The sequence below is a fragment of the Henckelia pumila genome, chromosome 4 (genome assembly GCF_033568475.1).
Source record: "Henckelia pumila isolate YLH828 chromosome 4, ASM3356847v2, whole genome shotgun sequence".
Taxonomy (NCBI): domain Eukaryota; kingdom Viridiplantae; phylum Streptophyta; class Magnoliopsida; order Lamiales; family Gesneriaceae; genus Henckelia; species Henckelia pumila.
In genome coordinates this window covers 143,067,055-143,139,143 of record NC_133123.1, presented here as the reverse complement: position 1 = coordinate 143,139,143, position 72,089 = coordinate 143,067,055, and the positions used below count along the sequence as shown (strand labels likewise).

General features: G+C 35.3%; 3 protein-coding genes across 3 annotated transcripts; 1 reads left to right on the top strand and 2 right to left on the bottom strand.

Moving 5' to 3' along the window:
- Positions 1-27,197: 27,197 nt before the first annotated feature.
- Positions 27,198-28,839, bottom strand: LOC140866135 (uncharacterized protein At4g06744-like). The gene has a single exon (XM_073271038.1). The coding sequence runs from the start codon at positions 28,716-28,718 to the stop codon at positions 27,435-27,437; it is 1,284 nt and encodes a 427-aa protein (XP_073127139.1). The 5' UTR covers positions 28,719-28,839; the 3' UTR covers positions 27,198-27,434.
- Positions 28,840-29,651: 812 nt separating this feature from the next.
- On the bottom strand, positions 29,652-37,904 carry LOC140867278 (kinesin-like protein KIN-4A). Its single transcript, XM_073272350.1, has 26 exons — positions 37,426-37,904; positions 36,546-36,692; positions 36,293-36,442; positions 35,837-36,090; positions 35,139-35,311; positions 34,928-35,052; positions 34,659-34,695; positions 34,441-34,532; positions 34,203-34,313; positions 33,922-34,035; positions 33,748-33,835; positions 33,462-33,574; positions 33,264-33,362; positions 33,058-33,171; positions 32,848-32,964; positions 32,688-32,768; positions 32,410-32,481; positions 32,125-32,218; positions 31,932-31,969; positions 31,747-31,844; positions 31,517-31,615; positions 31,152-31,373; positions 30,920-31,073; positions 30,682-30,828; positions 30,266-30,599; positions 29,652-30,166 (listed from the first exon to the last, which is right to left on the bottom strand). The coding sequence occupies exons 1-25, from the start codon at positions 37,549-37,551 to the stop codon at positions 30,372-30,374; spliced, it is 3,093 nt and encodes a 1,030-aa protein (XP_073128451.1). The 5' UTR covers positions 37,552-37,904; the 3' UTR covers positions 29,652-30,166; positions 30,266-30,371.
- Positions 37,905-48,245: 10,341 nt separating this feature from the next.
- On the top strand, positions 48,246-50,831 carry LOC140861941 (uncharacterized). The gene has a single exon (XM_073264940.1). It carries the CDS (start codon positions 48,246-48,248, stop codon positions 50,829-50,831), a length of 2,586 nt encoding a protein of 861 aa, XP_073121041.1.
- Positions 50,832-72,089: the final 21,258 nt, after the last annotated feature.

The following is a 72,089-nucleotide window of genomic DNA, read 5'->3' as shown; positions in this document are numbered from 1 at the left end:
ACCCTTTGACAACCAATCTTGCACGATACCGCTCCACTTGGTTATTGCCATCACGTTTGATCTTATAGACCGATCTGTTACCGATAGTTTTCCTCCCTCGTGGTAGTGTAACAAGATTCCAAGTTTTATTCCTGTCCAATGCTTCCAATTCTTCCTGCATTGCTGTCATCCACAGGGATACATCCGAGCTTTGAGTAGCCTCATGGAAACTCGATGGCTCACCATCCTCTGTTAATAGACAATATGCAATGTTGCTTTCAGTGACATAATCTGAAAGCCAACCTGGTGGTTTTCTCTCTCGAGCTGACTGCCTCACTTTGAAAACCTCTGACTCAACTTGTAAGGCCCGAAAAGATTAAGTTCTTAATGACGAGATTTAAAATTTAAATTCCAAATAAAATAAAAAAGATGAATTTATGAATTTATGGAAATTAGAGATTTCAATTTCGGGTCAAAAATATTTAATTTGAGGATTTTCGGATTTTAAGATTTTAATATCCGGAATTCTTAAATTAAAAGATTAAAAATATTTCAATTGATGTTTATGGAATTTAAGATGTAAATTCCAAGATTATAAATATCAAGGATTTAATTTAAGGATAAAATCCGAGAAAGGGCCAATTTGCAAATATTGAGAAATTCAAGGACTAAAATGCGATAAGGTCCGTAATGATTTAATTTTAATTCGAGAATATTTAATTTGAGAATATTTAGAGTTTAGAATTAAATTCTATTATTTTTAAATTATTTAGGATTGAAATTGAATTAAATCTCTTGTCCGGGGATTGAATTGCAATTAGGCCAAAGTTCAGGGACTAAACTGCAAATAGGCCAATATATATCTAAATTCACATATTTCCTTGCATTTTCACGTGGGAATCAGAAAGGAATCATACAAGAACCGAGAAAGGGAGGAAAAAAAAGGCTTCCAAGCCATTTTTGAGATTTCAAGCTTCCGTAAAAATTGATCCGCCTGGTAGAATTTTCGATTGAGCATATATTTGCGATCACAGCTCCGAGTGTTACGTTTTGACGTAAGTTTTATGAAATTATACCATGTTTGAATTTTATGATGTTGTTAGAATTAAGATTTGATTGTATAAACATGTTCTAGCATATACGACGATAGCATATCTAAGACGGAACGGGAAATGATCGTTGTTTGAACATGTTTTCGATTTTTGAAAGATTTTTCAGAAATCTGATTTTTAGGGGCTGCATATTTCGAAATTTAGCTGAAGAATTGAAGATGATATCATGTTGAGAGTATAGTATTGATGATGTTCATGTATTTAGAATTTCCGATTTTGATCCGTTACGCTGCTGGTTCAAGATTTTGACTTGATATGCATTCTACATGTTTAGAGATGATATTCAAGTTATTGTGGCTAAATTGAATATGAGATTGTGTTGAGAATGTAGATATGGGTATATTTGAATCGAAAGATTTATCAGACTCGAATAGTTGCGACGTCGGTTTGAATTCTGATTGTAATAGCCATATTTGAACTGAATAAGTTTTAAAGAAACATTGATTCTGTGGGGACCTCGGGTTGCTAATCTCATCTTAGAGCAATAAACGATTATCAACAATTAATCATATAATAAAAGAATATTCAAACCAAATTTTTTTTTTTTCAAAACCCCACGTGCGCCCGCGTCCCACTTCAGGCGCGCCCGCGCATAGGTTTCGGATAGAATCTGGTAAAATGATAAACATAAAAGTTGTAGATCTTTGTCTTAGCTTTCCAATGCCACCAACCGCACCCTAATAGGAGTTTTCAGTAAAATGTTATGCTCATTCTACCAAGAAGGGTCGGTGCAGAAATTTACAAAAATTATCAAAGATTACAACAAAGATCAAAGTTGCTAGAGCTATTTCAAATCTGAAAAATTGCATACATAATCTCAATATGTCTGAAGCATAAACACATGCATATCTAGACATAACAATAATCGCATACATGTTTCTAAGGTGCAATACAATAAACTCAATTCTAAGTTTTCTAAGCTCAAACTAAATCAACACCTTCTAACATGCATTTGACAGCAATCTATTCTTAGCCCGAAGTCACCACATGCTAATCTTTCTCAATCTTGAGCTATCCAAGCCACATCTGACTCGCTCATGCCCCAAACCTGATGCAATGCACACATACAAACAAAGCAACAGCCGGATAACTCCGGTGAGAATAAATCTCAGTATGAACAACATGCATATACATCAGTTAAACAAATTATATCTATATGCCAAATGAATCATAAATCTTCAATCATGTAATAGGAGGTAAAACATGATAGTATGTTCATCTTTAATACCAAATATATAAACTCATTCAAATCTTGAATGTCATAACATAACATGCTAGCATTTATAAACGCATATTCTAATCTCTAAAAATCTCTAGGTTAATGCATAAATGCAATGCATGTGCCAAGGAATAGGCTATCGAATCTGATATCAATAAATCGTAATTCTGGGATCCCAGGGAAATAAAATCTTTAACTAACCACCGACTCTCCCAATCGAGGTGGCGTCAAATCTCTCAATCCCCTGACGTTGGTTCAACTATAGTGAGTTATCTAACTCTGAAAATAAATCTATATTCCGTGCCATGAGTCATCTGACTCTGGAAGTAAATCTACATTCCGTGCCACTCAACTACAGTTCTCCAAACGTCATCTGCATTCTAGGCCTTTCAACCCTCTGTGCTTTTCAGACTGGAGTTCAAGATGAATGCAACATAATCTGAATGCATCAAATCATACATAAGCTAAAACAACATCTTGAACACATCAATCATATAATCATATGATCATATAATCACTCAAAGATACCGACAAATCTGTAAGCATCACATGGAATATGTAAGACATGTTCAATATAGAACATAATATAAATCAAAGAAGACAAATAAACATTGACATAAATATTCTGGAAATTCAAGAAGATATCTATCTTGAATAATCTATCCCATTTATGTAAACGTAAACAATAACATATATTAAACATGCATGTATGTGATTTTAGGCAACTCGATAATCAACAACAATCTCGAGTTATTCTGCCCATCTTATTAATGTCTATTCATACCTGCATTTCTGATTCAAACAGCTGACCCTCTGTCAATTCTTGATCAACTACAAGCTGTCCAAATCTGACATCAAATTCTGCTTATTTCAATCAGTGCTACTTGAAGGTATTCTTGATTCAACTTCAAACACTTCAAGTCATTCGAACTTGAACTCGTCAATTCAACTTCGATATTCTTCAAGTCAAATCTGAAATAATGTATAACATATCTAAACATCAATTTCCAATCTGAATCGATGTTTCTTTAAAGCTGATACATTTCAAATCTGACTAATACAATCGGAATTCAAACCGACGTCGCAACTACTTGAATTCGATAATTCTTTCGATTCAAATATCATTATACCTTCATTCTAAATATAACCACATATTCAATTCATCCACTAAACACTTGAATATGAGCTCTAGACATATAGAATGAATAACAATTCAAAATCTTGAACCGGCGGCGTAACGGATTAAAACCGGAAATTCTAAAAGCTTAAACATCAATTAGACAATCTTATAAGTATCATAACATTCATAATTCAGCAGCCTAATCACGTGAATTGCAGCCCTCAAAATTCAGAATTTCGATAATTCTTTCAATATTCCAAAACATGTCCAAACGACGATCTTTTCTCGATCCATCTTAGATATACTATCGTCGTATATGCTAGAACATGTTTATACAATCAAATCTTAATTCTAACAACAACATAAAATTCAAACATGGTAGAACTTCATAAAACTTACGTCAAAACGTAGCACTCGGAGCTGTGATCGCAAATATACGATCAATCGGAAATTCTACCGGGCGGATTGAATTTAATCGGGACTCGAAAAGGCAAAAATGGTTGAAACCCATTTTCTTTTCTCCCTCTCGACCACCTCTGGAATTTTTGGCTACATTCTGATAAACTTACACGTTTTTAAGTGGCAAGTTGCATGATTATTGCATTTTGGTCCCTACACTTTGGCCTAATTGCAAGTCAGTCCCTGAACAAGCGATTTAATTCAATTTTAATCCTAAATAATTTAAGAATATTAGAATTCAAGTCTAAACTCTAAATATTCTCAAATTAAATATTCTTGGATTAAAATTAAATCATTTTGGACATTATTGCACTTTAGTCCCTGAATTGCTCAATATTTGCAAATTGGCCCTTGCTCGGATTTCATCCTCAAATTAAATCCTTGATATTTATAATCTTGGAATTTCCATCTTAAATTTCATAAATATCAATTTCAATATTTTTAATCTTTTAATTTAAGAATTCCGGATATTAAAATCTTAAAATCCGAAAAATCCTCAAATTAAATATTTTTGACCCGAAATTGAAATCTCTAATTTTCATAAATTCTTAACTTCTTCAAATAAATATTTTCTCATATCCGAAATTTAAATCTTAAATCCCATCATTAAGAACTTAATATTTACGGGCCTTACATTTCCTCCCCTCTAAGGAATGATTTCATCCTCGAAATCGCATTCGATCTTACTGCTGATTCTCATAAGTTGTATAGCTGACTGAAGTAATACTGACTTCAATTCTCTGAGCTTTCGATATCTATTCTGATATCTTCTCTTCTATAATATCTTACTCTTCCTGATCACTTCTGTAAAACATATAATCCCCGAGTCAACTTAATATCTAAGTTGCTTTTTCTCGTGATCTAACTCTGCATTAGTTAGTCTGTCTTGCTTACAATCTTATCGGCTTCTGTTGCATCTGAATTGAATACACATACATGTTCTAGCTGATATTCTTCAGCCAATGCATATGGATAACAATTCATCTATCTGATACTTCATGCTTGAGTATTAATCAATAAGCTAGATCAAATACTCATAGAAATCAATTCTGAAATTTCTTTCTAAATCTACTGATGCTCGATAAAAAATTTCTGAATTGATCATTCTGCTCAGGCTTCAAATCTCTATATCTGTTGCCCATTTTCTAGCTCAGTCACTGCTGTTCTATTTCTGTTCAAAACAATCTTCACATTCTCTATCATTTCTTGACTCATAGCTGGTCAAATAGCTGATAGTTCTGAAAGATCATTTCTATATAAAGACATTTCTGTGTTTCTGATCAATCAATCATCAAAATATTGTCTTTATATCAATCAAATAGCTGTCACATGAATCATAGTAATCACGTGGCAAATAATCAAGCAACTAGTACCGAATCTAGTACTATAGTTCTGAGCATATCCTCGGAAATCTGGATAATCACATCTGATAGTCCACTAATTAGAGGATGGTATAATGAAATCTCATACAACCAAACACTCAGAACATCTGACAATCAATGCCACAATCTAGACAACAGATCTAAAGTTTCTATCTTGACAATAGATTTCCATAATTCCTGTAATCTGATCATCTTGCTAAATGCATGACAAGTATCTTTTATGTTTGTATCATATCTAATACAACATATTTATAAATGTGTCGAAATCTACTACACTCTAAACCGCAAAATCATGACGATTCGAGTAGATTCAAACTAAAGTCGTTCACAAAGTTGATCTGTTTTCAACTCTTATGTAACTAATCTGTTACATAAACCACTTGCGTTCTTCTTTTCTGCTTCTTTTACTGGAATTTTAGTATTGGTACTGTCAATTCTGTCGTATCTGTTTTCAATTCTTCTTCCAATACTAATTTCCAAGTACTGACTACGTGTAAGTCATACATGTTTAGACAACTAAATGCATATTAAATCTGTTGTTATATGCATCTTTCAGAATCTGATATTCCATATCTAGAATATCTGGCATAATCAAACGATTATTCACCGCAAAAATTCATCTGTTCTGCTCTGCTGTCTTATCTCTTATCTTAATCTAGCGTTCTCAATCAATATTCTATTGCTTGATCTAAGATCAATGTTACTTTTATCGTTCCAAACCAATCGAGTTTAGCTTGGATCGCAACAATTCTGATCGTTTAAGTATCTGTCAAGCATAAATATTCAACAAGTACAAATCCGTACCCAATAAATTCATCAATTATCTAAAACCCATAAATCTTGCTGATGGTCTGAATCTGAATTTCTATCAGTTACGAGCCAAATACTTCAAAATATACTGAATAAACACATCACATCATCAAGAATTCTCAAATTTCCAAACAAAGAAACTCGCTCAAGGAAATGTCAGTCAAAATCAAATATTCTGAATGACAGCGAGTGAATCAAAGCAGACTATAGCAAAATAAGAGTCGATCAATATCAATCGAGGTCAAATAACACAACCTCCGAATCGATATTAAGAAATTCAAGAATCATGATTTCTATGATGTAATAGCTTCAGCAAAATTGAAGATAAAGCCCAACTGTAACTGATTTTTCTTATTCTCTATTGATATGAGTTCATTTATTAATTCTTAATTCTCAGCTGACAATAGTCGAATATACTTTTTTCGACATAACTTATCGTCATAGAATCATTTCGGTACCACATAATTTTTTTCTACTCAATCTGCTAGCTGTTTCTGAAGTTCTTCAGATCAAGTAATGCTCTTCTATACAAGTTGTCATAATACTTTCGTACTAGACACCACTCTAAAAAGAATTGCATTCATGTCATCGAAAAGTCGAAATAGGCTTGAACTATTTCTGTACATTCTAACCACTGACATAGCTTGTCAATTCTAGGTTAATGCTGTACTAGTTCAGTATATCGACTAGACTTCTACTGACATTCTTCTACAGTCAACATGATCTAATTAGTACCGAAATAACAAAATCTTATGTCTGAAACTCATATCATACATTTCTATTGCTTTACCATTGCACAAATTTCTAGCTTAATATCCCATATCTGATATCAGTACATTCAATCTTATTTCCTCAATTCTGTATTGCATCGTCTATAACTAATCTTGCACATGCATTCCATCTACTTAAAGACAAAATCTCAGCAAATACAATAAATAAAGTCTCATCAGATACAGATTATAGCATAACAAATCACTGATCTATGAATGTATGCTATATAAGCAATATACAAGTGGTTAACTAGAATTAACTCACTTACCTGAAAGATTCTTATCTGATACAACTTGAGCCGCATTTTCTGTACTTGCTTATTGCCTAAACAATTATCTGTCATTCAACTGTTCTCTTGATCTGTTTCAGCTAGGGGACTTATGCTTATAATTATTCATTTGCTGACGTTGAGATTGAATCAATCTTTGCTGATGTTGCCACTATTTCTTGTTGTTCTTGCTGCATAGCTATACTGCTATGAAAGTTTAGTGAAGGTGATGATTATAGGTTTTCACACTTACAGAGGCGTGAATAAATTTCAACTCTGCCTCGTACTACCGGTTCATGATTTCGTTCATCTATTACTGGCTTGAAATCACCTTATGCTTCTATTCTGCAAAGTCTTCTTTTCTATCTTCTTTATCATATACGGAAAGAAACAATTCTGTTTACTTACCTTCCAAACATGTAAATACTTCTTCTGGCAACTTCACCAACTTCTTGCTAAGTCCTGGAGTTGATATCAATCAAGCCGATTCTATGTTCATCTGAATATTCTTCACGTGAACAACTGATTCAGCTTTTCAATTCAACCCCTTTCTAGACATAGCATATTTTGTATCTTTCTGAGTTGGCGAGTACTAGCTTTGGAGTTGTTCAACTAACATACTCCTCAGGGCAATCATCATATCGATCGGCTCAAAAACGTACCTTAACTCTGTTCTGTTTTGTTCTGTCTGCGGTTCTGTTCTGTATGAGGTTCTCATTCTATCTGTACAATCTGTCTTATGCAATAACAGAAGCAATATATATGGCAGATATTATAACATACAATGTCAGTATATCGTACGTATAATCTCATGCTTCTTAATAGAACACATACTTGCAATTTCTCATGCTTTTTCACATATTACATGCTTAAAACGAATTCACTTATTCTAATGAATTCAAGAAATCAGGCATACATAACAACATATAAGCATGTAATTCTTATCTCAATAAAGCAAGTAGTGTTCAATCAAGCAATCATAGTCGCATATAATTCTGTAAAGCAAGTAAAGAATACTCATGCCATACTATAAATGCATGCGACTCAATCTACCCCGCTCAACTTCTATCTTAGTCCAAGACTTTATGCTCTGATACCACCTGTTGTGGGGACCTCGGGTTGCTAATCTCATCTTAGAGCAATAAACGATTAATCAACAATTAATCATATAATAAAAGAATATTCAAACCAAATTTTTTTTTTCAGAACCCCACGCGCGCCCGCGCCCCACTTCAGGCGCGCCCGCGCATAGGTTTCGGACAGAATCTGGTAAAATGATAAACATAAAAGTTGTAGATCTTTGTATTAGCTTTCCAATGCCACCAACCGCACCCTAATAGGAGTTTTCAGTAAAACGTTATGCTCATTCTACCAAGAAGGGTCGGTGCAGAAATTTACAAAAATTATCAAAGACTACAACAAAGATCAAAGTTGCTAGAGCTATTTCAAATCTGAAAAATTGCATACATAATCTCAATATGTCCGAAGCATAAACACATGCATATCTAGACATAACAATAATCGCATACATGTTTCTAAGGTGCAATACAATAAACTCAATTCTAAGTTTTCTAAGCTCAAACTAAATCAACACCTTCTAACATGCATTTGACAGCAATCTATTCTTAGCCCGAAGTCACCACATGCTAATCTTTCTCAATCTTGAGCTATCCAAGCCACATCTGACTCGCTCATGCCCCAAACCTGATGCAATGCACACATACAAACAAAGCAACAGCCGGATAACTCCGGTGAGAATAAATCTCAGTATGAACAACATGCATATACATCAGTTAAACATATGATATCTATATGCCAAATGAATCATAAATCTTCAATCATGTAATAGGAGGTAAAACATGATAGTATGTTCATCTTTAATACCAAATATATAAACTCATTCAAATCTTGAATGTCATAACATAACATGCTAGCATTTATAAACACATATTCTAATCTCTAAAAATCTCTTGGTTAATGCATAAATGCAATGCATGTGCCAAGGAATAGGCTATCGAATCTGATATCAATAAATCGTAATTCTGGGATCCCAGGGAAATAAAATCTTTAACTAACCACCGACTCTCCCAATCGAGGTGGCGTCAAATCTCTCAATCCCCTGACGTTGGTTCAACTATAGTGAGTTATCTAGCTCTGGAAATAAATCTATATTCCGTGCCATGAGTCATCTGACTCTGGAAGTAAATATACATTCCGTGCCACTCAACTACAGTTCTCCAAACGTCATCTGCATTCTAGGCCTTTCAACCCTCTGTGCTTTTCAGACTGGAGTTCAAGATGAATGCAACATAATCTGAATGCATCAAATCATACATAAGCTAAAACAATATCTTGAACACATCAATCATATAATCATATGATCATATAATCACTCAAAGATACCGACAAATCTGTAAGCATCACATGGAATATGTAAGACATGTTCAATATAGAACATAATATAAATCAAAGAAGACAAATAAACATTGACATAAATATTCTGGAAATTCAAGAAGATATCTATCTTGAATAATCTATCCCATTTATGTAAACGTAAACAATAACATATATTAAACATGCATGTATGTGATTTTAGGCAACTCGATAATCAACAACAATCTCGAGTTATTCTGCCCATCTTATTAATGTCTATTCATACCTGCATTTCTGATTCAAACAGCTGACCCTCTGTCAATTCTTGATCAACTACAAGCTGTCCAAATCTGACATCAAATTCTGCTTATTTCAATCAGTGCTACTTGAAGGTATTCTTGATTCAACTTCAAACACTTCAAGTCATTCGAACTTGAACTCGTCAATTCAAATTCGATAATCTTCAAGTCAAATCTGAAATAATGTATAACATATCTAAACATCAATTTCCAATCTGAATCGATGTTTCTTTAAAGCTGATACATTTCAAATCTGACTAATACAATCGGAATTCAAACCGACGTCGCAACTACTCGAATTCGATAATTCTTTCGATTCAAATATCATTATACCTTCATTCTAAATATAACCACATATTCAATTCATCCACTAAACACTTGAATATGAGCTCTAGACATATAGAATGAATAACAATTCAAAATCTTGAACCGGCGGCGTAACGGATTAAAACCGGAAATTCTAAAAGCTTAAACATCAATTAGACAATCTTATAAGTATCATAACATTCATAATTCAGCAGCCTAATCACGTGAATTGCAGCGCTCAAAATTCAGAATTTCGATAATTCTTTCAATATTCCAAAACATGTCCAAACGACGATCTTTTCTCGATCCATCTTAGATATACTATCGTCGTATATGCTAGAACATGTTTATACAATCAAATCTTAATTCTAACAACAACATAAAATTCAAACATGGTAGAATTTCATAAAACTTACGTCAAAACGTAGCACTCGGAGCTGTGATCGCAAATATACAATCAATCGAAAATTCTACCGGACGGATTGAATTTAATCGGGACTCGAAAAGGCAAAAATGGTTGAAACCCCTTTTCTTTTCTCCCTCTCGACCACCTCTGGAATTTTTGGCTACATTCTGATCAACTTACACGTTTTTAAGTGGCAAGTTGCATGATTATTTCATTTTGGTCCCTGCACTTTGACCTAATTGCAAGTCAGTCCCTGAACAAGCGATTTAATTCAATTTTAATCCTAAATAATTTAAGAATATTAGAATTCAAGTCTAAACTCTAAATATTCTCAAATTAAATATTCTTGGATTAAAATTAAATCATTTTGGACATTATTGCACTTTAGTCCCTGAATTGCTCAATATTTGCAAATTGGCCCTTGCTCGGATTTCATCCTCAAATTAAATCCTTGATATTTATAATCTTGGAATTTCCATCTTAAATTTCATAAATATCAATTTCAATATTTTTAATCTTTTAATTTAAGAATTCCGGATATTAAAATCTTAAAATCCGAAAAATCCTCAAATTAAATATTTTTGACCCGAAATTGAAATCTCTAATTTCCATAAATTCTTAACTTCTTCAAATAAATATTTTCTCATATCCGGAATTTAAATCTTAAATCCCATCATTAAGAACTTAATATTTACGGGCCTTACAGATTCAGATTGGAAATTGATGTTTAGTTATGTTATAATCTATGTCAGATTTGAATTGAAGATGATCGAAGTCGAATCGACGAGTTCGAGTTCGAATGAATTGAAGTGTTTAAGATTGAATCAAGAATACCTACAATTAGCAAATATTGAAATGAGCAGAATTTGATGACAGATTTGAAATGCTTGTAGTTGATCAAGAAGTGCCAGAGTGTCAGATATTTTAATCAGAATATAGGTATGAATAGACATTAATAAGATGGGCAGAATAACTCGAGATTGTTTTTGATTATCGAGTTGCCTAAAATCACATACATGCATGTTTAATATATGTTCTTGTTTACGTTTACATAAATGAGATAGATTATTCAAGATATATATCTTCTTGAATTCCTAGAATATTTATGTACATGTTTACTTGTCTTCTTTGATGTATATTATTTTCTGTATTGAACATGTTTTATGTATTCTATGTGATGCTTACAGATTTGTCAGTATCCTTGAGTGATTATATGATCATAAGATTGATGTGTTCAAGATGTTGTTTTAGCTTATGTATGATTTGATGCATCCAAATTATGTTGCATTCATCTTGAACTCCAGCCCGACAAGCACAGAGGGTTGAAAAGCCTAGTGAAGATGACGTTTGGAGAACTGTAGTTGAGTGGCACGAAATGTAGATTTATTTCCAGAGTCAGATGACTCATGACACGGAATATAGATTTATTTCCAGAGCTAGATAACTCACTATAGTTGATCCAACGTTAGGGGATTGAGAGATTTGGCGCCACCTTGATTGGGAGAGTCGGTGGTTAGTTAAAAATTTTATTTCCCTGGGATCCCAGAACTACGATTTATTGATATCAGATTTGATAGCCTATTCCTTGGCACATGCATTGCATTTATGCATTAACCTAGAGATTTCTATGGTTTAGAATATGTGTTTATAAATGCTAGCATGTTATTATATGACATTCACGATTTGAATGAGTTTATATGCTTAAATGATGTATATGCATGTTGTTCATACTGAGATTTATTCTCACCGAAGTTATCCGGCTGTTGCTTTGTTTGTACGTGTGCATTGCATCAGGTTGGGGCATGAGCAAGTCAAGTTTAGCTTGGATAGCATGAGATTGAAAGATTAGAAGTGGTGACTCGGGCTTTAAGCAGATGATATGTATTGTATGTAAACATGTTAGAAGACAAGGAACCTTGTACATGTTTCTATTTGGTAAATCCTAGTTATATTCACAAATTGATGTATTTAAATGATAGGATTTATTTGTCAATGCATGTATTTTATTTAGCAGCATGATGAAGATTGAAAAGCATCAAGAAAGCAGCAAATTCAGCAATTGAACAGTTGCAGATTTTGAGCAGCGTATGCCCGCTCGATCGGTTGAATTGTACCGATCGAGCGAGACCTGTTTTTATCAAACCCGAGAAGCATATTTTTCTACCCGCTCGATCGGTAGAGTTTAACCGATCGAGCGAGGCCATATGTTTTTCAGACCCGAGAGTTACAACTTTATGCCCGCTCGATCGGTAAAGTTTAACCGATCGAGCGAGGTTCCTTCTTTAAAATTTTTTTTTTTTGGGTTTGATTACTTTTTATAGTGTTTGATTAATGTTAATTATTCATTTATTGTTTGAATAATTGTTTTATTAAGAATTAATTGCCCTTAAGATGAGATTAGCAACCCGGGTCCCCACAACAGGTGTTATCAGAGCATAAAGTCTTGGACTATGATAGAAGTTGAGCGGGGTAGATTGAGTCGCATGCATTTATCGTATTGCATGATTATGTTTTACTTGAATTGAGCAATTTCATGCAAACATGATATATTGATTGAACACTGATTGCTTCACTGATATGAGAATTACATGCTTATATGCTGATATGTTGCATGATTTATTGAATTTATCAGAATAAGTGAATTCGTTGTAAGCATGTATTATTTGAAAAGCATGAGCATTTGCAAGTATGTGTTATATTCAGAAGCATGAGATTATATGTATGGTATACTGTATTGTATTTTATAATCTCTGCATTGTATATTGCTTCTGTTATCGAATAAGACAGATTATGTAGATAGCATGAGAACCTCAGACAGAACAGAACCGTAGACAGAACAGAACAGAGTTGAGGTAAGTTTTGAGCCGATCGATATGATGATTGCCCTGAGGAGTATGATAGTTGAACAACTCCAAAGCTATTAATCACCAACTCAGAAAGATACAAAATATGCTATGTCTAGAAAAGGGTTGAGTTGAAAAGTCAAGAGAATAATATTCAAATGAACATAGAATCAGTCTGAGTTTATATCAACTCCAGGACTTAGCAAGAAGTTGGTGAAGTTGCCAGAAGAACTTATGGAAGAGCAGAAGTATTGAAATGTTTGGCAGGTAAGTAAACAGAATTGTTTTTCCGTCTATGATAAAGAAGATATAAAAGCAGACTGTGCAGAATAGAAGCATAACAACTTTAATTAGTTGATTTCAAGAAATATGATCATCACCTCCATTATAACTTTCATAGCAGTGTAGGCAATAAGCAAGTATAGAACATGAGGCTCAAGTTGCATCAGGTAATGAGATTACAGGTAATTCCGTAATTGACTGAATCTGCTTATATCTTGATTGCATAGCATATATTTATAGATTAATGATTTGTTATGCTACAATCTTTATCTGTTGAGCCTTGATTAATTGTATTTGCTGAGATTTTGCCTTTGAGTAGATGGAACACATTTGCAAGATTAGTCAGAGAAGATGAAATGCAGATTTGAGGAAATAAGATTGAATGTGCTGATATCAGACGTGAGATATTAAGCTAGAATGAATTATCGACATGAATGCAATAATTGAGTATCAGATAAGAATTGATTGATTATATGCAGTAATTCAATTCGATCAGCAATAGAAATGAGTAGAGATCTATTTGATATGAGTTTTAGAAAATAAACTTTATATTATTTTGGTACTGGTTCTACCAAGATAAAAACGTCGGAAGAATTTTAGTAGATGTACTGAATTAGTATAGAACTAACCTAGAATTGACAGATCTGTCAGTGGTTAGAATATACAGAAATATTCAGAAGACATATTTCGACTCTTCTATGTCATGAAAGGAGTTCTATAGAAAGTGATGTCTAGTATGAAAGTCTGATGACAACTCATATAGAAGAGCATTACTTGAACTGAAGAACTCCAGAAACAGCTAGAAGATTGAGTAGAAAAGAGTTATGTAGTTCCGAAATGATGATTAATTCTATGACAATAAGTTAAGTCGAAAAGATTATATTCGACTATTGTCAGTTGAGAATTAATAGATGAACTCATATCAATAGAGAATAAGAAAAATCAGTTACAGTTGAGCTTTCTCTTCAATTTTGCTGAAGCTATTACATCATAGAAATCATGATTCTTGAATTTTTTGATATCTATTATGAGGTTGTGTTATTTGACATCGATCGATTTTGATTGACTCTTATTCTTTTGCTAGAGTCTGCTTTGCTTAACTCGCTGTCATTCAGAATATTTGATTTTGTCTGACATTTCCTTGAGCGAGGTTCTTTGATTGAAATTTGAGAATTATTGATTATTTGATGTATCTATTCAGTGCATCTTGAAGTATTTGGCTCGTAATTAATAGAAACTCAGATTCAAAGTATCCACAATATTTATGGGTTGATTGCATAATTTTCTAGTACTTAAGGAAATAGAAAGAAGAAAAGTAGATGAATGCTTGATCGAGTGATTATAGATCTGTAATTTTTATACGTGAGTTGCTAGACAGATACTCATATAATCAAAATTGTTGCAATCCAAGCTACTATTGATTGGTTTGGAAAGATAAAAGCAACATGGATATGAGATCAAGCAATGAAAATTAAATTGTGAATGCTAGATTAAGATATGAAATAAGATAGCAGATCAGAACAGATGAATTTTGCGGTGAATAATCGTTTGAGTATGCAAGATATTCTAGATATGGAATATCATATTCTGAAAGAGACATATGACAACAGCTGTAATATTCCTTTTGTAGTGACCCTTACCCGGATCACCTACTAAACAGAACTTATGCATGCAATTAACTTAATAAAACAGATATCAGAATAAAACTGCGGAATCCAATAACATTATACAATCCCAAGTAAAGGAATCTGTAATTATCCAATAATATACAACCAAATCGAATAGCTGTATAAACCCAAACAACAGTAATAAAACCTAGACGAAGCTCCAGCTGGCCAACCACTGACTAGCCCCTCCTGGATCCACCCTCCTCGTCCAATCGCAAACCTGCCCCATGGAATAGGGTGTCCAGAAAATACAGAGTATGAGACGTGAGCATAAAACGCTCAGTGCGAGAGTATGAGTATACATGCATGCAAAGTGAACTCCCTATAGACTCGAGGTCAAAAATCAGATAACAGAGACAGACCGGGCCCTGGTATGTAGCACGCTGTGCCGTCGCTTCAGGAGGTGGCTCCCATACCGAGATAATCGTGGATACGCCGGACCCAAATCGATGGAAGTCCATCCACTAACAGGATAGGGTACAACCCTACTAACAGACATCTCGAAGAAGATACAGCAAGATGCAAATGAATGCAGCATAATATCATGGCATATAAATCATGCGGTCACATAATACATGCATACTCAGTCAGGATATCTCGAACAGTACTTTCGTACCTCAAAACAGTGCAAGCTCTACCAACTCTAGGTCCACGCCTATAGTCTGCTCTACACTGCCAAATGATACTACTATCATTAAAGTGCTCTAAAAGCCTTAACTAAGCTATTGCATACTCCTAAATATTTATAGGAAGCAAAAGCTATACCTTCGTCCGTCGTTAGCCCTTTGATGTCGATGCCTCCAGAACTTGGGCACAACTCCGCTACGACTACCGAACGCCTCTCCGACCTCCAGACCAAGCCTAAGAAGACCAGAACAGCTCCAAAAGGACTAGAAAGGAAAGGAGAACTCGGAATTGGCAAATGAAAGTGAAGTCTCGGCCTTCTATTTATAGACAACGATCGGAACTTCCGATCCTTGATCGGAACGTCCGAACCTCGATCGGAACGTCCGATCCTGTCATCGGAGCTTCCGAAGATCCTGATCTGCCACGTGTCAAAATATCACTTGATGACTCCGGATAGGGGTGATCGGAGCTTCCGGTCCTGTTCGGAGCTTCCGATCCAACCACACGTCATGTCTGACGTAATATCGATCGGTGCCTCCGATCGCTCATCGGAGCTTCCGATCCTGTTCGGAGCTTCCGATCGTGCCTTCGGAGCTTCCGATCCATCCAATACCCAATTCAATTAATTAGCATTAATCCTTTAATTACTCAATTAGGGCACGGGCTACTACACCTTTAGTTATCTAAACATGTATGATTTACATGTAGTCATTACTTGGAAATCAGTAGTGGTGAAAAAAATGAAAGCAGAAACAACAGAATTTCAATTGCCGATATTAAATTGCCAGAATGAAGAAGCAGAAAAGAAGAAAACATATTGTTTATGTAACGGATTAGTTACTGAAAAGCCAAAATAAGATCAACTATTCGAAAAAGTTTAGTTAGAATCTACTCAAATCGTCATGATTTTGCGATTTAGATTGTAGTAGAGTTCGACAAATTCAAGAATATGTTGTATTAGACACAATACAGACATAAAAATATATTTGTTACTAAGTTAGCAAGATGATCAGATTACAAGAATTATTGAAATCTATTGTCGAGATAGAGACGTTAGATTTGTTTGCTAGATTGTGGCATTGTTTGTCAGATGTTCTGAGTGTTTGGTTGTATGAGATTTCATTATACCATCCTTTGATTATTGGACTATCAGATGTGATTATCCAGATTTCCTAGGATATGCTCAGAACTATAGTACTAGATTCGGTACTAGTTGATTGATTATTTGCCACTTGATTACTATAATTCCTGTGACCGCTATCTGATAGATATAGAGACAGTATTTTGCATTTAGATAATAAGAAAAACAGAACTGTCTTTATATTGAAATGATATGTCAGAAGTATCAGCTATCAGATCAGATATGAGTCAAGAAAAGATAAAAAAAAATTTGAAGATTGATTTGACCAGATTTTGAAGCCTGAACAGAATGATCAGTAAAGAAGTTCTTTCCCAAGCATCATTAAGTTCATAAAGATATTTCAGAAGCTATGAGTATTTGATCCAGCTTATTGATTCATACTCAATCTTGAATTGTCAGATAGATGGCTTGTTATCCATATGCATTGGCTGAAGAATATCAGCTAGAATACGTATGTGCATTCAAGTCAGATAACTGATACAGAGTTAGATCACGAGAAAGAGCAACTTAGATCTAAGTTGACTCAGTGATTATATGTTCAAGAGAATAGTTATGATTGCAGAAGCGATCAGAAAGAAGATTAAGATACGATTGAAGAGAAGATATCATAATAGAGATCGAAAGCTCAGAGAATTGAAGTTAGTATTACTTCAGTCAGCTATGCAGCTTACGAGAATCAGCAGTAAGATCAAATGCGATTTCGAGGACGAAATCATTCCTTAGAGGGGAGGAATTGTAAGGCCCGAAAAGATTAAGTTCTTAATGACGGGATTTAAAATTTAAATTCCGAATAAGAGAGAAAAGATGAATTTATGAATTTATGGAAATTAGAGATTTCAATTTCGGGTAAAAAATATTTAATTTCAGGATTTTCGGATTTTAAGATTTTAATATCCGGAATTCTTAAATTAAAAGATTAAAAATATTTAAATTGATATTTATGGAATTTAAGATGTAAATTCTAAGATTATAAATATCAAGGATTTAATTTGAGGATAAAATCCGAGCAAGGGCCAATTTGCAAATATTGAGAAATTCAAGGACTAAAATGCGATAAGGTCCGTAATGATTTAATTTTAATCCGAGAATATTTAATTTGAGAATATTTAGAGTTTAGAATCAAATTATATTATTCTTAAATTATTTAGAATTGAAATTGAATTAAATCTCTTGTCCGGGGACTGAATTGCAATTAGGCCAAAGTTCAGGGACTAAACTACAAATAGGACAATATATATCTAAATTCACATATTTCCTTGCATTTTCACGTGGGAATCAGAAAGGAATCAGACAAGAACCGAGAAAGGGAGAAAAAAAAGGCTTCCAAGCCATTTCTGAGATTTCAAGCTTCCGTAAAAATTGATCCGCTCGGTAGAATTTTCGATTGAGCATATATTTGCGATCACAGCTTCGAGTGATACGTTTTGACGTAAGTTTTATAAATTTCTACCATGTTTGAATTTTATGATGTTGTTAGAATTAAGATTTGATTGTATAAACATGTTCTAGCATATACGACGATAGCATATCTAAAACGGAACAGGAAAAAATCGTCGTTTGAACATGTTTCCGATATTTGAAAGATTTTTCAGAAATCTGATTTTTAGGGGCTGCATATTTCGAAATTTAGCTGAAGAATTGAAGATGATATCATGTTGAGAGTATAGTATTGATGATGTTCATGTATTTAGAATTTCCGGTTTTGATCCGTTACGCCGCTGGTTCAAGATTTTGACTTGATATGCATTCTACATGTTTAGAGATGATATTCAAGTTATTGTGGCTGAATTGAATATGAGATTGTGTTGAGAATGTAGATATGGGTATATTTGAATCGAAAGATTTATCGGACTCGAATAGTTGCGACGTCGGTTTGAATTCTGATTGTAATAGCCATATTTGAACTGAATAAGCTTTAAAGAAACATCGATTCAGATTGGAAATCGATGTTTAGTTATGTTATAATCTATGTCAGATTTGAATTGAAGATGATCGAAGTCGAATCGACGAGTTCGAGTTCGAATGAATTGAAGTGTTTAAGATTGAATCAAGAATACCTACAATTAGCAAATATTGAAATGAGCAGAATTTGATGACAGATTTGGACAACTTGTAGTTGATCAAGAAGTGCCAGAGTGTCAGATATTTTAATCAGAATACAGGTATGAATAGACATTAATAAGATGGGCAGAATAACTCGAGATTGTTTTTGATTATCGAGTTACCTAAAATCACATACATGCATGTTTAATATATATTCTTGTTTACGTTTACATAAATGAGATAGATTATTCAAGATAGATATCTTCTTGAATTCCTAAAATATTTATGTACATGTTTACTTGTCTTCTTTGATGTATATTATTTTCTGTATTGAACATATTTTATGTATTCTATGTGATGCTTACAGATTTGTCAGTATCCTTGAGTAATTATATGGTAATAAGATTGATGTGTTCAAGATGTTGTTTTAGCTTATGTATGATTTGATGCATCCAGATTATGTTGCATTCATCTTGAACTCCAGCCTGACAAGCACAGAGGGTTGAAAAGCCTAGTGCAGATGACGTTTGGAGAATTGTAGTTGAGTGGCACGTAATGTAGATTTACTTCCAGAGTCAGATGACTCATGACACGGAATATAGATTTATTTCCAGAGCTAGATAACTCACTATAGTTGATCCAACGTTAGGGGATTGAGAGATTTGATGCCATCTCGATTGGGAGAGTCGGTGGTTAGTTAAAGATTTTATTTTCCTGGGATCTCAGAACTACGATTTATTGATATCAGATTTGATAGTCTATTCCTTGGCACATGCATTGCATTTATGCATTAACCTAAAGATTTCTATGATTTAGAATATGTGTTTATAAATGCTAGCATGTTATTATATGAAATTCACGATTAGAATGAGTTTATATGCTTAAATGATGTATATGCATGTTGTTCATACTGAGATTTATTCTCACCGAAGTTATCCGGCTGTTGCTTTGTTTGTATGTGTGCATTGCATCAGGTTGGGACATGAGCAAGTCAAGTTTAGCTTGGATAGCATGAGATTGAAAGATTAGAAGTGGTGACTCGGGCTTTAAGCAGATGATATGTATTGTATGTAAACATGTTAGAAGACAAGGAACCTTGTACATGTTTTTATTTGGTAAATCCTAGTTTATATTCACAAATTGATGTATTTAAATGATAGGATTTATTTGTCAATGCATGTATTTTATTTATCAGCATGATGAAGATTGAAAAGCATCAAGAAAGCAGCAAATTCAGCAATTGAACAGTTGCAGATTTTGAGCAGGGTATGCCCGCTCGATCGGTTGAATTGTACCGATCGAGCGAGGCCTATTTTTATCAAACCCGAGAAGCATATTTTTTTTCCCGCTCGATCGGTAGAGTTTAACCGATCGAGCGAGGCCATATGTTTTTCAGACCCGAGAGTTACAACTTTATGCCCGCTCGATCGGTAACGTTTAACCGATCGAGCGAGGTGCCTTCTTTAAAAAAAAAAAACATAACGTACACCGGACTTCCAAATGTATGTAACCGAGAATAATCAGCTGGCTTGCCAATCCACACCTCCATTGGAGTCTTCAAATCAATCGCCACTGAAGGAGAACGATTGATGATATAAGAAGCGGTTTTGACTGCTTCTGCCCAAAATGACTTTGGTAGACCCGCAGTAGTCAACATGGCCCTTGTTCTGTCCAACAAAGTTCTGTTCATCCGCTCTGCCACTCCATTTTGCTGAGGCGTTTAAGCCGCCGTGAAGTGTTGTTTGATGCCCTCATGCTGACCGAATGTATCAAATTCATCACTGGTATATTCTCCTCCATTTTCAGTCCTCAAACACTTGATTTTCTTGTCAGAATCAAGTTCAACCCGCGCTTTGAAAACTTTGAAGACTTCAAAAACATCTGATTTCTTCTTGATTGGATACACCCAACATCTCCTATAGAAATCATCAATAAACGAGACAAAATATCTCGCTCCTCCTCGGGATACCACCTAGGGATGGCAATGGGGCGGGTCTAAACCCGCCCCCGCATCAAACCCGCCCCGACGGGGCGGGTCTAGACTCGCCAAAGCGAGTCCACAATCAGGTCCGGGGCGGGTCTCGGGTTTGGCCAAACCCGCCCCGGACCCGCCCCGCCAAAGTATTATATATATATATATTTAAAATATTCATGTATATAAATAAATATAAAATATATATGTAATATTAATAATATATAATTATATTATTATACTAAATAATCAATATTTTATCCATAATTTGAATGTGTAATATTATTGGATTGAAATGAATTTATTTTATTATGATATATTTAGTATAAAAATACATCATTATAATGTTTTTAGCTAATAAATATTAATTATTTACAAGTTAATAAATTTAAACTTGTGAGAATAATTTCTTTTTTGTTTTAAACATTATAAATCTATATTTGAAATTAAATTTAATGATATTTGTTAATTTTTAAATTTTTTATTTTTTTATTTTAATAAATTTAAAATTATTTCATTTATGGCGGGTCCAACGGGTCTAACCCGGATTGGACCCGCCGGGTTCGCGTGGCGGGTCCAAAGAGAGGCGGGGCGGGTCCCGGGTTTAGCCAAACCCGCCCCAGACCCGCCCCGTTGCCATCCCTAATACCACCAGTGCTTGCCAAACATCAAAATGAATCAGCTCCAATATGCATTTGCTTTTGGTAGTAGATTTTCCAAACTTTAATCTGTGTTGTTTACTGGTAACACAATGCTCACAAAAGGATAGAGTCACTTTTGTAAGCCCCGGCAACAGCTTCCGTTCTGAGAGAATCTTCTTTCCTCGTTCTGACATATGCCCGAGCTTTCTATGCCACAACATTTTTGATTCTTCTCCCGAACCAATTGATGCAACAGCTAGTTCCGCCTCTTTGTGTGTTTTTTCCAACAATACATACAGATTTGCAGCAATATTTTCCACCTTCATAACCACAAGCGCGTCTTTCACAATTTTCATGATCCCTTTCTCGATACGGGTTTTGCACACAATATCATCCAATTGCCCCAAAGACAAAAGATTCTTTGTCAGGCCCTTCACATGTCGTACCTCATGTATGGTGCGAATAGTACCATCAAACATTTTGATTTTAATGGTACCGACCCCAGCGATTTCCAAGGCATGATCATTTTCCATGAATACAGATCCTCCTGAGACTGGTTCATACTGATCGAACCATTCTCTCCTTGACTTCATATGTCACGTCGCTCCTAAATCCATAATCCATGCATCACAAAATTTGTGTCTGCCTTCCGCAACTGTTGCTGCTTCGCTGAATAATATTTCGCCACTGCCTGAAGTACTGGCCACATTTCCTTGAGATCTTTTCTCATTCCACTTTTGATGTCCGTGACGTCCGCCGGTCTATCTCCAATAGCTGCCAAGCAACGCTCCTTTGTTAGAATTGCTTGCACCTTCAATTTCCACAGCAAAAAATTGCTCTCATTGAACTTTTCTATCTCGTATTTTGCCTTCATCTTGACTACAAGAATCATGCCTTATAAAATCTTCAAAAAATCTTTTCTGATGTGGAAGATCAGTCACAGGTGCAACCACAGAGCATACTCAGAATTTTAAAAAAATTTATGCCAAGGCTCTGATACCACTTGTTGGTCCCAAGTGCGGCATCACGAGATAGAAACTATGAAAATTGAAGAATAAGTAGACACCAAGATTTACGTGGAAAACCCCCCAAAAATTATTAGGGTAAAAACCACGGGCAAGATCAAAAGACTCCACTATAATATTTGAAGAATTACAACCTTTCTCTGTGTTTTTAAAGAGACACTCACTCTCTTATACAGGAGAAAACATATCTCACAAATATATATAGAAATATTTAGGAGAAAGAAGAAACTCAAGCTCGGATGATTTGCTTGAGAATGGGATGATTCTGAAATGCCGAAGAATGCATCTATTTATAGATGCCAAAATCTGAACTTTCGGTGTGAAACCGCGTTTCAATTTTCTTCATTCACGCGTTTCCATTGCCACCTATTCTGCTGTCTTTGAAGACTTTGGGACCCGGCCCATCTTTGCTGACAATAAATTAGGTTTTGTATGACTGCAATAATTGTCTTAGTTGGACAGAATAATTAAAACGTGACGTTTGAGCTACTATACAACTCAAAATTAAGATTTGAGTGACAACGTAACCCCAAGAGGTGTAAATATTAATTGAGCTGGTAATGAGTTTTTAGACCCAGAATGTGTATTGATCGCTCAAATCAAAAAATTTCTTATGGATGATGCTTTTGTCGGTGCCTCTCATATGCGACGCCAAGCTAACTAATTCGAAGTTCATAGATTAAAGAAGTTTGCATATAATTAATTAAGTGATCAATGATCATGAGATTTGTATATATGGAATAATCCATATTGTATTAAAACGATATATATTATGGATTATGAAGTATTGAAATATGTTTTACTAAAAAAAATTGCATGCTTTATAATAAAATGATATGGAAATTTCGACAAGACTGGAGATTTTATGAGTGATTTTTTAGATAACTATATGCTTGAATGGAATACATGCACATCATAATATTATTATTTTAAAAAAGGATTTGAAAATTAATCATATTAACTGTAAACTTTTAGAGGGAATAATTTATAGCCTTTTTGTTCTTTTCTCAAAAAAAATTTTGACTTGTGATTTCTTGAACATAAGAATCTCAAATCAAAATAGTGTTTGAGATTGCTTCTATCAAGTATTTTGTGTGTTTCTTTTATAAAATTTCAAAATTTTCTGCAAAATAGATCAAAAGTGCTTTTTATAAACAACTATCTAAATCGGACTCTGGTGGATTTCAGTCTAATAAAGATATAGTGGAGCTCCTATTTATTGGAATATATATTCAATTAAAAACTGTGAAAAGCGCAACATTCATATTTAAAGCCTACAAAGGTGGAATTTGTGAATGACTTTTTTGTTTTTTTATTTTTAAAAAATATTGTAATATTTCCATAGATTCCGCAAGAACATTTAAAGGAATAAGAAAATTTTGAATTGCCAAACATCAGCATCGAAAAATGGATGAATTTTGAAACATGAACAGGCTAGGAGATGTCATGAGTAGAGGTGAGTTTTCAGTATACCGTATCAGAAATATCGGTACCAATACCGATACCGAAAATATGAAATTTTGATATGAAAAAAATTCATACTGATACTGTACAGATACCGAAAAAAAATTCAGTATACCGAAAAAATATCTGTATATCGAAAGTGAACCAAGAAAAAACAAATTAATTATTATTAATTACTTTCTCTCCAATATAAGTTTTATACTTTAAAATTTTATGTTTTTTTCATATAGATTATATAATAATATAATTTTTTTTTATATTTTTCACACAAGTACTTAAGAAAATCATTAGAAAGCAAAGTTTATAAACAAACATTTTATTTTATTCTTATTTAGTTCCATTTTGAAAATGATCGAATATTTTCCAAGACTTATTTAATAGAGATACATTAATAAAAAAAATAACAAAATTGATATTAAATGTAAAAAACAAACTATATATTTGAGAAACCCGAAAATAAAATAATGAAATCTATATCTATATAATTAAAAACGGGGGAATATTATATGATAATAGGAATCTTTATATATTTTTACTTCTACAAGGATAATAATTCCATACAATGCTGCAGGAAATGTCAAGTTAACAACGCCATTAATTATTGATCATATCACTTGATTGATTATAAAAAAATGATTCTAAACGTAAAAAAAATAGAATAAATATTTGAGATAATTAATCGAAAAGAAATAAAGAAACCTACATAATTAAAACGGAGGGAATATATGATAATAGGAATCTTGGATATATATATAGAAATTCTACATGGAGCATAATTCCATACAATGCTGCAGGAAATGTCAAGTTAACAACACCATTAATTATTGATCATATCACTTGATTCAATTTATAATTATTTTCTCCAATAATTTATCAAACTTTCGTCCCCTTACTTTTTAAATGGGATTGTGCGGCAACCACTAGAAATTAAAGCTAGTGAATTGGTGAGTTTCGTATGATTGCATCAAAATTATTGGAACATTCCATATCAATTTTTTTAATATAAAAAAAACGTTAACCCTATTCATATTTTTTTATTAAACACTTTACGAAAAAAATGTTTACCTTATTCATATTTTTTTATTAAACATTTTACATAGTATTAAATCTAATTTTTATCCGTGATTAGTGGTTAGATGGTTAAAATTTGAACTGTGCTGATTTTGGGTGAACGCTCCCATGAGGTCCATGATGCTGAAAAGCTTAGCAGCTGACATGCATAACAAATTAACAATGTCAATCACTACATAAACATGTCACAAATTAATGTTATGTATAATACTCCTTTGCCTCGATTATATATGTTATATTTTTTTTATTTGTCCTAAATATAAAAGTTTGTATAAACTTTTGTCATATTTCTTTTATTCATTTTCTAATATATTCCTATTAATTAAGTCTTGAAGAAATGTGTAACCATTTTTTGAATAAATTAAATGTGAATAAAATAAAAGGCTTATATTCAATGTGATTCTAATAATTTTTCTTTAGGAAAAAAAAACAAAAAACAAGGCTTCACACCAAGGACGGAGGGAGTTTAAACAGAAACCAAATCAAAGAATAATTAATTTTTTAGACTTCTAGTAGAAGTAAAATGTTGTGAGAAATTGATAAGTTTGATTTAGAGGAATGAGATTTGATTTGAGATAATGAATTTGAATAATTGATTTCAAATGACAAGATCCACCAAAATTCTAATGGAACTATTTAATTTTAGGACAATGCTATGTGTACATAGAGTTTGATATAGAGGATTACATGTCAATTAAATTAGGAAAGTATCTTAATTTTTTTTTTCTCTTCAACCTACAATTTTTTGTCTTACTCTAAAACCTTTCTCTAAAATATTATTATTTTTATTCTATTACTTACTTTTAGAATTAATTTACTGAGTTCAACAAAAATAATTATTTTATAACATTTAAAAAAATAATTATGAAAATATATATAACTTTTTACTGAGTTCAACAAAAATAATAATTGTTTATTTTTTTAGTAAATATATTTTATAATTTTTAAAATTTAACTTTCAAATTTAAATCATATATAAACGATATTTTATTATTATGTATTTAAATTAAAATATATTTATTATTATTATGTGTAATATTTAATATTTTGTTAAAAAACAAAATCAAAACTCAAACATATAGGTTTGGGTTGATCGAGTTAGTCGAGTTTGGATCGATCGCTATTGATTTATTCGGGTTTGGTTTGAGAAATTTTTAAAAAGCTTTTGTACTTACTTATAGATTAATTAAGAAGTATTTACTATATTTTTATATATTATATGTTTGAAAAATATTTATTGTATATTATCATAGATTTTTCACATGTAATAATTATTTTTTAAAACATTGATTTTTAAAATTAATTTTTATTTTGTGTAGTAAGTATATTTTAAATTTCGTACAATTAAACTTTCAATTTAAATTATATAAAACTATATAAGTGAGATTTTGTTATTATGTATTTAAATTAAAATATATTGATTATTATTATTATATGTATTTAATTATTTTGTTAAAAATAAAAAAAATCAAATATTTCAGGTCAACCCGAATCCCAAAACCTCAAAACTTTAATCCGATAATTTTCTGGTCAGCTCGGGTCGGGTTCAATTTTGACACCCCCTAAAACTGCACAATAAATAATAAAATAAAAAATAATAATATTTTCGTTAATAGTTTTTTTGAGCAAGACAAACTATTGAAAATAAAGATATTTTAAAATATTTTTGATATACTTTCCTAATTTATAGGACGTGTAACCCTCTATGTACAACTCTATGTACACATAACATTATCCTTAATTTTATATAAAATGGATTAGAAATTCATTTAAATATATTTTGTCAATCCACGTTTGTTTGTAAAACAAAATAGATATTGAACTCGCACCATGGCTGCGGGTTCCCACATAAAAAAAAAAAAAAAAAAAAAAAGATAATGAACTCGATCAATGTATATCAAAAATAACGACCGCAAATACTATCATCATAAAAACAAGTAAAGAAATTGAAATCAATCCATCAAAACACAATGTTACTTTTCATATGTTTTATATTTGACAAATAACGCAGCGCTCAAATGCAATCGACTACGCATCTTGTTGATTTACAGGTAAATTCACAAATATTAGGACATATATTTTTAACCTGACACCGACATTATTAATGATCAAAACCACTGAAAATAAAGATTGAATATTTGAACGACAAGATCACTAAGGAAGTGGTGAAGGAGCTAATTCCGAAAGGGCCATTAATGGAGCAGAGTCAGAGCGAGGAATCCAACAGGGGATATGTTCATATGTTGCAGTACTGTAAGGACAATACCTCGGACGTGCGAAAAATGCGGAACAATCTGCCACTGATCTCTGTAATGGCAGACCAGGAATACAATTTTTTCTCACATCAAGCAACCCATTCTTCACCAGTTTCAAACAAATGGGACCAACGTGCGTGAAATAGTTATCCGACAGCGAAAGATTAGCCAACTTTCCGAGGCTGCACAAAACTTCAGGCACATTCCCGTACAAAAGATTTCCGGCAAAATTTAGAATCTCCAGCTTTTGCAAGCATCCCAGCGAATATGGTAACGGCCCGGTTAAAAGATTTTTCCCAGCGTCTAATAAAACGACCTGTTTCAAGAACCCGAGTTCATAAGGCAGGCAGCCGCTTAGTAAGTTGTTGAGGAGCAGAACCTCTGTTAAGTTCGAGAAAATCCTGGAAATACTACGTGGGATTGGGCCGAAAAACTTGTTATTAGCTAAGGTGAGGTAAAGAACATGTGCGTCGTCGCCAATGTATTCGGGCAGCCTGGTCAAGAAATTGTTGTTGTTGATGAATAGTACGTCTAGTTCTTTGGTGAAAAGTTGGGAGGGGACGGAGCCGGAGAAGAAATTGAAGCGTAAGTCCAAGAAAGACAGGCCGTTGATGCCTAAAATGGCAGCGGGAAATGGCCCTGATAACAGGTTGTTACTTATGTCTAACTCGTAGAGATAAGGTAGCTTGGCAATGTTTGGAGAAATTGTTCCCGAAAAACTGTTGGAATTTGCATGGAAAAGAGCTATATCCGGGAGCTGATCGAGAAACCCGTCGAGGGTTGGTGCTGATAATTGGAATCCATTGAAGTCGATGGAAGCAAGCGCGATGGCGGATTTGTTATCCGGAGGGGCATCACAGAAAAATCCTTGGTAATTGCATATGTCAGTCCCGATCCAGGTGGAGGTGATGTTCAATGGATCCGAAACTATGATGTTCTTGAATTTTTGGATGACAGGATACACTGCAGCAAGCCTTTCATCCGCAAAGAGAAATGAGGCCTGTGAAGGAGAAGGTGCAGGTGGCTGTGTGGTTTGTAGTCTTACCAGCCCACCACCGTCTCCGCCCCCGCCTACTTCAAGTTTTTGACAGCGAACTTGAACATTGAAATCCAGGGGAATAAGGATAATTATCATGCAGCTGAAGATCAAAACTTCAATTAATCTGACCAAACATTTCTGCATTTTATTCAGTATAATCTCGCTGCAGTTAACTGAAAGATCAGAGAAAAGTGAAATAAGAAACGACTCAACAAAGAATGCAGAGTTGCTGTGGAAAATGGATGATCAATTTTAATTATTTAGTCTAAATTTCACAGTATGCAGCGTGTGGATAATGTAGATGACAATTAAGTTAGTGGCAAATTTTGAATCTTTGTATATATGTGTCCTATTTTCAGTTTTAGCCTCGTAAGTTTATATGTCATGCTAACGCATTCTATATTTCACTTACTTTAGTTGTTGATTTTTTTTTCTTTATTATTAATTAGTTTCCCCTTTATTCTCACGTTTGCTCAAAATCGTGTTTAAACTTTAAACATAAGAATCATAGTGTCACGTATTAATGTGGAAATTCATACTGAAAAAAATTGCCTAAACAATTGTCTTATGGAACTCAATAATTTGATAGATATCATACTCGATCGATAGAGCAAATTGAAAATTACCTCCATAAAAATATCACAAAATGTTTAGGAATACATGAATCTATATATAAAATTGTTACTTTTGGAATTAGAATTTATATGCTTTCTTAATTATTTTTAATTGTTTCGATGATATACACAAAAAATGTTTATCAGGGGCTCTACATCCACTTAGAAAGTGCAGTACAGCTCAGATTAATGTTGTTTACTGAAGACTTTTGGAGGCTGGACCAGAACCAGCCGCAGTTTTTTTAATTAATAGCCATTAAAATGACATATTCAATTTGCTATTGTTAATATTATTTATCATTTATATACAAATATACAGATCACCAATTATCCACTTTTCCAATAGAAATGGATGGTTTATTTTCTTGAGACAATACATATTGTGGAAGTCTAGTTAGCAATCAATGCGATGAGTGACATTTTACTTGCAAAATTGGAGGTATATGTATGTGGACATGGTGTTGCATATTCGCAAATAATAATCTTATAAACATTTTGAGTTATATAATTGAGGCAATGAAGCTTCTTCCATCACCACCTATTACAATTTACAGCAAAACACTCAAATACTAAACACACGTTGATAAAAGAACCATATTTTCTAAAACTAAGTGATTCTGCACCGCATCCTGTGGTTACACACAAATATACACAGGGCCAATTAGCCTCCAAAGGGAAAGAATCAAGAAAAAGAAACCCTTGCAGAAGTTGGTAAAAAAGTAGAAGATAATAATAAGAAAAAAGAACATTTGACACACACACACACTACTGTAAATTTGATAGAATTTCCTCAGCAGCTGATGATGCATCAGAATTTTGCCATGGTAGATGGAATGCCAACCCCTTCAAAATTTCACTAGTCGCCACAGACGAGTACACATCTACAAGATCCTGAAGGTTTAAATATATGTTTCTCTACCATACTCATTTTTACCAAAAAAGCTACAGGCAACTTCCCAACTGCCAACTGGACCTCCCCTGCATTTCAGTGTATCAGATAAGCAGATTGTATGCCGGCAATCCTTCTAAAATATCGAGAAAGCAAAAATAATTGTGATTCATTATATAAAGATTTACCTGCATTGATCTCAATTCTCAAATCATTTCCCTGTGCTGTATGTTGAGGTCTGGAACCGATCAGGAAAGAATAAACATCGTGGAGATATACAACTATACAAGCCAGCTAGCGACCATTTCTATACACGACGTTGGAAAGAGCTTGTACGCGAGGCCGAGCACGCATGATTGTTTCATCGCTGTGTCTAATCAATTCTGAAAGTCTCCAGGGTTTTTGCCACTTCCACTTGAACTGCAATAACCACTGATGATGACTCCTCTTCCATCTCCACAGTTTTCCACCATGTCCAACAAGTGCTAATTTCTTCATTGACAACTGACCCATGGGAACCATCTGCACAAGCCAAAAACATTTGTAGTGAGCCTAGATGGTATGCCATATGTGGCAACATGAGTTTGAGGAGTTGAAAATGAACCTTTCTTGTTTGATCCATGAACGCTGCTGATTCTCTAATGGAGCCATTGACAATTCCTGCTGTATATTTAAGTTGTTTCTGTGCTGGCACTGGGATCGGAGACAAAGAACCAGTCATATCATCGGCAATGTGTTTGTGGGAGTTTCCCTGTAGGGAATGAACAGTTGAGACAGAAGTATATAGAAGCGCACAAAAGAAAAAAAAAATCATGAAGCAACACGCATAAAAGTAATCATACAGAAGGTGGCGTCCCCAGTGCCATGGCAACAGTTTGTTTTAACTCGTTCTCAACTTCCTTCCTCCTCACTTCACTTTGTCGTAATAAGCCTACAAGTTCCTTTATCTGTTCTTTCATCTCCTTGATTTCAATATCCTTTTCCCACCACTGGCACCTGTTTATGACATCAAAACCTTAAATTTGATTTTGAACTCAAAAGTTTGAATTATCTAATCAACTTTCCCATTCTTACCTTGCTTCGCCAAGATAAGTGAACATATACTGCAGTAGATTTTTCGCTTCCCCCATAGAACGTAGCTGATTCCATCGTCCACGAGTAGTGGCGCTACGTTCTCGTTCTTCCGCCTCTGAAAGCTGTGAAGCCATCGCTACGAGTGAATTTGATGAAATATTCAGCATGCTTTCAAGAGAAGAAATTCTTGCCATTCTAGCATTTGGTGGCATTGAAGATAACCTGAAAATACAGGAAACATATCAAGAACAGTCCGTATGATTTATAGAACTTTAAACTTACAATTTTGTACTAGTAAATGTTTAACACTAGGCCAATTATGGGCAAATGGTCATATACAACGTTCATTCGTGACATAATCTCACCTAGAAAATCCATTTTTTCCTCTAGGGAGGCTAACGCCCTTTGAAGCAAATTCTTCGACTTGTCTCAAAACAGCCAACTCTTCTGCCAACGCGGTTCGTCTGCAGACGATTCCAGAAAAAGGTTACATTGAATGAATGTGGGAAACACACGTCTGTTAGAGTACATTAGGTCATAACATAATATACTTAAGTGCTAGCGAGAACGTTGACTTAAATGCCTGTGTACATACACTTGACTTTGCTTCTCATACTCGTAACGAACTTCATGAACATTAACCATAACTTCAAGCTCATGATCTATCCATCGCTGCATGGACTTTTCATTACTCTGGACACAAAATATAAATTTATATGGTTTGAAAAATTATGCGGAAAATATTGTTATCTTATTCACAAAGATAGAGAAAGCAACTACCTGACCGTTTATTCCATTTCCGTGTCCATTGCTAGTCACTGGAAAGAGATGGAACGTCAGCATTAAAAAATTAACGAGGGCTGTTGTATTATGTCAGGGATGATCATAAAAGCATTGCCAAGTAGCTCAGGAAAACGGTAAACATAATACAAATGAGAAGACAAAAAATGAATATCCATGGGAAAAAAAGTACCAGAGTTGTCACGAGCTGAAGATTTACGTGCTTCCAGCAACTCTTTCAACCTCTTAGTAGCCATTGCAGCTTCTTCAGTTTTTCTCTGAAGAACCTAAATAAATCAATTCAGAGAAGATTGCAATCAAAAGCTTGTTGAATACAATCCACATTTTACAAAAGAATGCCACCTTCATAGAACTATTATCAAGCATCTCCAAGAAAGAAATAAATTTTATGGCAAAGTTACATTAAAATAAGATAACAAAGTCAAAATAACACACAGGTCATAAAGATGATTCTCACCATCTTTTGTCGCTGATTCAATGCTTGTAATTTATGTCTCTCATACTCGTTTCTTCTGCCCTCCTTCTTTAACTGTGTGACAACATTGTATGTCAAAGTAAAGCTCAACTAACTGGAATTCAAAGTCACAAAAGGTAATGCACTAACAGAGTTATGTTAAATCAATTAACATCAGAATGGAACTCAATTTGAAAAATAAAATATCTGGTCAAGACTAATCAATGAATGTGAAAAAAAAAACGAGTTAAGCTAAATTTTGGAGATGGAAGTAAAATTACCTGCAGTAGTTCCTTTTCACGAGATGCCTTCCACTGTCGAAACTGTTCAGCTTCTTGTTTAATCCTTTGTTGCAATTGAACCTGCAATGTCAAAAAATATGAGGCCATTGAATGTTAAAATTATGATAATTATGCAAAAAAATGGGTAGAACTATATGACCTTTTGTGCCTTGATGCATTGTATTTCCTCTTGTAACTTTTTAGCAGCCTCATCACTCTTCTGTTTCTGCTTTAAAAGCTGAACCTGGTTCTCTTGTTTTTTTTTAAGATCTTGTATCTGATGAGGAGAGATTTAAAATTTCTTAAAATAAACACGTACACAGAATTTGACAAATAGATCAAATTAAAAATAGATGGGAAAAATAGAAACCTGAGCTTCAAGAGCTTTCAATTTTTGTGCATGCATGTCTTCCAGTTTTTGTGCCTGTCCATCAGAATTAGCAGAAAGGTTTTCAACTGCTGCCCAAAGTCGATCTCTCTCGTTCTGCAACAGCTTAAATGGTTAATAGGAATACTAAAATATTGAAGTTTATCAACGAGCTGTGCTTCAAATAATTATTTTTCACAGTATGAGACCTGTACAGTCCTTTTTTCCTCCTCGAGTTCCATAATTTTCTTTCCAAAGTGCTGCTTAAGAGCCATAGTGTCAGGGCAACCAAAAAGTTTCATTTCCGACTGCAAATGAAATTTTACATTAAGACTACCACACATATTTTTTTACCTATGGATAAGCACAGATAATAAACAGAACCACAATAAATTAATAAACGTAACCTCTTTCTGCTCCAACTGTCGATTTAATTCATCCAGTTCTTTATCCATACTATTCTGTATGTAAGTATGCTCCAACTCTTTGGCTGTATCTTCATCCGTATCTCCCGAATCACCTGCACGATTGACAAACCCACAATACATAAGTTCCAGTGAAATGAATTTCTCCGTATTTTTCTTCAGAACTAAGTTCAGTAAAATAGGTTTTCCATGCTAGAATTTTCCTAGCTAACTATGATAATTCATTAAAGAAAGTAGAAAATTGATAGAGAGTGAAGTATGGACATACTGCCTTCACTCATTTGATAGTCAGATGATTCTATACTTTGCAATCCCCTTTTGAGCCCTTCACTTTTCATTATACCATTTCCACGAACCTGCAATTGCATCACAGTTAAACTCATCAATATACATACTCGCAAAGTTATATATGAACAATTTACCAAGTAAAGATATTACACACCTTAGAATCAGAATCATATTGCTCAATACTGCCGCCTTTTTTGCGGAGTTTGTTAAGTTCCCGGTTCAGCTCCTCATTAGTTGCCTCAAGCCAAGCAACTTTATCCTTGAGAACCTGCACGATTTAATTCAAGCTAACATTCTTGCTCCCGTCAAAGTCATATATAAATATATATCTTTATATCAGGGTCGTAAGGGATATTCAACGGCATAATTATGGAGCAAGCTCATTCAGAATTTAGTGTAACCATAAGTCTACAATAAAGAAAATTTTCACTTCACCTGTATTTCATCAAAGGAAATGCCTCCGCCGCGAGCACAAAGTTCAGCTTGTAGATATTCCAGTTGTTGACGCATCTTCATCATCTCGTTAGATATTGGATCTCGGTTAATCTGATCATCAAGAAATCAAATTTATATCGATTTGAAAACTTAAATAGAGAAATTATCCTCAGTTAAATTTGGCGAAAATGCCACACGGAAGAAGGAGAGAAACAGATTAGACTGGTCCAACACTTACAACAGGTTTATTCTGGATATTTCGAGCACGATTGGCATACTTCAGAGTGTTAAGAGTTTCTTCAGCGTTTATATCCGCAGGACTAATGCACGCTGCAAAACAAGTCATTTAGAGCTTAGAACAACATGATAAGTATTCTACTGGTATTGCTTCTCAATTAATTAATCAGAGTTACATGAATTGTTTCTGATTCACAAACTTAAAAGTATGTGCATTACCTATCATTACAGTTCTGCTATTGCCACCAAGAGAATCCTGCCAAATATTAAAAAAAAAAAACTTTAAACTTCAAACTTTAAACACAATTGATATCTCCTTACAGAAGACTAGCGAGTTGTTAGCTAGAGATTTCAGGAAATATTTGATAAAAAAAGAAAATGCAGGTTTTGTCACCGTCAAATCTTGACAGTCAAGTATGACCTAAGACGTACTAATAACAGGATCTGTTATGTAACTATATCATTTTATAGGTGAACTTGTTCCGAACCTGCAGTAGCCGAGTAAGTTTGCTATCCCTATATGGCACATGAACACCCTCTTTTCGCTTTTTCTCATCACCAAGCGCGCTAATAACATTACCAAGAGCAAGAAGACCCTTGTTAATGTGAACTCCTGTCAAGGAACATTTCATAAATATGGCTGCCATGAATTGAAGCCTCTATCAAGAAACAGGGGAAAAAAAAAGTGATCCAAGGCACCTTCTTTAAAACGGAGACCATCAGAGCCTGTTCTCTTGGCACGCTCTGATCCAGCAAGATCCACCAAATGCAACTTGGCACAGAGATACTCTTCAGCCATACAGTCGGTTAGATTGCCGTCATTAGAACTGCGCATCTGCTCCATCGTAATGGTGAAAATGGCATGCGAGCGACTAAGACAGAGAGGGGGGAATTATTATCCTCGATAATGACTTAGTGAAGATTCAGGTGGAAGATTCCACCAAGAGACAATTACTCTCGAGTAAATTCAACAAGTACATTACTTAAACAGAGGGCAAGGGCTGCTGAACCCTTTGTCAGTATCATGAGATGTTCAAGAATGTTGTTGAATGAATTAAACAGATGCAATGCAATGGCTTACAGTTTCTTATTGTTGCATGGATGAAACATAGGGATGAAAGATTACAAGAGATTAAATGGAAAACAATTACGTGCAATTCCATAAAAATGCGTTTACCTGACGTGAAAACTACTCTAATAAGAATTTCAACGATATTTTTCAAGACCTCAAATTTCCATCATTTTCAACTTAAGAACACTGCTCCACATGTTTCTAAAATACATGAAAAAAGTGTTGGCAAATATTTGCATGCTTGTTCGAGAAAATCATGGTGTTAAATGGCTCCACATTATTTGAACGATGTGTCTAAAACAATACCATAATTCAGATCACATACCTTGACTGATTGTTCATATTTGTACTCCCTGTTGCACGGCTCAGTGATCCTTGCTCCAGGCAATCAGCCATTTCTTTGAGAGTTTTAACACTACACTCGGTTGATCCAGCCAGTGTAATTACACCGTCCGATGTTTCACGGATTTGTATAGGAGGTTTCCCGGGGATGGTTATTTTTCCTGCCTGTCCATTTGCTATATCTTGTTTGTTAGCAGAATTGGGGTCGATTAAGTCCCTTACTTCTTCTTTGTGAATCTTCAATTGGAAAAAAAATAAATAAATAAATAAATAATGCCAAAACAAAAATGGATATTAAGTAGGTATAAAATCAAATTTTCCGTGATAGCACATGTAATCAACAAACATGATAATGCCATTAATCAAAGTATGTATGGCAACAACAGATGAAAACAATTGTATAAACTTTAAAGGAAGAACAGAGGATGATCATATGAACCTCAATAAAGGAGACATGTAATTGGAATTCAATCTCTTGTTTCAAGGTTTCAATCTTGCTGAACAAAGAATTCATAACTTTCGGAATTAGTCCGCTTTGCTCTCCATCTCTGACATTAGTACCCATGGTGTATGTTTTTCCCGATCCTGTCTGTGTCACATTCAAGAAAAAATTTAAATAGAACTCGATTATAGACAGCATCTAGAGCTAATTTCCTTTGATATATCAAAATATTAATGAATTGTAAGCTGACCTGTCCATACGCAAGAACAGTCGCATTGTAACCTTGAAACAAGCCATCGACCAAAGGTGCGACACATTCATCGTACATTGCAGTCGAGGGTGAGCCAGTACTACCATAAACGTGATCAAATGTAAATGAGTGCGAACCAATTTGCACCTGCACCACAATCATGAAACAACCAAATGAGTAAAATGACTAAACACACATTCCAAAATGATAGAAAATTAAAACCAACTTGATACTAGGTAGGAGATAGCAAGAGCATGGGTAAAAAACAAGAACATAAATCATGATTTTGGACGGAACTAGTCCACCATTTAAGGAGAATTCTTAATAGAAACAATCGCAATGACTGCAATGAAGCAATACAGGACAGGACCCAAAGGGCAACCAAATATTAGAAAAGGAAAAAAAAAAATCGACATTAGAAGCAATTAACCAAATCCTACAAGAAATCCTAAAGTTTTTAAAACCGGTTCATAAAAACTATCACCGCAGATGAAAACTCCCGGAAACTTTCTTTCTAGCGAGCCCACAGATATTTGCTTTAGGTGGTAAAAAAGAAACATTAAATAAACCAGAAAAGGAAAATAAATTTGAAGGTTACAAATATTTTGAGTTTTAATGTTTGATATGTACAGTTCAACTGAGTATTTCATTTGGAATCACTGAAAAATTCAGACACACTGCAACATTTACAGCCTCCACTAATCTCATCAGATAGAATTATCAAAAATCAGATCTTTGAGAAACAATAAACTCCAACAGCCAAAAAGCATCCCACCACCAACAACGCATTCTTCTGGAAATTGCAGCAACTTCATCACCACACAGTAAAAAAAAATAAAAATAAAAAATAAAAATCTCTCATTACAAATATCAGGAGTACCTGAGGCTTCCCAGGTACAATGGTAACACAATCCTTACACCCCTGAAGCCTTTCATCTCCTAACAAAGGCCTTATATGAACCGCAACTTTTACACAACAATCCACCCCAGAAGAATTAGCTTCCATCGGTAACACCACAAAACGAACTACAATCGAGAGACTAAACGGTAATCCAAGCCGAACCCACAAAAGCTCCAGAAGCCAAATGCGTTTTGACAAACAGTCAGCAGAAACTTTCACAGAAGGACCCAAAAAAAAAAAAGTCTTGGAGCAGATAATGACACAAGAAGCAGAGAGATAGAGGGAATGGGAGAGAGAAAGTTAAGCGGAGATATGGAAAGGGTAGTCGAGGGAATAGAAGAAGAAGAAGTAATAGAAGACGAAGAGGAAGAAGAAATAGAATCTCCACTCGGTGTGTGTGTATGTTAGCTGTGCGTGTGATTGCAAGCAAGGACAACCACTAGCCCCAACGGTTCATATCAACACTTCAATTATACTCACTATTCACCAATGCTCTCTCTTTCATTCATTCATTCATTAAACAAAAATTGATTCACTTATATATTATTATCTACAAAATTTCACAAACACTAGCTTACTTATCATATGAACTACGAATTATTTTAGTTTTGTTATTGCATGCTAGTAATACAAAAAATAAACACAAAAGCTCATGTAAGATGATCTCATAAGTTAATTTTGTAAGATGAATAGATAATTCATAAAAAAAATTTGTCTTTTATTTGTGAATATAAGTTATATTAACTCGTGAGATCGCAACTGACAAAAAACTAATGAATGTATGGATTATTCTATGCTATACTTGGAGTTCTTCCTCCCCATGATGTGTCAAATCATTAACACATATGTCAATTTTCATAAAAATATATGGGTTCCACGTGATTTAATGATATTGAAATAGGGGAAAAACAATCCCAATATAGCATAGACTAACTCCGAATTTATTTATGCATTAGTTTAGAGTTGGTAACAAGGGAAAAAATAAGCCAAAATGGGGGGTGTTTCCCCAAAAAAACGACGCCCTGCTCCCAACGGTTTTCCCAGTTTTCGCACAAAAAACGGCGTGTTGTGGTTGTAAATTTACCATCTTATCCTTATATCGATTTTAGTGTATTGTACGTTTGGTATAGAAATGGGGGAATAGTAGGCAAAAGGAAAACAGCTCAAAACCACGTGATGCTATGGAATTGTTTTCAGCTACTCACACGCCCACACATATATAAATTCATCTACAACGTATTTCATTTCATTTTATCTTTGTTTTTAATAATAATCAATATCAATATTATATATAGTAACGAATCAATAAATAATGTTATATGAATTTAGTTTAGTGATTCTAAAAAATAATTAAGTAATTTGTTGATGTTGATTAATAATTAAAATTTTCTTAACAATAATAAGTGAGAAATCTAGACACAAATTATCGTGTGCGTGCATTATATGAAATCATTTTGATACATTAACTCAATAAGTACTTCCAATATTATTATGTTAATACATTATACATTTATCATGCATGTTTCTACTTGTATATAAATTATATAATGCAAAGACTATCTTATGCATGGTACGTGGAGTGTATCATACTGCATAACATGTTACTATTGCTATTATCATGAATATTAATTCAATATATATATATGTAATATTTTCTCATTAAGTGAAACAGACCATATGATATTTGAAAAGATTACCAATATATACGGTGATTGTCATGATTATCCACACACAGCATATGCCACATGGCTTTGTAATCTACTAACCATTTTGCATAGAATGTTGATTGTCCTTTTTCTCTTTAATTAAGAAATCAAATTACATATATATATTTAGGGATGTAAATGTTAAATAAGGAAATGTTTGGAAGACGCACCAAACGGATGGAAATTCGCATATGCTACGTATATATGACGAATTTAATACACACAAGAAAACATAAAATAAAAATGATATGTATATTCGTTTCCTAGAGAAACTTTAGATGGCTAAAAAAAATAACATAAATAAGAAGAAACATTTAGCAATTATATATATTGTCTCGAAAATTAGGTAAACAATGAGAGTGAAAAAACCTCACATGACATGACCCAAAAATCCCAAATTCTCATGCAAAATATGCGTGGAAAAATATTAATGAAAGTATTACAAAATATTAGCATGTCTTCGCATTAATTATAGGAAAAAGCTACTTAATTAGTTAATGAAATATTTGATTTTGTCTATATATATATTGAGGGGACATTATTATTAATTATATATATATATATATCCATATATTCACGAATAAAAGAGACATGCTAATACAGATTGGCAAGGGGAGGGGACACAGTAAAAGGTGAATACCCCACGCACTAAGACATAACCAGCTGGTAGTCTCCTACCTCACATGCCGCATTTGCTCGGCTAGCTCCTTGTGATACCCCACTACCTCTTAATTTCACTTAATTAATTCTATTCATACCAAACAATTTTAATTTACTTGATTTTTTTCATATATACTTTGCTTATTTTTTTCCCCCAAATCCCAACATTTTTTTTTCTTAAATGTTTCTTATCGGCTGAATTAAGTACTTGAGAAAGAAAATGTGTGGACTTCATTCGGGCTTGTCAAAGACTCAAATTGTCTAAGAAAATAAAAACTCAATCCAACAAAAGATGACTATTGATTAGGCATCAATTTTTTCATTAATCAGATTCACCAAACCGTAGCCTAGCAACAACACCATTGATAACAGTAAAATCATACTAATTCTAGTTTCGCTAATCTTCTCGATCGGTCTTCGTCTTGATGCGTGGTTCCCTAGGATAAGTCTTGTTTGTTTGTGTGTTTGGTAGGTAAATGCCATTGAAATTGATATTAATTTTATTTTTATTATTTTTTAAAAAAATAAATAAATAAAATTGGTATCGATTTGATTGTTCAATATTATCACGTATATGCGTTTAATATGATTATTAATTTACAATTATTTCATGATCTAATTTCGATATACATATACTTCAACGTTTAAAATATAATAACTCCTCATAAATCAATTTAATTTGATCCATCTATTTATGAGTTTCTTAATTAATTTTGGCTAAAATTTGGCACATTAAAAATTTTATATACGATAATAAATTCAACAGAAAATTAATAAATTCATTGTATCTGTATCATGCTAGCTTTGCTTATTATTCTCAAAAAAAAGAAAAGAGAAGAAAACTTTGCTTATTTAATTACGTATATGTATGTTCTGTTAAGACTAATTAAGCGCATGCAAAATATGTTTGATTGAGTCATATTAATCAATTGTTTGTAGAATATTAATCAATTATATTTTGAGCGTAGTGCAATACTGCGAGCATTCTATATGTATGCGTAATTAACTTGTAAATGTTTATTTTAAAAAATACTTGTTTTTTCATCTAATTATTTAATTAGCGGGGCTGAAATTCATTTGAAAATATATTAAAAACAGATTCTCCGCTATAATTTTTATAAGATAGCGAAAGCGAAGATATACTAATTTGTAATTCTATAACGTTCAAATATACACATGCATTGGACTTGTGTGCGCTGTGGCTCTTTTCTAAATAACATAATATTTTTCGTTATTTTAAGTCAAGAATGAACTACAAAGAAAAATAAATTATACAAGATTCGTACTCTAATATTGATCATGCTATTTATAATATATTATGACCACATAACTATTAATTTTTACTTTGTAATGTTAGATTTGATTATAAAAATGACCCCCATTTTTGCTTCCAATCAAACAGATCATTAACAAAAGTGATGATCGTCGGGAGATGATTGGGACTACATATGGTGGATGCCCTAACGTTACATATATTATATATCAGATTGCATAGCTAGCGTGGTCCATTAATAAAATTTATGGCTTTTAATAAATTTTTTATTTAATAAATGGCAAATATTGCAGTGGTCCATCAACATATATATTTGCTCATTATATTATGATTAAGTCTTACAATAATAATAATAACTAGAACCTTGTTGCATGCGCCGCGTGTAAAATAATTTATTTTTATAATAAAATTATATTTCAATTAATTCTTTCAGTTAAAATGATGATATTATATATTAAATACAAAAATTGGAGTGAAAAGAAAAGAAATAGTTAAATTAAAAAAATAAATAAATTATAATGAAGGGAAAAAAATTGAGATAGTGGAGGAAACAATTTTTTTATTTTCAATTTATTGACATACCAAGAGACCATAAGACCTTTTCACTTAATATATAATAATAATAATAATAATAATAATAATAATAATAATAATAATAATAAGTACTCCAGTTTTCAAAACCTATCTCATTGAGATGTTAATTAGATTTCGTTTTTGGTGAAATCAAGCTTATAATTAATGGTTACACATGAATCATTAAATTCATATATCACATTCAAATTTAAGTACTCAAACATTTATGAAAATCTAATTTTTTTTCGGCCCTTAACTTATTGAAGTAGTCATGTGTGTACCGATCGACTGACTCCACCATTAATTTATAATTGCATCCATGATATAAAACAATATTATATATGCGTAATATCATGAAATTGCATTTATTCACAATTCAAATGCGCGGTTTCATCAATTTAATGATAGCACGACACAATGCCCTATCTACATATATATATATAGATTAATTACATCAAATCATAATTAGAATTTCAAGAAAACAAATGATCACATGATTTTAGAAATATTTTCATCTTAATTAACGAATAATATATATGCAAATATTAGTTGAAAATTCACAGTCAATTGCCTTTATCATACGTGTCGTATTAATTAACCTTTAAGTCCCATCATTTGCATTCTTTGTGATACTTTTAGAAATTAAATTAAATTGAATAGAGATCCGACGAGCTAGCTGCACTCCAACACTAACAAAAGTCAAATACGAAATTATGTCTTCATTAATATAATCATCCAGTACTTCATATTTTTCTATAGCTAATTATTATTATTATTACTATATATTATTGATCATATATAACTTATAATATTCATTTGTGATTTTCTCAACTTATAATTGATTGTGAACGATTGATAAATGTGATTAGGGGTTGGTCAAATTAAATCACAAGAAATTAATTAATTAGATTAAACAGAAAATGGAATTAATTAAAGCGATAGGGGCGGATGAAAAGGTAATTAAGATCGTAAAGCTCAACCACTGGAATTCATTGCTTGGCCCTCAAACAAAGAACCAGAAAACCCCGAGACTTGAATACAAATCAATTCGAGCAACCACTTGAATGAAAATTTTTCTTTGCTTTTTGACTCCAATTGGTGGACTGCAAGTTAAGATATATATAACTTACCCAACAAACAACTCCTTCATTCGCAAGAAAGAATTTTCGAGTACAAAAGTCGACAAGAATTTATAAAGATATCTAACTTAGCGACTGAATTCATGAATTTGATAGAAAATAAATTTATAGCTATAGCCATCGATCGAGAGGGAAAAAATATATATAGCTTTTAAAAATATTTATGTTTTAAAATTTTATTTTATAACTATGATTGCATATATACATCATTCATTTTTTCAACATAACTTCTTATTAATCCAATATATTGTATTAATTTTCCCCAATATTCCTGCCGATAGCTAAGATGCAAACCAAGTAATTAACCACAAGCAGCATGAGACCCCACAACTTTTCCTTAACTTGCTATATCTTTACATTCTGGTTTTCCTCGTATATGGTCGTTAGATTAGATTATTTCCCTCTTTCCAAATCAATGTTATAACCTTCTTGTAGGAACGGCGTGTATTATCTTAAAATTAAATCTTGCACTTACTAAATAGCATAATTAAGTTGTGATCTATATATAATGAGAATCGTCCCAAGAGAAAATTTACCTATATATCACGAATTGTAAAATATATATATTTAGTAAGTTTGCGGGTTACAACTTATAAATCAGTCGATATATATAAAGTATATGGTTAAAGAGGATCATATTTAATTTGGTACTTCATGCCCATCAAGGATCAGTGAGTCTAATATTAAATTGCCTACTTTATGAGAGGTTGGACAGAAGTCAAATTATTGAGATCCATTGCGGTAGATATGATATAATACAATTAATTGCTGATAAATTTATATATCATGTGAATGAATGACTCAAAAACATCAATTTAAATGCTGTTAAAAAGTTAGTTTTCCCTTGTAGTACATTGTGGGTTAAGTTAACATGCAAGGGGTCCAGCCAAAGATTTAATTTGTTAGCCTAACTAAACATATACATTTATTTTGTTGCAATGTTATATTATGAATTTAATTTACTTTGATGGCTAAATTTATAAATATTGTGTAAACTAGATAGATATGGGGTGCAACTGTACATTGATCCACTTCATCTTCTCCAATATATACGATATGGTATGGTTTGTAACAAATGATATCATGTAGTAGATTATATACAAGAAATGGTTTATAACTAAATGATAACGAGCTAGGAGATATGTATATATGTATGCATTGATCAAAGTTCAATTAAGCACATATCGATATTCTACACGTTGAGCTAGAATATGAGTCAAGCATCATTCACTAAAATAACATGAATATCGATTCGAGTAATGTATGAGATCACTCTAAATTACATATGTGATTATTAAATTAAGACACCGAAAGATGTTACCTTTCTTAGGTACAAATTGAATGTCGTCTATGTATCAACATTCATCGGTAAAGTATGCTAGCTAATAAAATGAAATATATATGCGCATGGCCCATTTGATGTCACTTATATAAGGTACACAAATTAAAACAAGTGTATCTAGATTAATTTCATCAACAAACTTTACCACTCATTTCCCCTTTATAGTTGGCACCTCACATTTTTACAGCCTTTTGTCATTGTAATGCATGTTTAAATATATAATAATTAATAATAATTGTTAGACAGAGAGTATGATCAGCAGCCAGCAGAACATTGTGATAAGATTGAAGCCAAACCACATGATGATGGGACTAAAAATTCTTTCACTAACCATTCCCATTTTGCTTTTGATCCCCAAAACCTATGAGAAGTCACTATATTTGTGATATAAAATATATGCTTTTATTCCAAACCCTAAAATCCTAACCTTTTTTCTTCTTTCATTTTGCTTTTCTCAAATGCATGTGTGGGTATGCTTTGCATCACATGCTCCTCCTCGCCCACCCTTTGCCTTTCTCTTCTAACAATATTCTTATCTTTCCTTTTCATCCTTCTGTCTAGCCCCTTTCACTTAATTTGCCCCACCACCCTATTTTTTTTTTCTTTGATTAATAGATTCAGGGCCCAAATTCATAGATTTTATAGGATAAACTTGATAATTTTTTTTTTAGAAACTAATATATATATATATATATATATATATATATATATATATATATATATATATATATATATGTGTGATATTTTTATTAATTTGTCAGCAGTTGCTATATGCTATCTAGTTTATTTTTCAGTTGTATTTGATGGGTTTAAGGCTATTCGATCTACATTTGTTAAACGAACTTGCAAGTTGGGGCATTACGGGATCTAAAAGAACTTTAAGTTATTCTCCAAAATCTTTGAACTCCATAAAATCTTGATGTACACACAATTACGTCGTAGGATTTTTATTTTTATTTTGAAAAAAATTATTATTATGAGCTTAATTCTTAGCAAGAAATTTGAAAAGAACTATAATCTCACACATGCAAGCATATTCTCTTGGAAATGTTTATATATTGGCAAGAATGGAGAATTCATAATTAGAGGCTCCGACTAAATTTACTTTTAAGTAATGAATGAAACTGAATTGTTTGACCAAGTCTTGAGACGTAATTGATCACCACTTATTTGAATACACATATATATATAAACAAGAAGGGAAGGATATCATTAGTGTCATAATTAGGACTGAATTAATAATGTGATTCCCAAAATGTAATGATAACCCATGTGGCCATATTGCCCTCTCAAAGCACTTATGAAATCTAAATATATTCTTTAATTCTGTCTTCCATCCTTCAGTGTTTGGATAAAAATCGCAAGTACTTTGGGTCCAACTTCTATCTAAGCATTAATACACAAGACAGGTCATGTGTTGCATGTCCACTTTTTATTTACTTTTTTTTTTTTTTTTTCTATCGGAGTTTTGGGCACTCGTTTTCACTCACGCATATGCGCTAAATTTATATTTAAAAATTATTTTTGGCGAATAAGGCAAAACTTATGTATATAATTTCAATGTAAGTTTGAAAATTTATTCATTTTGAATAAACAAATTGATTTCAATCAATTTACCGGAGGTAGCCTACTATGTTGACTTAAAATCGACACTATTTGTCTAATTAATACAAATTCTTCAGATTTTTTTTGTTACATTCGAGTGTAGACTAAACAGGACTTGAAAAAAATAAATAAATCGTAAAAGCCCATATAAGTGTGGAAGAAAATTGCCCATCTCGAATCAGTTAAGTATTTATTTCTTATAGGGCTTATACAAAGAAGGCGCATGTTCTTTTTTGACTCAATAAAAAAATTATTCAGAATTTCTTAAATTGGTTATTTTGTGAATTAGGGCCATTTTAGATTTCATTTGAGAATTCAATTTTGAATTTTTGATTTTATGTCTCTCAAATTTCAATAATTTCGACTTGTCAAAGTCGTGATCTTGGGATTTTTTGGCATGTAAATTTGAAATTCATTTTGCATGAAATAAATTTATTCTAAAGTCGGTATTTTATCATTTCCAGTATTTTGTAAAATAGTTGGTTTATCGAACAATTATAAAGGATAATAATTTTATTTCATGTATCTATATACTATTTTATAAAAGTTGGGGCAATCATAGAAACTAATTTTGGTGTGTCAATCACACCAAAATATGTTTTCCCAATTTCACCCTAGACTTTCTGTTACAAAAAAATTAAGTTTGTGGGTTTAATAGTAATTTAACTTACCCTCACTTTCAGTTATTTTGATATTTAAATTTGTTTTCTGCATTTCATCCAACATTCGGCCACCACTTTCCTTCGTTTCACGTTATGCGTCTTCCACGATAAGCAACAAAAACTGCAATTGGTGAAACTTTTAGACTATGTCAATGTCGTAAGATTTTTTTTTATTATGATTTTTTATTTGTTCCCTCCACATGGATTTATGTTGTTCTAATAATATATTTGATATCAATTACAATATTCCACACAACCACTGAATCACATAATGTTCATGAACTACATTATACACACAACAAGTGTGCATCGTGTACCAGTAAGTAAATAAACTTTGCAACTAATAGAAATCCCAAAAAAAAAAAATTAGAAGATCACATTTAGAATGGTTTTTTTTTTTTTTTTTGAATTTTATGAGGCTAGCGGTAGCATAAATAATAGAAACTAAAACTGTAAATGACTTAAAACACCCTTGAATCTGAATTAGAACATCGAAAGGGTAATGAAACAATTAGTTTAAAAGAACGAATATAACAATATCGAAGCCTTTTGCAAACAAATTAAATAATTGTCTACAAAATTAAACGTAGATAAATGTAGATACAAGTGTTCATCGCATTCTCGAATAGGGACTACATACGTTGCATTATTTTTAAATAAGAAAACGTTGAATAAGATGATACTCATTTCAGTGCATTCTTGAACATGGTCTACCTTGGTCTTATTTCTTTATTACCAATTATTCTCGGAAATTTTTTTCTTGAATTCTAGCTATTGGTTCTATACTATTTTATAAAAATTGGGGGCATGATAGAAAATGATTATGTTTTCTTAATTTCACCCTAAACCTTCTGTTACAAAAAAATTAAGTTTGTAGGAGAGTAGTAATTAAGTTACCCTCACTTTTAGTTATTTTGATATTTAAATTTGTTTTTTTGCATTTCATCCAACATTCGCCGCCACTTCCCTTCATTTCACGTTCAACGCGTGTGCGTCGTGTATTACTAAGTAAATAAACTTTGCCACTAATAGAAATCCAAAAAAAATTAATAATTATAACATCGCATTGAAAATGAGGTTTTTTGAATTTTAGGACGCTATGGGTAACATAAATAATAGAAACTAAAAACTATAATTGACTTAAAACACCCTTGAATCTGAATTAGAACATCGAAAGGGTAGTAGAACAAATAGTTTAAAAGAAACGAATAGAACAATATCGAAGTCTTTTGCAAACAAATTAAATAATTGTCTCAAAAATTAAACGTAGATACTTGTTCATCGCATTCTTGAATAAGATCTCGCTCCATTCTTGAACAGAGTTTTCTTCAAAGAAAGGTATGTGATAGGTTACACCTAAAAATTCAACTGGGCCTGAGCCCAATCATGAAGGTCTACTCCGAATATTTTAAAGGCCCAAGCTTAATTAAATATAATATATATTTAATTCAAGCAGGCCCCGATTTCTACAAAAGCCCATAAGAGGCTCAAGCCCATAAAGCTCTCCAAACATCTATAAATAGCTCAAGTCACCTCATTATTAAGGTACACACTTTCTTTAGCACTATATTGCTCTACTCTCGATTATTATTCCTTGAGTAATAACTGACTTGAGTGTCGGAGTGCCTTCGCCGGGAACCCTCCCGGCTCCTCTGACTTTGTTTTGTGACGTAGGAACGACCTACTGAAGATCTCCATCAGGAACATACAAGGATTCGTTGATACTCCGGATTTTGCGGAAGCAACGTGTCGAGTACAAGTGATTTTTGGCTACATCAGCTTGGCGCCGTCTGTAGGAACCCGTTCACTACGTCATTGAGAACACATATTACTTCAAAAATGTCTCAAGAAAATATTAACAATGGAAACGCACCGCCGAGTATTACTCTCACCCGTGAAGACTTGACTGCGCTAATGAAAAACACAGCAGCACTCGCAGCAAAAGATGCAGTTGCACAGTACCTAGAAACCCGCAAGCGCAAAAGCAGCAAGAAAAAGGCTCAGACTGAAGGCTCGTCATCTCTTGACCCTAATAACGGAGACCCAAATAAAGATAAGTCTAAAGTGAATGATAAAGATCAAGGGGGGACCAAGAAAAATACTACTCAGAAAGATGGTGAAGCAAGTGTTCACACAGTTCATGACATTTTGGGCGAAAACAACATCACTAATCCAGCTCGGAAGGATGGATCTCGCACACATGTAACTGGAGAGAATATGTCCGCAATTTTGCCGTCACGTCGAAGCCCCTTCACTGATGATATATTATCTGAAGCATTACCAAAGGGAGTCAAAATCCCCAGCTTACCTGAGTTCGATGGAACGAGTGACCCCCAAGACCATATTGACAAATTCTACGCGAAAGCGGATTTGTATGATATCACAGATGCTGCGTACTGTAAAATTTTCCGAACAACATTATCAGGAAGAGCACTCACATGGTTCAACAAGTTACCCTCTGGATCTATTGCCAATTTGGAGCAACTTACTGACTGCTTCATCCAGCAATTCTCAATTAACAAAAAATACCCAAAAACAGCGGCATATTTGTTCACAGTCATTCAAAAAGAAGGAGAATGTTTGAGGGACTATGTTCGGCGATTTACTCATGCGGTGCATGAAGTTTTACACGTGAACCATGATTTGTTAGCTGGAATAATGCAACAAAATTTGCGCCATCGGAAGTTCAAAGAATCAATAGCGGGAAGGCCGCCCAAAAACTTAGAGGAATTATTGGAAAGAGCTGAGAAATACATACGGGTTGAAGAATCTGTAGAGCCACACTACTTGAATAAAAGAAAGAGAGAAAAAGATAAATCAGATATTAGAAAGCGAGACGAGAAGCGAACAACACAGGGCCCCCGCCTCCAAAATACACCCCTCAATGCACGTCTGACCGATATACTGGTAGTGGCTGAAAAACAAGGGTTGTTGCGTCCCCCTCGCCCAATGCAAAATAACCCAAAGCGCCAGCATTCGGACAAGTACTGCTATTTTCATAAAGATAAAGGCCATACTACAGAAGATTGCTTTAGTTTGCGAGCAGAAATTGAAAAACTCATAAAACGCGGGCATTTGGGAAATTTTGTGGACAAGTCCCGCGGTGAGAAGAGAGATGACAGGCGTCGGGACGAACAACCAAAACGTGACTATCAAAAGCGACATGATGAAACTGGGAAACAACATGAACGAGCTGATGAAAATTTGCCCTTAGGAGGGGTAATCGCCGTAATCACTGGGGGGCCTGCTTGTGGCGACTCGAACAATGCAAGAAAAGCTCTTCTGCGGGCAGCAAAAGGAACCAACAATTTATCTAGCCCCACATCCTTGTCGATATATGAAATTGGAACCATCCAAGAGGGATTATCATTCAGTGACAAAGATCTGGAGAACCCTCGGGGCACCCATAATGATGCTTTAATTATCTCAGCCACAATCTCCAATTTTTGGGTAAAGAAAATTCTAGTGGATTCAGGAAGTTCAGCCGACATAATTTTTCATGATGCATTCGTGAAGTTGGGTATTAGTAATGCACAGTTAGCTCCAGTGAACACTCCACTAGTTGGATTTTCCGGAGAAATAGTTGAAGCTTTGGGAGAAGTAACGCTTCCTCTTTCCTTGGGTTCTTACCCCAAAAGATCTACTAAAATGATGAAATTCCTTGTATTAAAGGCTTCATCTGCATACAATGTGATATTGGGACGACCAAGTCTCAATATATTCCAAGCCATCGGATCGACATATCATATGAAGCTGAAGTTTCCGACTCCAAGAGGAGTAGGAGAAGCCATTGGTGACCATCGTCTAGCCAGAGAATGTCATGCGGTGACATTGCGGGGTTCATCAGGAAATCGTAAAAGACAAGTTTCTAGTGAGGAAAGAGCACCGAAACCTGGAAAATTTTTACGTGAAAACGGAATACATTTGGTGGATGAAGAAGCCCAGAGCAAAGAGAGAATAACAGCAACCGAAACTCTGAAACATATGGCAATCATTCCAACTGATCCCAAGAAAACCCTAAAGATCGGGACCGAATTACCTCCTGAGCTGGAAGAAAAGTTGAAAAATTTTCTTGGTCGCAATTTGGACGTGTTTGCTTGGGGTGATGAGCATCTGCCAGGAATACCTCATGAATATGCGCTTCATCACCTCCGTGTTGATCCGAAAATGAGACCGGTGAAGCAAAAGAAAAGAGCATTTGGTCCAGAGAAAAATCGGCATATAGCCGCGGAAGTGAAGAAACTCTTAGCTGCAAAGTACATCAGGCCAGTTTCATACCCAGATTGGCTTGCAAATGTGGTTTTAGTACCGAAACCTGGAGGAAAGTGGCGTTTGTGTATAGATTTCACTGATCTCAACAAAGCATGCCCCAAAGATCCGTTTCCACTCCCTCGAATTGACTTGTTAGTCGATTCGACAGCATGATGCGAGCTGCTCACTTTTCTTGATGCATATCAAGGATACAATCAGATCGGCCTAGCGCCAGAAGACCAGGAAAAAGTAAGTTTCATCACTGATCGAGGAATTTATTGTTATGAGGTAATGCCATTTGGGTTGAAAAATGCTGGAGCTACCTATCAACATCTGGTAAATACCATGTTCGAACACTTGATCGGGCGTAACATGGAAGTTTATATTGATGACATGCTCGTCAAAAGTATTCAAGCGTCTAATAATTTGGAAGATCTTGAGGAATGTTTCAGTATACTCAGAAAATACAGGATGAAACTTAATCCGGATAAATGCACTTTTGGTGTACGAGGAGGCAAATTTCTCGGTTATATGGTGTCAGAACGAGGAATAGAGGCCAACCCTGAAAAAATCAAAGCAATTTTAAACATGAATCCTCCGAAGAGTGTAAAAGGCATCCTAGAGTTAACATGACGTTTGGCCGCCCTCAACCGATTTATCTCAAGATCTGCAGACAAGGGTTTACCATTTTTCAAAATGTTGAGGAGTGGGAAAGATTTTCAATGGACAGAAGAGTGTCAGCAAGCATTTGACGAGTTGAAAGTGCATCTGACCTCTCCCCTGTTGTTGATAAAACCAAACGAAGGTGACACCCTGTTGATTTATTATATCAGTCGAACTTTACACGGAGCAGAATTAAGATATACAAAGATCGAGAAACTGGCACTGGCTTTGGTAATTGCAGCGAGAAAATTACGTCCTTACTTTCAATCTCATCCAATAATTGTACTCACCAATCATCCTCTCAAACAAATTATCTCGAGTCCTGAAGCATCAGGAAGAATGGTTAAGTGGGCTGTTGAGCTGAGCCAATATGGAATTGAATATCGCCCGCGTCCAGCGATTAAAGCACAAATTCTGGCTGATTTTCTAGTAGAGATGACAGTAACTCAAGAAGAAAGCTCCACCCAAACATGGATGGTTTATGTCGACGGGTCATCAACCTCTACAGGAAGCGGTGCAGGTATAGTTGTGGAGAGCCCACAAGGAGATAAATTTCAATATGCCGTCAAATTTCTATTCCCTGCAACGAATAATGAGGCAGAATATGAAGCTTTCATCATGGGAATTAAATTGGCCCTGTCGGTCGGAGCAAAAAGACTGACGATACACAGTGACTCCCAACTTATCGTCAGTCAGGTTAATGGAAATTATGAAGCGAAGGAAGATAAAATGTTTGAATACCTCACTCAAGTGAATGAGATTCTCTCGCGTTTAGACAACTATGATATAAAGCAGATACCTAGAGGGGAAAATGAGTCAGCAGACCGCCTTGCCAAGTTAGCAAGCTCCTTGGCCAACATTGATAATAGGAAAATTACATTCCTAACTTATGGCAAGGAAAAAACTGATGGAAGTGATGTTACAATCTTCTGTGCTGACAGCGAAGAGTCTAGTTGGAAAGATGAAATAATCGACTATTTGAAGCAAGAGAAACTACCTGTTAACCAAGTCGAAGCTCGAAAACTTAGAGTGAGAGCTGCTCGGTTCACGATCATTGACGGAGAACTGTACAAAAGAGGTTTCTCTTTACCTTACCTAAAGTGTCTAACGCCAGCTAAGGGAAACTATGTGCTCCGTGAAATTCATGAAGGAATATGTGGAAATCACTTAGCTGGTAGAGCTCTCGTGGGGAAAGCATTGCGCCAAGGGTACTTTTGGCCAACGATGAAGCAAGACGCTATTGAGTTAGCAAAACATTGTCACGCATGTCAAGAGCATGCTAACTTCCATCACCAGCTGGCTACAATCTTACAGCCCCTGGAAAGTCCTCTACCTTTTGCTCAATGTGGAATGGATTTGGTAGGTCCTTTTCCTCCTGCTACCGGACAAAGAAAATTTCTGATAGTAGCTGTGGATTATTTCACCAAATGGGTCGAAGCTGAACCATTGGCCAAAATATCCGAGAGAGATGTAATCAATTTCTTATGGAAGAATATAATATGCAGATTTGGCATTCCTCAAACCTTGGTTTCATACAATGGAACTCAATTCTCTGGAGCGAAGATAAAAGACTGGTGCAAAGGACTCTCTATCAGGCAGTTCTTCACTTCTGTAGGGAATCCTCAAGCAAATGGGCAAACCGAGGTCACCAACCGGACCATTCTACAGCACCTCCAAACACGCCTAGGCAATGCCAAAGGAAAATGGGTGGATGAGTTGCCAAGTGTTCTATGGGCATATCGAACCACTCCACGCTCTTCAACTGGAGAATCTCCTTTCAACCTGGCCTACGGAGCGGAAGCTGTGGCTCCTGCCGAAATCGGAGAGCAATCATGGCGAGTGAAATAGTACACTTCATCTGGGAATGACCAAGCCCTCCGAATTTCATTGGACTTGGTGGATGAACTGAGAGATGAAGCTTCGACACGAGCCGAGAGATATCGAGCTTGTATGACTAAAGCATACAATGACAGAGTCAAACCAAGATCTTTCCAAGTAGGAGACCTGGTCTTGAGAAAATCCGACATCTTGAAGTCTGTGGGTAAATTAGACCCAAAATGGGAAGGCCCGTACAAAGTAATTGAGATTGTGAAGATTGGAACATATCGCCTCCAACATTCAGATGGAAGAATACTTCCCAGACCTTGGAACGTGGCCAACCTGAAGAAGTTTTATGCATAAACTGCAACTCTCGCCAATAATAGGCTAAATTTACCTTTTTTGCTATTAGCATATTTTCCTTATGTTTTCATATTACAAGTTTGTGATACATTTTTCAACTAATTTGATTATTTTATTATACAAGCAGATTACTTTGTCGAAAGCTTATCATATCTCCTTCTCCTATACCAACTCTTACTTACGATGTAAACGTCATAGACCCTAGCAATCATAAAAAAAAATTTCCAATAATAAAAGGCTTGGCCAGTCCCATGGGACATTTGAACTTATGATGCTGTAAGAGGTCAGGACGACATAATAATATTATAAGTCCCGGGATACCTCACCATGTACTAAGTGGGTTTAGGACTTCCCCATGAGACAAAATCTTGGGAGACTGATCCCCTCCCAAGTACTCCAATATTAAAGCGATAGTATTTTATCCATCAAGCAAGTATGCAATAGCAACTTCAAAATACAAAGAGATATGATAACCGACAAAATTGAATATATAGAAAAAAGGGGAAATAACTGTTTTTCCTTTATTCCTCCACCAACTGCTTACGCACTCAAAAAGAGCAAACAAAATCTAAGACTTCAAAGTCTTTATTACAAATAAAAAAAATATTGCCCAAAAGTGGCAAGAAATAATAAACTAAACTGCTCCACGGCTCCTAAGAGTACTCTCCATGTAGCTTCGACACGCACCCGTCGTCATTATTCAAGCTAGAAGTTCGAACGCAAAGCTTCGATCATCTCCTCGTCACCCAGACCTCCCAATAAATCTCCTAAGGGAGGATCCGAGTCATCCTCAACTCTTGCAGTACTTGGCTCCGGAATTTTAGGGTGAATCATCATAATAATTTCCTCCGGAACAAGTTTAGTTTTCCGTAGTTCTTTGCGACAATCCACGACAACTTCGTCATGAATAACAATCGCTTGTTGAATCACTTCATCTCTAAAAGCTGTGGATGCTCGATAGCCTTCAATCGCTTTTTCTCCGGTACTTCGCAAAAGACTCTTGCCTACTGTCGAGTTGAGAAAGTTTTCTCCGGTCTCCGATTCATGGGAATATTTCCCCTTAAGTTGCTCCATCTCCTTGCACGATGCATCGTACTTTTTGGATTTCTCTTCAAGCTCCTTTTGCGACTTGAGAAAATCATCCCGTGCCTTAGTAGCTTCCTCGCCGAGTCTTTTGCACTCTCCCCTTAATGACGTTACTTCTTCATCCAATCTCTTATCAGAATTTTGGGATCTCTCTTCTCGAAATTGAAAAGTTTGGGCAAGCGATAAAATCTGCAAACACCCATAGATAAAGAGTATTATTTACTACATAAAAATCATAAAAAGTAACAAACATATAATAATATACCTGGAAGGCAGACGAGGCAAGAGACCGAGTTAATACTTCGGTAGGCTGAGGCAGTAGATGCAACCTGTCATGATCTCCAATTAGATTAGCTCCGATTCTCCAACCAATCTCTGGATCCTTCAAATCCCAAAAAGAACCAGCATTATTCTTATGATTCACACCCTCCAAGAACAAGTGACGACCCTCACGAGTGTCGGGAGGAACTGTTTGTTCATCATCACGTCTTCTTTTTGGATTTATTCTACCATTAGCATTCTCCCTAATACGGGTATCACGGTCAGCATCATTTCTTCTGCCACCATTCCTTCGGTCACGAGTGTCAGTATTTTTAGATGGAGGACCAAAACGATTGACACGGTCGGATGGCCCGGGAGAATTCCTCCTCCTTGGAATCCCTTGGGAATTGTGATTACCTCGATCCACTGGTGACTCTTTTCTCGATGTCTTTGACGGAGTTTTCTCGTTTTTCTCTATGCAAGCGCGAACCTCCGCCAAACTTATTTTGTCACCTACAAACAAACACAAAGAGAAGAGGGACAATGATCAGTAAATAAATTTAATAAATTTTAAATTAACACGAGTAGAAAAATCCAAAGAAGACGCAAAATACAGTTATCAAAATTCAATTTGAACAAAGCATTACCGGCAGGAATCAAACTTTTTGGGTCAACCAACTTCTTGAAGAGGCCTAAGGAACGACATTCAAGTTGCAATTCACGGTGGATTTTGCTAAAAATAATTTTCCTATGGCCCGGACTCCAAACTATGGGAACCTTCCAACCATAATCCCAGACATAAACAAAATTTTTTCTCCAATCACTTTTCGGAGATGGACAACGAGATAAAAACTTACAATCTCCCCGAGGTAGAAAATAAGTATAGGAACCCAGCATGGAGCGACGCACCGAGAAAAGCGCATAAATAAGTCTATAGTCAGGGACATTTTAATTTCACTCACTATACGTAGGAAACACGTAAAGAGAAGAATCGCACTTGGTGTTAATTGACTTAAACTCACCCCGAGACTATCTACAATTTCTATCAAAAAAGCATGAGGAGGAAGCGAGAAACCAAAATTAAAGTACTCCAGATATACAGTAAAATATCCCGGAGGCGGTTCATGGCAAGGATCTCCATTTTTGGGAATCTTAAGGATATTTCTAGAGGATAAGTCAAATTTTTGACTTGGACTTAAAATCTCCGACTCGTCCAAAAGACGCTCGCTCACTCCTCCCGAAGACTCTTCAGAACCACTATTATCGCAAGAATTCGGGTTACTATCAATTTTTAAACAAGGTGATCTCCTCATATCACGAGATACCACCGTTTTCAAATCACTCAAAGAAAATAGACATTCGTCAATTTCACTATCATCGCCACACTCCGCTGGCGAAGGAGAATAAGTATCTCGGTTAGCAACCAATACCGAAAATACTTTACCTCGTGAAGGGCACCCTGCAACGATTTTTTTTTTTTTAAAAAAAAGACACGTATAAAAAATAAATTTTAACAAAGAATTTTTTATTGTGTAATATCAAGTTAGAATGGCAAAAAAAATTGTCAGTCAGATATAATAATAATAACAAGAAGTAATAGCATCGAATGATAATTAAATGTATATTTCAAAGCATGTATCATTCTGTGTGTATATAGCTATGTATACGCATATATCCCCGTCATAGACCGAGTTCATCGTCGCCAACGTCGTCCAACGTCGGCAACAGCATCGCCACCATCATCGTCCTCGAAGTGCAAGCGGTCGCCGGTATCTCCCTCCTTGATTTGTAGCGCCGTCGTGCTCCTCCATCTCCGATCGAGTACAAAATCTAGCTCCGTTCCCACCGGAAACGCAGCCATGACTGGAACTCGAGGTTATGACCTCCAACCCGCCACCACGACGTCACACAATCAGGTTATCACCACCTTCGAATTCAGATAAGGAATTATCCACGACCAGTGGACTGACCATGACTGGAAATCGAACACGCCGGTATAACTTTCCCGATGCCACCGCCCCTCGCCACCCCATAGCCGCCCTCCTTCACGTAGTAACACCGCTGTGAACCCCCTCCTCGGTCTGCACAGCCACGCCGCCCCCTCCTTCATTCACGTTACCACCCTCCCCACTTTCGATTTCAGATTTGGGTGCCTTCGAGCTCGCGAAAGCAGCACCATGGCTAAAATTCGAGGACCAACTTCGCCGGCAACAATACACCAGCACCGTCGCCTCACCGAGAACTGCCTTCAGCTTGGCCGTGAATTGGGGAGACGATGATGAAACATGGAAAGGATGAAGATAACGTACGATACACATATAGACATACACACAGAAACTCCTTTCAAAAAAAAAAAAAAAAAAAGAGGGGAAAACGCATAAAACAAAAAAAAGGGGGGGAGAGAGGAGACGTAATTAAAAGTTGACCATAATTAGTGGAATATGATACAAAATTTATTTGTACCTGCCATATAAATCCAATTACTTCTACCTCTAAAGATTTTTGACACGCGTTCATGCAAATTCTGCAATTAAAAAAATCAAAAACTTTGAGTTAGTAAGTTGTGATGAAAAGACTATGACGTTGAATTTATAATGACATTAGCCAACAGAGTTCTACTGGGATTCTATAATTAATATTCTGGCAGGATTTTGATTCCTATCAATTACGCTCTAATTATTATTTTGCTGGGATTTTAATTCTATTTTTTTTTATACTTACTAAGTAAAAATATGTACATACATGCCCATACATATATGCACAGAAATAAATAGATTTAAAAATAAATAACTTAAATAAAAATGCAACCTTTAATTAATTAAATATCTGAGTCTAACATTTAATAAAATACTGACCAATAAAATACTGACATAAGCGGAATAAATAAAATTTGCATGCACTGAAAATATTTAAATAAAATGTATAACATGATAAAATTATTCATAACATGACATAGACTCAGACAACGGTCACGGGGTTACTGCATGTCCGCTCATAGGTCCTCGCCGCCGGTGGGTACTACGTCCTCCTCTACGTACTCACCTGCACCATATCAGTGTAGTGAGCCTAGAGGCCCAACATGCTAACATAACAAGGGTTTAAAATAATTTAAATCACTTTAATACTAATACATAACATATACATGAATGAGCATGCTTAAAAATATCATGAACATAACATAAACTTAAATATCATAATAATACATAAACATTGTTGAGCAAAGTATTTTCTAACATCGAAAGGTCGTCTCCATAGTGTAACCATACATACATTAAATACTGATCAGCGTGGTAAACCAACGTACGTGGCGGTGACGAATCACCTCTTAAATTGGCAGTAAACTGCCCTTCAATAGTTCACATATGGGGACGAATCCCCCTTAAATTGTCACACTACTTCAACTTCCAACATAAAATTATTTTCTTTTGCTCAACCTTAAACATTAAATCGTGCATAAAAATTATTTCATGAATGCATGTACTTAAATAAAATGTGTGTCCTTCATATATATTTAATTTAATTTCATACTAACATATAAATACTAAAAATAACTTCCATGCATAAAAATAATTAAATATATATTCAGGACACATGCAATTTCTCATGGGTTGTACTGAACTGCTGGCCCTGACACTCAAGCCCATTTTCTTAAATTCTGGCCCATTAACACTGAGACTGGCCCATTAACACACTTAAAACCAAAAATACATTTCTAGGCCCAATTAATAAATTCAAGCCCATTACAACATTCCTGGCCCAATAACAACCTATTCTGGCCCAATGGGCCCAAAAGCCCAAAGACTGGCCCAATAATTTTTATGGGCCCCCAAGCCCCTGAAAATCATTGGACTAACTTAATTAAATTTATTTAAGCCCAATAATAATTAAATTTCCACCCAATTAATTAAATGTAACCCAATTAAATTTTTGGGATTTAATTGAGCCCATTTAACATTTAATTATACTTAATACTTAAAAATAAAAATACCCGAGCCCGACTCACTTAACCCAGACCCGGACCCACTAGACTTGACCCATGACTTATTGGACCTGACTCGGACCCAACAACCCGACCCGGATCCCCCAAAACCTCTAACCCGATCCCCCCTTACCCGTCTTCCCCTCGGCCGTGAGCAGCAGGCCTTCATGGCCTGCTGCCGGCCAGCTCCGGCCACCCCTGGTCGGAGCGCCGCCGCCCAGACGTAGCCCACGTCTGGGCGGTCCTAACCCACCATGGCTCAGCCCAAGCCACGGTCCCTACCTCAAACCCAAAGCCCTCTTCCACTGAACCCTAAATTGCACCCCCCTTGGACCAAAACTGAACCGGCCGAACCACACCAACCTAGGGACCCTAAGAAACCCGCTGCAACCTCTGACCAGCAGCCATGCACCCCCATAACAAGAGAAAACGTGAGTATGTTAAGAAACCAAAGAACCATGAGCAAATAATCGTAAAAACCGATCCTCTCTTGAAAGTCTCATTGAAAAATCTGATGTCTACACACTCACACGTATAATCACTGATATGGTGTAAAAATAAGAGAAAGAAACATGCCTTGCACCGTTAAAAGAAGAGATAGGAGCGTGTAGAACGAATCCGGGACGACGGGACGACGAGCAACCTTGAAGCTTCGAAGAAAAACGGCTATGGAGTCCTAGAGCCTGCTGATCAATGAAGAAGATGAAGGAGAGGGGGAGGTGTCGGTTGAGAGCTTGGAGGCGTGAGGTTTGGGTAGGTTTAAGGTAAGGTTTTAATTAAAAATAGGTTTTTAGGATAATAAAATTATTAATATGGATTTTTAATTATGAAATATATAACTTAAAAGCTCTAACTAATAGTTAAAATCTGATAACTAATTTAAAAATCCCGAAATAAATAATTAAGGGAATTTTAAAGATAATAAAAAGTCATTATTTTGGCTTATTTTGAATAAAAATGGACTCCTAAAATCATATAAAATTAAATACTAAAAATTTTGAGGAAATAAAACTCAAAATAATATTTTTGGGCTCTAAAAATGCTCATGAAATAAATTGGATAGAAAATTGTCATCTCGTCCGTCCACGGTCCCGTCAACGCGATAAAATAATTCAATTACCATAAATCATGAAAATCTCTAATTATGGGTTAAATGCTTGAAAATCAATTAAATCATGCACAAATAATTCACATAAATATTTAACCCATACTCTAAAATTTCAAATAAATAAATTTCCTAATTATGCATGCGAATTTACGTATTAAAAATACCGGGTGTTACAATTCTCCCCCCTTTAAATTGGATTTCGTCCTCGAAATTAAAGTACTTACCCGAACAACTCCGGGTAGCGTGTCCTCATGTCTGCCTCGGTCTCCCAATTAGCTTCCTCCTCCGAATGATTCAGTCACTGGACTCTGACCATCGGTATGACCCGCGTCCTCAATCTGCGCTCCTCGCTAGCCAAGATTTGTATAGGCCTCTCCTCAAATGCTAACTCCGGTGTCAACTGAAGAGGCTCAAAATCCAACACATGTGACGGGTTCGAGATGTGTCTCCGAAGCATGGATACATGGAATACATTGTGCACTGCCGCTAGCCCTGGTGGTAGAGCTAAACGGTAGGCTAACGTGCCAACTCTCTCCAAGATCTCGAATGGTCCTATATATCTCGGATTAAGCTTGCCTCTCCGGCCAAATCGCACTACTCCCTTCATAGGTGACACCTTCAGGAATACGTGATCACCTACAGCGAACTCCAAATCTCGTCGTCGAGTATCTGCATAACTCTTCTGACGACTCTGAGCAGTCCTCATGCGATCCCGAATTTGTGTCACAATATCAGCTGTCTGCTGCACAATCTCAGGACCAAGTAAAATCCTCTCACCGACCTCATCCCAATGCACAGGAGATCTGCACCTCCTCCCGTACAATGCTGCATAAGGAGCCATACCTATAGACGACTGAAAACTGTTGTTATAGGTAAACTCCACTAATGGCAGTCTAGTCTCCCACGAGCCCTGAAAGTCGATGACACAAGCTCTCGGTAGATCCTCGAGAACCTGGATCACTCTCTCAGACTGACCATCTGTCTGGGGATGGAACGCTGTACTGAAAAAAAGTCTAGTCCCCAATGCAGTGTGCAAACTCTTCCAAAATGCAGACGTAAATCTTGGATCTCTGTCTGATACTATCGACACTGGTATGCCATGCAGTCTAACAATCTCCTTGATGTAAAGCTCTGCATACTGTGTCAACGAGTAAGTAGTCCTCACCGGTAAGAAATGAGCTGACTTGGTGAGTCTATCCACGATCACCCAAATAGCTGTGCAAGCTCTGGCACTCCTCGGTAATCCAACTACAAAGTCCATCGTAATATTCTCCCATTTCCATTCCGGAATAGGAAGAGGTCTAAGAAGTCCTGCTGGACGCTGATGCTCGGCCTTGACCTGCTGACAAGTCAAGCACTTTGACACAACTCTCCCGATGTCTCTCTTCATCCCGGGCCACCAATACAATAGCTGCAAATCTCGGTACATCTTCGTACTTCCGAGGTGAATGGAGTACGGAGATGTGTGAGCCTCTGCTAGAATCTCAGCTCTCAACTGATCGACGTTCGGTACCCACATCCTACCACGGTACTGAACAATGCCATCCACAACTGTATACAGAAGACCACCTTTGGCCTCATCTCTCTGTCTCCAACGCTGCAACTCCTCATCAGTAGACTGTCCATCCCTGATCCGATCTCGCAGAACTGGCTGCAACGTCAACACTGACAAGCTCGGTACATGACCACTCGAGTAAAACTCCAAATCAAACCTCTGAATCTCACTCTGCAGTGGTAACTGCACTGACAAACACGATACCACTGACGACTTCCGACTCAAAGCATCGGCCACTACATTAGCTTTACCTGGATGGTAGCTAATGTCACAGTCATAATCCTTAACCAACTCCAACCATCTCCGTTGCCTTATGTTCAACTTCTTCTGAGTGAAGAAGTACTTGAGGCTCTTGTGATCAGTGAAAATCTTGCACTTCTCTCCATACAAATAGTGCCTCCAGATTTTCAAAGCGAAGACCACTGCTGCTAACTCCAAGTCATGTGTCGGGTAGTTCTGCTCATGAATCTTCAACTGCCTCGACGCATAAGCAATAACCTTACCACACTGCATAAGTACTGCGCCTAAAACTAGCTTAGACGCGTCGGTGTACACCACTAACTCCTCGTGTGGTACTATCATCGCTAAAACTGGTACAGTAGTGAGTGTTTCCTTCAGCTGATCGAAGCTCCTCTGACAGTCTGAACTCCAAATAAACTTCGCGTTCTTCTTGGTTAAGGAAGTCAAGGGTACTGCAATAGAGGAAAAACCCTTGATGAACTTTCTATAATATCCTGCCAAACCCAAGAAACTGCGAATCTCCAAAGCATTCTTCGGAATACCCCATTTCTGCACTGCCTCAACCTTCGACTGATCCACTGCAATCCCATCTCTAAAAATAATGTGGCCAAGAAATGTCACCTGCTCAAGCCAAAACTCGCACTTGCTGAACTTGGCATACAAATGATGCTCCCTCAAAGTCTGCAAGACTGACTGTAGATGCTGCCTATGCTCCTCAACGCTCCTAGAGTAGATCAAGATGTCATCAATGAATACTATGATGAACTGATCAAGATACGGCTGAAATACCCGGTTCATGAGATCCATGAAAACCGCTGGAGCATTGGTCATCCCAAATGGCATCACTAAGAACTCATAATGCCCATAACGTGTCCGGAAAGCAGTCTTGGACACATCTTCCTCTCTAACTCGCAGCTGATGGTAACCAGATCGCAGGTCGATCTTGGAGAACACCGAAGCTCCCTGCAACTGATCAAATAAGTCCTCTATCCTCGGCAGTGGGTACTTATTCTTCACTGTGACCCTGTTGAGCTCTCGATAATCGATGCACAATCTCATACTGCCATCCTTCTTCTTCACAAATAATACTGGAGCTCCCCATGGAGAAAAGCTAGGACGAACAAAGCCTTTCTCTAGTAACTCCTGTATCTGCTCCTTCAACTCTTTCATCTCGGTAGGAGCAAATCTGTATGGTGCCTTAGAGATAGGCACGGTGTCTGGCACTAAGTCGATGCTGAACTCCACATCTCTCACTGGTGGAATTCCTGCAACATCCTCCTGGAAGACGTCCGGAAAGTCACGAACCACCTCTATCTCTGATAATGATCTACTAGATGATTCTGAGGCCGTGACAATACTTGCTAGAAAACCTTGGCAACCCCGTTTCAACAGCTTCCTCGCCTGAATAAGAGATATCACCTGAGCAATATCACTGCTCTGAGATACATGAAAAGTAAACGGGTCGCCTCCCGGCGGTTTCACTGACACTGTCCTCCGACGAAAATCAATCGAAGCTCCATTGACTGACAACCAGTCCATACCCAATATCAAATCAAATCCACTCAACGGCAAAACCACCACATCTGCGTGAATAGAGTGCCCCTGAAGCTCCAACTCCAGTTCTCGAATGACACTAGAGGTAGAAATAATCTGTTCTGACGGCATAGTGACATCATAACCACTGTCAACAATCTCGGGTGTGATGCCTATCCGTCTGATAAACTCCAGGGAGATAAACGAATGCGTAGCCCCTGAATCTAGCAACGCAAACGTGGAGTTGCCTCCAACTAAAATTCTCCCTGCACGCAGAAGAATCCCAACAATTTCATACCACTACTAAAATTTTCCCCCAAAGATAAGTCACTAATAACCCTTAATTCTAGTCACAATTAAATCATGCTTCTTATTCTAACATGCAGATAGAAAAATACCAAATACAAATTATTTCACAAAGAAAAATCGAAATTCTTAACCAAAGGAAGAAATTATAAAATACTAGGGGTAAGATATACCGGTGATCAAGGAGGTGTCTGGGTCTGCCTCCTCTGCCTGCATAACGAACACTCTACTAGCAGTGTTCTTCTTTCTCGGGCAATTAGCTATCTGGTGCCCTGGCTCTCTACAGTGGAAACAAACTCCTGCTCCCAGAAGACAAGGTCCCGAATGCATCTTCTGACACTTCGGGCAAGTAGAAAAACCTCCAGTATTAGGGTCCCCGCCCCTCGGCTGCTGTGGCCTCTGCTGTTGTGGTCTCTGCTGCTGGTTCGGGCCCTTAGACGGCCCGGTATACTGCTTCTTCGCAGGAGGCTGCGAAGATGGTCGCTGAAATCCAGACTGAATCTGTCTCTTCCCCTGCTGCTCTCGCTGTATCTCTCTCCTACCCTCCTCTGACCTCAGTGCTCTACTAACTGCCGCCTCATAAGTAGCGACGTCCATCATACGTACGTCATGCTTGATATCCGCCTTCAGTCCCTCCACAAACTGCCTCATCTTCTCCGGTGGACTGTCTGAAATCAGAGGCACAAAATGAAAGCCCCTCTCGAACTGTCTCACATACTCAACCACTGACCTGTCCCCCTGTCGGAGACTCATAAACTCCCGGATCATGCAACTGCGCACATCCTTCGTGAAATACTTGGCGTAGAAGATACGCCTAAACTCCGCCCAAGTCAATGTAGGAAGATGTACTCCCCTGGCAGCACCCTCCCACCAAAGAGCTGCATCTCCCTTCATCATATTTGTCGCACAGTTCACCCTGTCGGCGTCAGTAATCCCCATGTATGCAAAGATGGACTCCAAAGAGCGAATCCACCCCTCAGCCACCAATGGATCGGTGGTACCAGTGAACTCCTTCGGTCCTTTCTTCTGGAACCGCTCAGCAACGTCCTCCTCGTGAGACAGTCTAGGACGTGCAACCTGCTGCTCCAACAGAGCAGTAATCCCTGCCATCATATTAGCATTGGCCTGCTCCAATGCTGCAAGAGGGTTCTGCGGAGGTGGAGATTCCCCACGTCTGTTCATAGGTCTCGGAGGCATTCTGCACCACCACATATTTCTTTATGTAAATCGCCATGCATAACTAAGTATTTTAACATTAATGCTAACTTAAATTCTTAAAAGTAAATCATGCTATAAACACTTAAAACTTACAGACCGGTAGCGTGGATTTCTGAGCTCGCATAGCAGTAATGGCCCCTCCAAGGACCGTGCTTTGATACCAACTAAAACGACCCTAACTCTCTAAATATAAATAAATAAATATGCGGAATTTTTTTTTTTTTTTTATACTTACTAAGTAAAAATATGTACATACATGCCCATACATATATGCACAGAAATAAATATATTTAAAAATAAATAACTTAAATAAAAATGCAACCTTTAATTAATTAAATATTTGAGTCTAACATTTAATAAAATACTGACCAATAAAATACTGACATAAGCGGAATAAATAAAATTTGCATGCACTGAAAATATTTAAATAAAATGTATAACATGATAAAAGTATTCATAACATGACATAGACTCAGACAACGATCACGGGGTTACTGCATGTCCGCTCATAGGTCCTCGCCGCCGGTGGGTACTATGTCCTTCTCTACTTACTCACCTGCACCATATCAGTGTAGTGAGCCTAGAGGCCCAACATGCTAACATAACAAGGGTTTAAAATAATTTAAATCACTTTAATACTAATACATAACATATACATGAATGAGCATGCTTAAAAATATCATGAACATAACATAAACTTAAATATCATAATAATACATAAACATTGTTGAGCAAATTATTTTCTAACATCGAAAGGTCGTCTCCATAGTGTAACCATACATACATTAAATACTGATCAGCGTGGTAAACCAACGTACGTGGCGGTGACGAATCACCTCTTAAATTGGCAGTAAACTGCCCTTCAATAGTTCACATATGGGGACGAATCCCCCTTAAATTGTCACACTACTTCAACTTTCAACATAAAATTATTTTCTTTTGCTCAACCTTAAACATTAGATCGTGCATAAAAATTATTTCATGAATGCATGTACTTAAATAAAATGTGTGTCCTTCATATATATTTAATTTAATTTCATACTAACATATAAATACTAAAAATAACTTTCATGCATAAAAATAATTAAATATATATTCAGGACACATGCAATTTCTCATGGGTTGTACTGAACTGCTGGCCCTGACATTCAAGCCCATTTTCTTAAATTCTGGCCCATTAACACTGAGACTGGCCCATTAACACACTTAAACCCAAAAATATATTTCTAGGCCCAGTTAATAAATTCAAGCCCATTACAACATTCCTGGCCCAATAACAACCTATTCTGGCCCAATGGACCCAAAAGCCCAAAGACTGACCCAATAATTTTCATGGGCCCCCAAGCCCCTGAAAATCATTGGACTAACTTAATTAAATTTATTTAAGCCCAATAATAATTAAATTTCCACCCAATTAATTAAATGTAACCCAATTAAATTTTTGGGATTTAATTGAGCCCATTTAACACTTAATTATACTTAATACTTAAAAATAAAAATACCCGAGCCCGACTCACTTAACCCAGACCCGGACCCACTAGACTTGACCCATGACTTATTGGACCCAACCCGGACCCAACAACCCGACCCGGATCCCCCAAAACCTCTAACCCGATCCCCCCTTACCCGTCTTCCCCTCGGCCATGAGCAGCAGGCCTTCATGGCCTGCTGCCGGCCAGCTCCGGCCACCCCTGGCCGGAGCGCCGCCGCCCAGACGTAGCCCACGTCTGGGCGGTCCTAACCCACCATGGCTCAGCCCGAGCCACGGTCCCTACCTCAAACCCGAAGCCCTCTTCCACTGAACCCTAAATTGCACCCCCCCCCTTGGACCAAAACTGAACCAGCGTGCCTCAGCCCCTTTCCAGCCCCAAACCGGCCAAACCACACCAATCTAGGGACCCTAAGGAACCCCCTGCAACCTCTGACCAGCAGCCATGCACCCCCATAACAAGAGAAAACGTGAGTATGTTAAGAAACCAAAGAACCATGAGAAAATAATCGTAAAAACCGATCCTCTCTTGAAAGTCTCATTGAAAAATCTGATGTCTACACACTCACACGTATAATCACTGATATGGTGTAAAAATAAGAGAAAGAAACATGTCTTGCACCGTTAAAAGAAGAGATAGGAGCGTGTAGAACGAATCCGGGACGACGGGACGACGAGCAACCTTGATGCTTCGAAGAAAAATGGCTATGGAGTCCTAGAGCCTGCTGATCGATGAAGAAGATAAAGGAGAGGGGGAGGTGTCGGCTGAGAGCTTGGAGGCGTGAGGTTTGGGTAGGTTTAGGGTAAGGTTTTAATTAAAAATAGGTTTTTAGGATAATAAAATTATTAATATGGATTTTTAATTATGAAATATATAACTTAAAAGCTCTAACTAATAGTTAAAATCTGATAACTAATTTAAAAATCCCGAAATAAATAATTAAGGGAATTTTAAATATAATAAAAAGTCATTATTTTGGCTTATTTTGAATAAAAATGGACTCCTAAAATCATATAAAATTAAATACTAAAAATTTTGAGGAAATAAAACTCAAAATAATATTTTTGGGCTCTAAAAATGCTCATGAAATAAATTGGATAGAAAATTGTCATCTCGTCCGTCCACGGTCCCGTCAACGCGATAAAATAATTCAATTACCATAAATCATGAAAATCTCTAATTATGGGTTAAATGCTTGAAAATCAATTAAATCATGCACAAATAATTCACATAAATATTTAACCCATACTCTAAAATTTCAAATAAATAAATTTTCTAATTATGCATGCAAATTTACGTATTAAAAATACCGGGTGTTACATGTAGATACTTGTTTATCGCAATCTTGAATAGAGTCTCGCTCCATTCTTGAACAGAGTTTTCTTCAAAGAATGGTATGTGAATTTCAGACTCACCATTTTTTCCTAATTCTTACAATAGGTTGTAGAATTTGTAACTACGATTATCTTCCTAACCCCAACTGCTAGTACTTTCTAACCGGTATAACCCAGAGCAAATCAAGACTTGGCTATCGGAAATTGTGCCAAGAAATACTGAGAGCATTTATATACTTCATCCTGGCGAAGCTATAGACTTGACTCGCTTTTTTTTTTTTCCATTGCATGTCCTTCAATAAACTAAATCCAACAATGCCTTGAAATTTTCTATCTATACCTCTGGTTTGTTTCACAACTTAAAGATTTTAAAACTATTTGGTGCCTAAATTTCAAGTGATAATCCTAATAGTTGCCACCTCTTGCTTCACTTCCCCGTCTTAAAAAAAACTTACATTAGAATATTGAATGTTGGTTCTGTGTAGATCAAGGCTCGGTGAATTCCAAGTATGTTAGTCGTTCGAGCCTGCTCCAGACACAATTTATTGTCCGATCAAGATTTCAGTAGCCAAGTTTCAACTGTTTGAGTTCCATGGCTATTTTCTGTGGGGTAGGGACCTGCACGCATCATCTGCCAGCTGTTTAGATATTGTTTTCGGTGAAATCATTCTTTTTAGAAGATTTGAACAAAAATACGTTCTTACCCAAAGGATATTGAAACGGTGTTGTTTTAATTAAGTCATTTTCAATTTAAATTTTTGTTATTCATGTTACCGTTGCCTTCTAAAATTCAAAATACTCATTTTGTATTAATTATGTAATTTCCATCGCATTATTGAGGATGATATTCTTCTGTATAGCAAGAGGTAATGTGAATATGATCTCGTTCGCATGTATACTTTTAAATAATTTATATTCTTTTGTATATATTGTATCTACATTCAATCTATACATATATATAGATATACTTTTCGGTTTATATTTATATCATTTTCAAAATGGTTTTCTATCATATTTTTTAAATTTAAATTTTTTAACGTATATATATGTGTATATATATATATATGAATATATGCTTGTGTGTGAGTCTATCACATTTTCTATATGAATTCTACGAAACATTAGAATTTCACTTTTACATAAATTTACATTTTCTTTTAAATTTCAGGCCATGTCAAAATAATGAAACCCCATGAGAATAATCAAGACTAAGAATCAAACAATCACCAACCATGGACACATCATTACTCAGTTACCTAAAAATTTTATGATTCATATCATATCTTTATTTCCAACTACTGATATTCTACTCACTTATATTCCCTCGAGAGCATTGGATAACAAATGAAGAAACACTTTTTGCATAAAAATTAGTGACTCGCCATTATTAGGATGAAAATTGTAGTAGATTGTGTAAACATGATTTTCCTCTCTCCACAATTCGAACTAGTACAAAATTTTGTCTTGTACCTGCTCGTCTGTACAACCCCGATCAAATCAAAACTTGCATATGCGAGATCGCACCTTGAAATTTTGTTACTAAACCTAGCATTTAAGAAAACAAGAGAACACTTTAAGCTTTTTGAGATAAAGAAACTTTGTATTGTCTGAACACTTCTCAAACCTTGGATGGTTACAAATGAAATGAGCACCTTATTTATAATACTCAATATAACAATGAATGACTAAAATCGATCTAATCCTATGGTGTACATTAAATCCCCAGAACCATCTATGGAATATTATTTGGATATTTTATAGATATTTACAAAGGATCATCGTAGTCCTAAAGTCTTCTACTTTAATTAATTCTAGAGTATTCTACAAATCAATGGCATGGAAAGAATATACAATGGGTTTCTAGATATTTCTTCTAAATTCAAGTTAGGTATGACAATCTTCCACGCGAGTTCGAGGTTCGAGGTTCGAAAGAAAAACCTCGAATTGAAAGCGTTTGAGAATAATTTTTCGAATATGAGTTCAGGTTCGAGGATTTTAAAAAATCTCTGAAACATATAAGGAAGGATATGGGGAGAGTTTATGCTCCTTCGGGAGATATACTCCCTCTATCCCCAAAAAGTGACACGTGTCACTAATCAATTTTTTATTGTTTATTTTGTTTTTCCCCCTCTTTCATTAATTTTTCTCTCTTCCTTTTGTGTATCTTTTAATTTTTTATGAAAATTTTCTCTTTTTATTTTAGTTTTTTTTATTAATTCTTTATATTTATTATCTACTCTCTCTTTGTAAGGCCCTGAAAATATGAACATTAATTACGGAATTAGAGATTTAAATTTCGTATTTAGAAAATATTCAATTTGGAAATTATGGAAGTTAGAGATGTAATTTCCGAGCCGAAAATATTTAATGTGAGAATTTACGGATATTTGGGAATTAAATTCTGGGATTCTTAAATTAAAAGAATAAAATATTTGGGTTGAATATTTATGAGATTTAATATTTTTATTATGAATTTGGATATAAAGAGGATTTAATTTGAAGAAGAAACTCGAGCAGGGACTGAATTGCAAATATCGAATTTTCAGGGGCTAAATTGCAAACATGGGATTTGACTTGTAAACAAGAGATTTATATTACACTTTGCACGTGTATATCTTTCCTTCAGCAGCAAGAACGAGAGAGGGGTGAATAAAGGTTACAAGGACCGATTTGCAATTAGCTAAGAATTTAAGGGCCAAAGTGCAAAATTGGTAGTGCAAGTGGGATTACACGTGTGATGTGTATGACATTGCATGGATTCCATCAAAGTGAGAAGCAACTTACAGTAGCAAAACCGAGAGAGGAAGGAAACAAATTCCATGGTCGATTCTTGTCTTCCAAAATTCATAGAATTCGATCCGGCCGATAGAATTTCAAATTGATCGTATATTTGCGATCACGGCTTCGAGTGCTACACTTTCACGTAAGTTTGGCTAAATTCTACGATGGTTTAATTTTGGTGATATTGTTAGAATTAAGATTTGACTGTATAAACGTGTTCTAGTTTATACGACGATGGTATATTTAAGACGGCTCGCAAAAAGATCGTCGTTTGGACATATTTTTCATTTATCAATTATTTTCTGAATTTCTGGAAATTATATGCTGCTGGAAACGTGTATAAATGTTGGAAATGAATATGGAAATGAGATTATTTGATAGATAAGATGTTGGTTATGATGTTTGAAGTATCGAATTCGAGCCGTTACGCCGTTGGTTTTTGTTTATCGAATTTCTGAAAAATGCACGTGCTGAATTTGAATGTGTAGTGATGAAATGATATTGATATGAAGTAGATATCAATGTTTGAAGGATGTGTAAATTGTTATAATTATTAGATAGGACTTCTCGGTGCCGGTTTGTAACTGATACGATACCAGGTTGAATGTCGATTTTATTGGCAAGTTTTGAAGTGTTTAAGAATTTGTGAGATTAGATGAAATTGAATGCTAATATGTGACTTGTAAACACTTCAATTCAGATTTAAGTTGAAAGGTATCGAAGTCGAGTCGACGAGTCCGAAAGTGACTTGAAATGAGCTTTAAGTTGGACACAACTAGATCTTGGAATAGCAAGAAGGTTTGAGCAAGAATTGAAGTGAGCAAAATTTTGAGAAGCTTGTGTTGGAGCAAGACTTGTTAGAGTTTCAGAGAATGGAATCGAGACAGAGGTATGATTCGACGAATTACTTGACTTAGTTGATTTGGTTGATATATGAGTTGTTTGATTTATACATGATTACTTGTTGATATTGATGATTGAATATTTATTTGAGATTGATGAGTTTCGATTATTCTGAATTGTTGAGTTATGGTAGATTGGTTATAGAATTGAGAGTAAACCTCTTGAGCCATAATTCTTTCGAAACCTTGAAAACAGAATCAAAAAGAAAATATTGGACGTGGTGAACTTATATATGAGAGGCTAGAGATCTAACTTGATTTCTTTTTGCCACGGTTCTCAATATAGTGTTCACAGTCCAGAAAATACGAGATTGACCACCTCGAGCAGGAGCGTAGGTGGGAGGCTTGATTTTTGGCCTTATTATATTTCCGAGATCCCAACGAGATGATTTTTGAAAATATCGATTCTGTGAGACTTGAATCCTTTAACCCTCGACTTGTCTTTGAGTTTTTATGTTATTGAATGAATTTTCTTTGAAAAATATTTGACAGGTAAGGGTATAAGGAAATGATGATTGTGATAGTAGATTACTTGTTTGAGTTATATCTACTTGATTATATAGATGTCTTCCATACTGAGATTTATTCTCACCGGAGTTATCCGGCTGTTGTTTTGCTTGTATGTGTGCATTGCATCAGGTTGAAGGGTAAGCGAGTCAGACTTGACATGGAAGCGAGAGATTGAGAGATTAGAGTGGAGACTCGGGTGATAGAAGAAGTCTATGTTTTTTTGTAATGTCAAGCATGTTAGATTAGAATCCAATATTGATATGTTAAATTCATTGGTTTAGTTTA

Excerpts from the sequence above, each read along its gene's own strand:
- LOC140861941 (XM_073264940.1), top strand. The coding sequence starts at position 48,246 with ATGTCTCAAGAAAATATTAACAATGGAAACGCACCGCCGAGTATTACT.
- LOC140867278 (XM_073272350.1), bottom strand. The coding sequence starts at position 37,551 with ATGGAAGCTAATTCTTCTGGGGTGGATTGTTGTGTAAAAGTTGCGGTT. Across the intron at positions 32,965-33,057 it reads TGAAAGCTCTTGAAGCTCAG|ATACAAGATCTTAAAAAAAA; the intron begins GTTTCTATTTTT and ends TCTCCTCATCAG. Across the intron at positions 32,769-32,847 it reads AATGCATCAAGGCACAAAAG|GTTCAATTGCAACAAAGGAT; the intron begins GTCATATAGTTC and ends TTGACATTGCAG.
- LOC140866135 (XM_073271038.1), bottom strand. The coding sequence starts at position 28,718 with ATGCAGAAATGTTTGGTCAGATTAATTGAAGTTTTGATCTTCAGCTGC.